Below are 60,111 nucleotides of genomic sequence, written 5' to 3'. Positions count from 1 at the left end.
AATATTCTTATTAATCTTGTTGTTTGCTTAGGAGTTCCACCATGATTGGATAGTAGATGCTTACATAGAATGGTTAATCAACTAGAATCTTGAAGCTAAAACTTGAAAGTAAGGACCTACTCTTTATTGCTTTTCAGCAAAGGAAAACCAGAGCCTTACAAAGCCTTGCATAGTCTAGCTAAGGTGGGCTACTTATACCCGTTGTCGGTTAAGTCTTGCTGAGTATTAGAATACTCAGCCTTGCTGTTGAAACCCTTTTTCAGGTATGAGTTTTGAGGATCAGATCGCTAGCTTGACCTATCCTTGCTCGTTGCCTCCTGGCTGGTCCGTAGAGTGGGATACGTCTTCAGCCGGCAATGACTATGACGAGTGATACCATGCTTGGGCTAGCCTGGTATCCTTTTTGCGACGTGTTGTAGCCGTCGTGTTTTATCTTCCGCTGTTTAAACTCTGATTCTACCCTTATGTTTTGTATAACTGTTTTATTTAAGTTGGTTTTGTAATAATCTTTTGAACTGGTTTGTAATCTTTAATATACCTGTGTTGTAAAATTGTGGTTGTAATATCTCTGAACTCGCCTTCGTGCGGGGTATGCTTGTTCGATCCGAGAATCGGTGGTTGTATCGGGACGTTACCCGACAGACCAAAAATTGTTCCGTTTGAAGTGCGTTTAAGCTAATGTTGCCTTTATGGTGATGGTTTACGCACTTGAGCCGGGATAATTTAGGCGGTTCTGCCACAGGGGCCTCGCCTCGCCTCGCCGCCGTCGGACGCCACCTCTCGTCGCCAAGCCGAAGACACCATACGCGGGGGCCTCGCCACATCCGCCTCAGTACTCCATATCATGGATCCATATAATGACATATCACGGATCCATATAATGAATTGTCGTTAGGAAGATGAACAATATTGCCCTGTTTCCAAGATCTCCATCAAACAGCCGAACCGCGCCCTGTCAGTCGACAGCAACTCGTTGCACTGCACACGCGCATAGCTTCCGCCGCCATGGCAGCAAACCAAAGTTGTCGCTTGCGCCATCTTTCGACGATGAACCCTGCCGAAATAACTACAGCACAGCTGAGCCACCCGCCGCAATCCGCTGCAAGCCTAGTTGTCCCACGTAGTCGTTGCCGCAAGCGCCGCCATCAGACATTGTGCCACGCCGAATTGACAACCGCTAAGCAGCACCAGCCGCCGTAGTCCGCTGTATGCAGCTAAACCACAAGCATGAAGCAACCCCTGGTCGTCACCATAACTGCGAGATGCCAAAAACGTGAGCTTGTCGACCCCCTTGAAGCTCACCCTCCTGCACGTAGCCACACCACCCTCGGCTGCCGACACCCAGGCTGGTTTGGTCTCAAGGAACAACGCCTTCAAGAAGCTCACAACGCAAATGAACCGCCGTTGTCTATCCAGCTACTGGACCGGGCTTTCGCCCAGAGAACCCCAAACAATGGTGGGTGAAGCTCAAAGATGACGCCCCCAACGGGGAGAGCGACGCCCAAAGGCGCCACCGCCATCGCCGTCAGCATGATTGACGGCCAGGACTTTCGCCCAGAGCATCCAGACCCAGCCACTGCGCGCTCCCAGCCCGGAACATGCATCGAGGGCAGCGCCGTTGTCGTGCCATCCCATCTTGCCGCGCCGGGACGAAGCTATCCAGCCGCCGCTGCCCACGCCGACCCCTGCGTCAAGACGTCACCACCGGAAGGACGAGCCGGCCGTTGCCAGCTTGGCCCGCACGCAGCCGCCGGTCACACCAGAGACGCGCCACAACGACGCCCGCCAGAGCACAGATGCAGTGCCCGCAAGATCCGGTGAGCGGGGGGCGCGGATCCGGTTGTTCCGAAGCGGACCGGCCGCAAGCCGCCGGGAGAAGGCCGTCGCCGCCACCACGGACGGCAGCCGCCAAGAGAGGGCGAGGAGGGGGGAGTTAGAGCCCCGCCGCCGCCTTCCTCGCGGCCGACTGGACTTCCGGTGGCCGCTCGAGCGGCGGCGAGACGGGGTGGCCGGTCTTGTGGGAGACAGCGGCGCGCGGGGGTTCCGCCCGAGCCGCCCCTGGAGGAGCCCACTGAATCTAGTTTAGTGTACGAGTTTGTATCATATCCAAAACATATGAGAAACTCTGACGAACCGAACATGTGCACCTCCTGGTCAAATCAGGCTCCATCGTAGCATCTCCAGCAATAATCTCTATTTTTTATTCCTACTTTATTGAGTATTGGTTCTTCCTAGTTTTGGGAGCTATAATTTTTATTCTCAACTCCAGCGATCCTCAAATTTCAGCCCCTACTCTGCAATGACATGTGGAACCCTTCCAACAAGTTCTCATCTATTTTTACCCTTTCATTTTTTCCCCTTCCCTGCACATCCTTTGTGTTAGAATTAATTAGGACTAATTAATAGTCATCAATTAGAATTAATGGTGTCATTAGCAACTGCTAATGACACTTATATGGTAGACATAGCAATAGGCATCCTTTGGTGCCAACAGACACCTTTTGGGCATCTGACCCCTTTGGGCCTTTGGCCCCTTCGCAATAGGCAACTGCCTGTTCCATTTGTATAAATAAATACTCTACACTGTTCATCAATACACAAGAGTTGACATCCATTTTACTCAACACGTTATCACGCTCGCAACTTGCTCTGTCCACCCGCTGACGCTATAGGCAGAGAGAAGGACGGGAGGGAAGGGACTCGCCAGAACAAGTTCGTGAGACTCGCCGAAGTACTCACCGGAGACCTCGTCGGAGATCTCGCCAGACTTCTGCAAGGTAACCAACGATGGCGAACCCCACTACTCCCTCCATGAACGCGATGGTTGACACCATCACCGACGCCGTCGAGTCGGCCATCGCCCGCAGCAACGCCCCTGGTCGTCCTCCACGCTTCATGCTGCAGAGCGCCGTCCGCAGTGCACTCCACGACATCAACGACCGTCGTGCGCCGCTTCGCCGTTTCAATGGAGTGCGCACGAACTCCGGCGGCTATCGATCGTCGCCGAGTTCACCGTCGCTGCAGTTCGCTCCAGGCGCCTGCCCAATGCATGGTGCTGCCATGTTCATCAGGCGCCTGGGAGCCCCGCCGTCGTCGTTGCAGAGGCCGCCAACGCCTCACCCATCCGCGCTGCCGATGCCGTTGTTGACGCGGCCGCCACCAGTTCAGCCGGCCGTCGCTCGGCACTAGAACGGAGGTGGTGGACTCATGGCTGCACTCCGTGATGCCCCTTCAGTCCTCAACCGCGACACCGGAGCGGATGCGTGGCCGCCGGGATTTGCCTACGACCTCAACGTCGCGATTCCTCCGACGACTCCGGCATCCGGGCACTCCTACGCCGATGAGGCGGTCGACGGCTGCCCGAATCAGCTTCGGCTCCCGAATGATGCCGCCCTCGGGGACGGCTTCATCTCCTTCCTGGCCGTAGGGGAGGCGCCCCCACCGCTGAAGCCCTAGAAGGGGCCGGTAGGGGCAGATCCGTCACTCCTGGCTTGCCAGGAATGGGCGGAGCGCCTCGCCGGCCGGCCTCCATGGCCGGTGCTCGCTTGTGCCAACCGTGAGAGGATGGGGGGAGGGAGAAGAGGCAGCAATCAGCGGCGGCGGCAGGACGGCGACTGGCCGCCAGAGGCGGTCCGGCAACCGGGCGGAGGCGGCGGCCACCCCATTATAAAGGCCGCCGGTGACTTGGGCCAGGCTGGGATGCGCGCCTGCTTGGCCGGCCCAAGCGCCTGCCCTTCTCGTTTTTATTTTTTATTTTTTAATTATTTCTAATTCCAACATTTCTAGTTTAAATTAGCATATGTTTTAGCTAATTCATTTTCTTGTGAGAACAATTCTCTTAATTGTATAGTATGTTGTTGCTCTGAATTGATGTAATTATCTTTGTATATATTTGTGGTTTGAATTTAGTTTATATATACATTGCAATTGAATATTCTATGATTGTATGTATTGTTTGTGCAATTAATTTTCTTTAATTTTGCACCATACACATGTTACATTTGTGATTTTGTTATATTTTTCTGGAATATATTAGTGCATTCAATCCCCCTTATTTTTGCACTAAGTCATAATTACAATTGCAATTATATCATAGAATAGGGTATGTTGGTGCTCCCACAACCACTTTTGCACCATATACATGCTACATTAGCAAGCTATTTAGATAATATCTAACAAGGTTATCCTAGAAATTGTATAATTACACTAGGATCATAATTTACATACAATATATCTTGTTTATTTTGGTTAATGAACACAAGGCAATGGAGACTAAGGCATTGGCTGCGTTTAATTCATGTATGAATTATTCTGCCTAGAGACCGTGCCTTAGCAGTGATTCAATCACCCATTACTGAGAGATCTACATCTTGTTTTTCCAAAACTTGATGATTACCTACAACGTGTTTTAACCAAAATCAAGGTTTTGGATAGTAGTGAATGGTTTAAATCTTAGCAACGATTACCATTTTTTCCCCAACATTTATGATTTGTTGTTTTGGTCTAAATCTATAGTATTCCAAAACTATGATAGGATATAGTTCTTTTACCTATATATTACAACATTGTCATGTTAAATTTACCATAAGGTAAATTAGCTAATCCATGGTTGTCCACGTAGGATCATGGCCACTAAGGAGTTCAATGAACTCGCATTAGATGGTAGTAATTACCCTACATGGGCTTCTGATATCAAGATATCGCTTGGATCTCGTGGTCTTTTGGCTACAATTCAGGAACCCCAAGATGGGGTTGTTGTGCAAGACAAGCAAATCTATACTGCTTTGGCTTTACTACGTTTTTATATTCATAAAGATTTGAAAGCCGAATAAATTATGATTGAAAATCCTCATGAATTATGGAAGTCTCTTAAAGAGAGATATGAACAGCAAAAGAAACTCATTTGGCCTGAGGCTAATCATGAATGGAATCATTTACGTCTCCAATATTTTAAATCTATGGCAAACTACAATCACGCTGTTCACAAAATTTGCTCTAAATTGAAGTTTTGCGAGAAAGAGCCAATGGATGCAGATAAGATAGAGAAGATACTCTCTACTATGCTTCCATCTGATCGAGTATTGCAAAAGCAATATAGGGCTAAAAATTTCGAGGTTTATTCGAAGCTTATTCATACATTGTCTCAAGTAGAAAAATATGATGAATTTCCTATGAAGAATCATCATAAGCGCCCTGTTGGTTCGGCGCCTTTGCTTGAGGTTCACAATGTACAGAAGAAGGCTAAGAATAAAAAGTTCAATGGATCCGCTCCAAAGAACACCTCTGGTCAACGCAAACACAACACACAAGTGGAAAAGAGACAATGCGAGATCCAAGAAAGACAATAAGTGTCACAGATGTGGTGATTTCTCGCATTTTGCTAAGGATTGCCGCGCACCAAAGCATTTGTTTGCATTATACCAAAAGTCTTTAAAGGAGGGTAAGCAAGCAGGAGATAAAAGATATGAAATACACTTCAATCTTACATCTGAGGCTACCCCAAAGGAGAGTTGTTCCGAGCAGGCCCACCAACAAGGAAACAACAAGTCTCTTAATATGGAAGACGATCTTCCAACCACGGACAATATACTCATAGACTTTAGTTCTGGAGGCATATTTGTAGATTTGGAGTAATCTCAGTCTGGAATTGATATCAGATTGAATATTTGTCGTAATAATCTAAGTTGTATAGTTGTTTTGATTCATATTGTTTAACATTGAACAAACTTGTTAGTTTTGTTGTCTATCTGTACAAAGTCGCATATATATTATTGTATCATAATATGCTATTTGATATATAATATATTATATGTTCTCTCTATATGTTACACTTGTATATTTAAATTACATCTGTTTTACATATAGATGTCTGTTGATAACAATCTAAAGGAGGAAGAATTATGTCTTGTGGACTCATGTACCACAAATTCTATACTTAGAGAGATAAAATATTTCCAGACTCTTTGAGAAAAGAGAAAGAAATATTATGACCATTGCTGGTCAAGATGCGTTAATAGTTGGTTCAGGTCGAGCTACTATTACTCTCCCTATGGGTACATAGATAACGATGGAGGATGCTTTGTTGTATCCCGATTCGACTTGTACCCTTCTAAGTTATAGAGATATCCATAAGAATGGTTTTCATGTGGAAACACATCAGGATAACAAAGGGGAATTTCTTCTCTTAACTGAACTCACGAGATTCGGCAAACAAATCTGTGAGAAGTTTTCTTCACTCCAAACCGGATTGTACTTTACATACATAAAGCCCATTGCTCATGTTGCTTATAAGATAATTTTTCACAATATCGATACATTCCGAAACTGGCATGATCGACTTGGGCACCATGGAATAGGGATGATGCGAAAAATTATTGGGAATTCCATAGGTCATGATATGGAAAATATAAAATTTCCCCAATATAAAGATTTTGGTTGCACTGCTTGTGCAACAGGGAAATTAATTTTAAGACCATCATATCTTAAAATTCGAGCTGAACCACTAAAATTCCTTGAAAGAAGTCAAAGAGATATTTGTGGTCCAATCCAACCATTATCAGGGCGGTTCAGGTATTTCATGGTATTGATAGACGCATCTATGCGTTGGTCTCACGTGTCTCTTCTGTCGACACGCAACCATGCTTTTGCCAAAATAATGGCTCAACTTATCAAGTTGAAAGCCTATTATCCGGAACATCGAATTAAGTCAATTCGTATGGACAATGCTGCCGAATTCTCCTCCCGTGTTTTCGATGATTATTGTATGGCATTGGGAATTCAGGTTCAGCATTCAGTCCCATACGTACATACTCAAAATGGTTTGGCTGAATCATTGATTAAAAGAATCAAGCTCATTGCAAGACCTATGTTGATGAAATGCAAATTGCCTTCGTCATGTTGGGGTCACGCAGTTCTGCACGCTGCTGACCTAATCCAACTACGACCAACCGCATATCATGAAACCTCCCCATTGCAGTTAGTACGTGGGAATCCACCAAGTATTTCCCATTTGCATAAATTTGGGTGCGCTGTATAGTACCCATCTCACCACCTCAACGAACATCCATAGGCCCCCACAGGAAATTGGGGATCTATATCGGATATTCATCTCCATCAATCATAAAGTACTTAGAACCTATGACATGGGATCTATTTACTGCCCGATTCGCTAATTGTATTTTTAATGAGGATCATTTCCCGGCATTAGGGGGAGAATTGTACCAAAAGGAATGCCAGGAAATAGATTGGAATGCAAAAGGCATCCAATTTTCTGATCCACATACTACAAAAGCTGAACAACAGGTTCAGAGAATTATTGATTTGTAAAATATTGCAAATAATCTGCTAGACGCTTTTACAGATTATAAAGGTGTCACAAAGTCTCTCCATCCTACAAGTAACGTGCCCGAAAGAGTGGAGGTACCTAATAAAACCACTCATCCCCAACTTGGCAAAAAGAGGGGGAGAAGCACTTCCATGAAGCAGGATGCTATTGCAAACAATCAAAAGAAGACTGGAAATGCAACTCAACCTTTGGTTGAAAGACACCTAGAGGACATTGTATGTCCTGTGGATATTTATAATCCACACCCCAGCTCAGATATGCGCATAAACACTGAGACTGGAACATCGGATCGGGAAGTCATGATGAATCTTTAAGGGTAAATGAAATAGCTATAAATTTCATTGAGACTGGAGAGTCTTATGACCGTAAGTCTATAATAGTCGACTGTTACTTCTCTAAGCAAATTGCAAATATCCTTGAAATTGATTCAGATCCTAAGTCTATGACTGAGTGCAAGAAGCGCTCGGACTGGGATAAATGGAAGATTGCAATTGAAACAGAGATCGCCTCGCTTAATAAAAGGAAGGTATTTTCGGCAGTAATGCCAACACCTCCTGGTATCCTTCCTGTGGGATACAAATGGGGTTTCGTTTGTAAAAGGAATGAAAACAATGAAGTGGTGAGATATAAAGCAAGGCTAGTGGCACAAGGTTTTACGCAAAGACCTGACATTGATTTCAACGAAAATTACTCCCTGGTAATGAGCGGAATAACGTTCCGATACTTAATATCTCTGGCAGTACAAAATCGTCTATCTATGCAGTTGATGGACGTCGTGATCGCATACTTATATGGGTCATTAGATTCGGATATATACATGAAAGTTCCTGATGGAATTAGCATACCGAATCCCAAGGCAAATCGCAACATGTATTGCATTAAATTGCAAAAGTCGTTATATGGCTTAAAGCAGTCAGGTCGAATATGGTACAATCGGTTAAGTGAATTCCTTAAGTTGAAGGGATACACAAATAATGATAACTGTCCATGCGTCTTCATTAAAAAATCATCAACAGGATTTTGTATCATATCGGTATACGTTGATGATCTAAATATCATTGGCAATGAAACCGATATTAATGAAGCACGTATACAGATGCTAGTTATTTATCAGATCCCCACAATGGCAGATCACAAACTGGCTTTGTATACTTACAAGGTGGTACAACAATATCTTGGAAGTCTACAAAGCAGACTATCTACACCCACCAATCATTCTGAGTTAATAGCTTTATACGAGGCATCACGCGAATGCGTATGGCTCCGCAGAATGATAAACCATATAATACAGTCATGTGGTATTGGTGCGATTAATACACCCACAATTATCTTTGAGGATAATTCAGCATGTGTTACTCAAATGGAGTCAGGTTATATTAAGAGTAATATGACTAAGCATATTATCCCTAAGCTGTTCTACCCCCATGAACTCCAAAAGAATGGAGAGATCGAAATCTTGCAAACTAAATCTTGTGTTAATCTAGCAGATTTATTCACAAAGTCTCTACCATACACTGCATTTTGTAAATGCATTGAGGGCATTGGTATGAGAAGGCTTAGAGATTTGCAAGAATCAGGGGGAGAATCTCATTGAGATATAATCTACATAAGCATCACATTACACTCTTTTCTTTATATGAGTTTTACTTCTAGAGAGTTTTCTCACATAAAGTTTTTAATGAGGTAATGTTAACACATGGTAATTGTCATAATATTTATTTTTCCTCACAAAGGTTTTTTCAAGGATAATATATGACATATTGATCTCAGATCAAATTGTTTTAGACTATGTCTTTAGAATTACCTAAAGAGTATATGAACATTGGGAGTTATATATATCATGGCGTTTCTCCTTATGTTCCCACTGGGTTTTGAGGAGTTTTACCTGGTATATCAAAACACTTTGGTTTTTTTCCCACAGGGTTTTCTAAAGCTTCAAGACAATAACTGCCAACAAGAAGACAATTGATCAAGGGGAGTATTAGAATTAATTAGGATTAATTAATAGTGATCAATTAGGATTAATGGCAATGACCCTTGTACGGTAGAAATAGCAATAGGCATCCTTTGGTGCCAACAGACACCTTTTGGGCATCTGACCCCTTCGGGCCTTTGGCCCCTTCGCAACAGGCAACTGCTTGTTCCCTTTGTATAAATACTCTACACTGTTCATCAATACACAAGAGTTGACATCCATTTTACTCAATAATTTGCAAACCATCTCTCCGCTCTCTCGCATCTCTGTCGTGTCCAATATTAGCCTAAACGGTGAATGGTCGGTCACCCACCGTTTAACAAATAGTCGGAATACACGGGCGTTTAAACGGTCTTTTAAATGGTCAAAACAGTTTTATGCGGCTTTACCTGGCTAATCGGCCTACACGGCTACCCATCGAGTAGCGTTTATATGCCGTGTAACCGGTGTAAACGGCCGTGTAGGCGAATAGTGATCGTGTCTCTCTCCCTCCCCTGATGTATATGTTTCTCTGTATCTCTCTCCCTCTCCCTCATGCATCTTCTTTTTGGCTGGTTCTTTAGGGAAGGGCTCGAATTGACGGGCATCTCCCTCGAGGCCTCGACCGAGCTCAGGCTTCCGTGGAACCGCCGGGCACTCGGCTGGCGCCTGCAGCCTGCTGCCCTCCAACGTCGGCGTTGTGGGCTCCGCAACCACTGGATCCTGGCTTCCAGACACAGTCGTGGCCAGCAACCCTTCGCCCCACGCCCGAAGCCCGGCACACGCAGTCCTCTCCATTGTCAATGTCGTGGGCTCCGCCACGGGCGAGGCCGCCTCCTCCTCACGCGGTTCCCGCAGCCTGCACGCCTCCAAGGTCGGCGTCGAGGGCTCCGGCGCCTAGTCTTGGACCCCTACCTCCACCTCCCACGCCGCAAGCAAGACCACCGACGACTCGACGTCCGGGGTCATCGACAACGAGGCCGCCAAAGAGCAGCCGGTGCCTTTGACGCCGCGGTCCTGATCAGCGCGCCTCGATAGGGCAGAGTAGGGGCCCCTCAGGTCTGTGGGAGAAGGGGCTGGGTGGGGGGGGGGGGGGGGGGAGTAGAGGCCTTTCTAAAGTAGGGTCTGAAGTAGGATTTTTATTGGAGTATATTTTTTTCATGTTCAACTTTTATTTTTAAGTAGGTATTAAGTATGAGTTTTTCTGGAAATGCTCTGAGTCGAAAAACCCTTTTGAAGGGCACGGGCAAAAAAAAGTCTGGGAGGGCAAACAAGGCTGTGTTTAGATCTAAAATCTCAAAATCTAAAATTTTTGTAAATCGTCTGCATGGTGTATTAAATATAGTCGAAAAATAAATCGCATTACACAAATGGATTGTAAATCGCGAGACGAATCTAATGGCCTAATTAGGACGTGATTAGACAATAAATTGCTACAGTAAAGCTAAACATTTAATACTTCAAATGTTGAAAGATTTCCTTTTAAAATCCCAAAATTCAAAATCCAAACTGAACTAAACACACCAAGTGCGAAAGGCCACTGGTATTTGACGGCGGGCTTCTGCTGACATCCAAAGGTCAGCTCGACCAGGACCAGGTTGGCAGCAGGCAATGGTGGGCTTGGGTGGGCAGGCCGGCCGTGCATGGGAGGACCACCCACACAGATCGCAGTGAGAGGGCACTCCTGCGGCGGATGGTGATGGGAAACCGCACCAGACCGATCGGATGACACAGGCTTTTCCCACCCATAAACTCCGTAAACAAAAAAACCATCACATTGAATATTTCGATCTATACATAGAATACTAAATAAAGTTTATTTATAAAACTTTTTATATAGATGGGTTGTAAATCGCGAGACGAATTTAATGAGACTAATTAATACATGATTTGCAACAGTGATGCTACAGTAATCATTCGCTAATTATTAATTAACCATAGATTAATTAGTATCATTAGATTCGTCTCGCGATTTACAACCTATCTGTGCAAAATTTTTTGTAAATAGACTTCATTTAGTACTTCAAATTAGTAAGATTCCAACACTAAAATTTTTTGCGCTGGGCTAAACAGGGCCACAATGCAACAGTCAGGCAGCGCGGGATCCATCACAGCTCAGATACAGGGATGCAGTTTTTTTTTTAAAAAAAAAGAAAATAAGAGGGGGTGCTGGGTACATACTACACTGAGTTATCAGAGGGAGTAGTATTTCTTGAACTAGTTAGTTTTCCCTACGAAAGAAGTGTCGCTTTTGACGATACCCTGAGCCGTGCAAGAAATGATGAAAGCAAGCATAAACTTTTGGCCAAGTTGGCTGAAAAACGTTGACGGCATCACGATTTGAATGCTCTGCTTTGGCGTCCAAGTCGCAACTGTCGTTGCTACACCAAATTCTCGTTGCGGGGCCTGCGCGTGCCAGGCATGCGTTGGTGGCCTCCCGCTCGGCTCCTGGCTGGATCTTCTTTCAGGCAGGCCCACCCAGAATTAGCGGCACGCTGATTGGAGAGCCCGGGGGCCCACGTGCTCGTATCACCCCCTCATCCCACGGCCACGGGCGACGGTCGCCTCCTCAAATCATTTCGCGATAGCATTAGAGTAAATTGGTTCGATACACTTAAAAAAAATGGTAAGCTTAGTTTTTTTGGCCCTTTTCAATTGAACTTTGTTATCTGATTCGAAATCGAAAATCATTTAGGTTCTTGATATTTCCATTAGGTTCGTCCACAGCTATCGTTAACCCTTCGAGCCAAAACGAGTAAAAAGACCACACCACCCCCACTTATCTTTTTGCGCACGCAGCCCCCGAGTGTTGCTCGCTCATTCGGGTGGCGGCTAACCCCGCGAGCACTCCTCTTCTACCCTGGCGGTGGAGGTGCGAACCACGAAGGGCTCATCGAATCCAGGTCTTCCTCATCCCCATGAGGCCGCGAGCCAGCCGCGCGAACCTGGTTGTTGGACACGTTGGGCAAAGGGCCGCAGGGCTTGGTGCAGGCCGCCAGTATAAGGGCGTCGCGGGCCTAGCTGTTCGAGCCAGGTCCACGACTAGGGCGTCGTGAGCGATGGTGCCGAGCCTGTCCAAACAATCGAGGTAGCTGCTGGTCAGGCTTCGCAGGTGATTGACAGCAACGATGACCACAATGACATGGTCGAAGGGTTGTATTTGCTTGTATCCTATTTGCTTTGGAGTTTTTGAATTAGAAACTAATGACAATTGGATTTGGTTTCTCATTCAGCTTAGAGAGGCCATTGGATCATGTAGGGGCTTAGCCATATGCAATGATGCAGGACATGCTGTGATGGCAGGGGTGGGTGAAGTATTTCCAGGGGCTGAATATAGGGAATGTATATACCATTGCCAGGGGTGGGTCAAGTAATACTAAGGGGAAATAAAAGAAATCTCTTGACTCTCCAAACGATATTTTTCTTTCCTAAAACTGGACATTTTCCATTTGACTATTGCATATTACACTAACAACATTTGTTGCTGAAAAACATTTTGTAGGTCAAGAAGTGGCTCAAATCAGCCGGAAACCGCTTCCATCAAGGATATTACAAATAAGGTTATAGAGAAGGTCCACAAAGAAAAAGAAAGGGCAATGCGCTAAGGAGCGATGTTAACACTTCACCGGTGCCACTTGATACCTTGTCCATGAGTACTAGAAGCAACAAAATATAACCACCTAGCCCTGCAATGAGTACAAGAAGCGAGAGAAGACTTAGCCTTTAATCTTAGATATGCACGTTCTCATATTTGATATCATGTACTGCATGTTGGTTTGACTTGGTTAATGTGAACTTATTTGTGAACTTAGACATCTCTTGTACGTGCGTAGTTCAATTGCAATTTTGGATTTATATGCAATTTAAATGATCAGTGCGATGTCATATGCAAATATATATGAAAGTAATAATTTCATATCCTTCATTGATTGCAAATCATTGTGCATGTGTGCACTTAGATTGCAATTGTGGATTTCTATGCATATCAAATTGTCCGTGTGATGTCATGCGCAAATCTATATTAAAATAATAGTTTCATGCTTTAAAATAAAATTATAACTTTTTTGGTAGATTATTGATAATATGCAGCCCTAAAATACTGTTTGACTTTATGTAGGTTGTTGTGCTTCATTTGGTGCTAGGGGTAAAAGAGTCATTTCATGTTGCTTTTAACACAGTTACCTTGTCAAACTAACGGAAGAGCCAAGAACCAAAACGATCTTCGATTTGAGGCCAGATAGGAAAGTTCAATTGAAAAGAGGCCAAGAAGCTAAACTCAACTATTTTAGGGCTAATGAACTAAAAAAATCTGTACATTATTCTATCAAGTTAAAACATCAAATTTGGACGAATCTAGAGTTTTTTTTTGTGAGGACGAACCTAGAATATCTCTTTTGGATAAAATGACACTTTCAAAGTTAATATGACTCACCAAACACTTTGGATGTTTGTCTTGTGAACTCATGGTGATAATCACGACTACTACTAATGACCCGTCACTTGTTCAACAAAGCCAGAGTTCTCAGTTTCTCACCCTCAAGTTACAAAACTAGTGGTACTAGTACAGCTAAAAAGACTAGTACCGTGTGTACAAACTTGCTACCTTTCCTAATTGACAGTTCACATTGCTTTAACAGGTCCACGATCTTTAATGCCAGAAAAAAAATGCAATTGCTGTTTTTTCTTGATAACTTAACATTGCTAGAGAACTAGCAATCATATCATTACCACTAAACAAATCATCACTTTAACAAACTCTCGAACCCGAGAAGAGCCAATTGTTACAGCTAAAAAAGATCACTGCTTTAACAAAACATGTCTTTTATGCTAGAAACAGACAATAGTTACAGCTAAAAGAGTCGCTGCTTTGACAAGCCGTATGCAAGAAACCCACTAGCTAAAAGAGTAGCAGTGTTGAATAAAAATATGATAGTTTTAAAAAACTTGCTAGGTTTCTAACTGCCAACTGACGATATTACTCCCATAATTATGATGGCTTAAAGACATTTGCTTAAATAACTTTCACGACTTAAATATTCGCAATTTTTATAAAATCACTTGTTTCAAGCCATCAAAAGTTAACAAAGAAGCCCTAGAGACATTGATGACTTCATAGCTTGAACAGGCATAACTTTAGTAAATTGTCTTTTTTCAAGTCATTGAAATAACCAAATTAAGAAGCACCAAAGAAACTAGTCTTTTGCGGCTTAAACTGTTGCAACTTCAAGGAACGCCATTATTTTGAGACACTAAACTTTGTGGCTTAAACAGTTGAAACTTTAAGGAGCTCTCTTATTTTCGAGACATTAATTTTATAGACGGTCCTCGGCAGTTGCTACTTAAAGTTTGCAACTTCAACAAACTTTATTTATTTATCACTAAAATTATTAGAGAACCACTATAGGATTGATGGTTCTTGTGGCTTGACATGACTTTAGTAAGTTTATTTGTTTTTAGGCTTTTAAGTTACCAAAGAACCCCTATAAAGTTTGATGCCTATTGCAACTAAATTTTTTACTATAAACGTTGACAATGAAACGAGCAAAAATTGCTGAAGATTATACTATAAACAAGTCAAAGCTCTACTAGAGGGCTTTTTTACTCACTAGGAAAACCTAACATATTTGGCTCCCATGCTATGTCGCCCACACTACTTATTGATTGAAATTAGAACATTTGTCTTCAAAACTCAATGAACTTAAGAACTACCCCTTTGTTTCTTTAAGCAAATGGCAGGAGCTCTGCCTTTCAACTAAAGGGAATAGAAGTTTAATGTACAAGAAAAGGTTAGCCAAACCATCGGATGACACTACCAGAAAACAGCCACTAGTACCGGCTGCCAGGCGCGGTTAGTACCGGCTGCCGCAGCCGGTACTGGCTAGCCGGTACTAAGTGGTCCACCATTTAGTACCGGCCATAGTGACCAGTACTAAACACACCATCCAGAAAAAATGAAACCCTTGATGAATATGAGTGCTCACAAGGATTCAAACCCACAACCTCTAGTTTTGCACCTAGCTTCTCTGCCATCCCAACTAGGCTTCACATGTGGTTGCGTGAGGGATGCTTTCCTTTTGAATAACCCATAAAGTACCATTTAGTACCGGCCAAGACACCGACTGGTACTAAATGTCACCTTTTAGTACCGGTCGGTGTCATTGGCCGGTACTAAATAGCTACGCCATTTTAGTACCGGGCAATGACACCGACCGGTACTAAAAGGTGACATTTAGTACCGGACGGAGGTACGACCCGGTACTAAATGATTTCAAAAAGTGTTAAAATTTAGAACCGGTACTAAATGGCCCCCGAGGACATTTAGTACCGGTCCTTCCTATGACCGGTACAAAGGCTGAGGGATGAATGACTACTTTTCTTGTAGTGTGACTAACCCACCCAAGTGCCGCGGCATAGAACAACACTGCAACGAGTCATCGTTGCCGAGCTGGTTAGAATCCAGTAGCTTCGACTTCCTGAGGCAAACCCCTGACGACTACCACCGGCTGGCAAAAGGCCGAGGTCACGTAAATCATCGTTGCCGAGCTCGAACGCAGCGCGAAGAGCAGCTCTGACTTCCTACCGCGGAACCAAGGCCCCGCCCCAATGACTGCCAACCACACAACAGCAACCCCCCACTAAGAACTACCCTTTACAGCTTGGAAATAACTCTCCACTACTAAATAAATGGCACTCTTAGAACTAAAATAGTGGTTAGTACCCTAGAAACAAAAAATATCTATCTCTTAAGGGCTGCCACCATAACAAGGTTGCAGTGAGTATGCTCGAATATCATGATCCTCTTTAAAAGCCTCATGGTGAATACGCTAGAAAATGGAAGACTTTCATAGCCTAAAAGGTCAAAACTTTACAAACCCGCTTGTTTTTTAGCCATAAAATGAATAAAGAGACCCAAAGACTTTTGTGGCCTAAATGGTGGTGACTTTAACAAACTTTCATGTTTTTGAGCCATCAAATTTAATAAAGAAATACATTTACTTTATTTTTGAGCCATTGGAACTTACAAAAAATCCCTAAAATGCCAATGGATTTATGGGCTTAAATGCCTGCAGCTTTAGCAAATTCCCTTGATTTCGAACCATTACAAGTAATAAATCCATAAATAAACTTATGTCTTCTGTGGCTTAAATTTCTACTATAATAGTTGCTCTCTCAATTCCCTTTTTTATAAGGCATACATGTTTTTATTGAAGCCTCACAGTCTTAAAATATCAATTAGCCTCACATGATACTAATATTGTTATATGAGAGATGACATCATTAGGTTCACATTTGGAAAATGCTTTCTTATGGTGATTATTTTGTGCTACAAACATAATAATATAATAAAAATAAAGATTTAAAGTCTGATTTTGAAATAGAGGAGCTAAAAAACACTAAGAATCCGTAGGACACTTAACATACAAAAATTTCTAGTAAAAAAAGGCAAACTCATAGTAGAGTGCTTTTACCATCAAGGAAAGAGAACAATTGTGCTTTTGTGGCTCCTTCATTGTCACTCATATTATTAGTTTATTACTTATTGATTGGTAGTAGAACATGCATTTTACAAACTCAACAAGCTCAACAACTATACTCTACAGCTCTAAAATGGCCCTTCCACTCCAGATAAATGCCACTTATGGCTAAAATGGTGGCGAATACACCAGGAACAGACCATCCTTATGTGTTCAAAAAAGTTGTCAGCTTGCCACACTATAACAAACTAGCCGTGAACATGAACCAACGATCACTTTGACAACCACACACAATGTACACATAAGAAATGAACTTAGTTTTATAGCTTAAATGTCAACTTTGACAGACTTGCTTTGCTTGGTTTTGAGCTATACTATTAACAAAGAACACTGAAAACACAAAAACTAAAAAATTTTATATATAGCTTAAATGGGGGTAACTTTTAACAAACTCACTTATTTTTTAGCCATTAAGATTATCAAAGGCGTACCATTACAAAAAAAAAGATAAACACTTTTGCATAAACTATCATAGATTTGATAAATTTGCTTGTTTTTTGTAATAGCAAAATGCACAATAGTTGATGGCTTCTGTGCCTTGAACGATCAATGATTTACCGAACTAACTTGTCTAACAGCTTAAACGATCCGATCGTTACCAAACTCATTTGTTCTCAAGTCACTAGAATGATCAAATACCCTGCATGGCGACGACTTCTGTAGTTTTAATGGTAGCATCTTTATGCCGTTTAAATAGCTCAAGAGGTTAAAGTTGGCAGAGAACTTTTCGCGGAGATGTTAAAAGTTAAAGAGGACCTCTTATAGCTTAAATAATCATACATTAAAGTTGAACATTTTACGGCTTAAACAGCGCTAAAGTTTGCATAATGGCCTTGGAAAAAAAAGTTGATTACTACAGTGGTAGAGCCTGCAGCTTGAACAAAATCTCCTTTTTTCCCAATAAAATAATAAAAACCTACAAATATCTGTAGATTACAAAAGAAGACTAGCCAATTCACAAGAAGAAGCATCCAAAATCCAAAAGGAGAACAGCATATAACATGTAAAAAAACACTACTAAAAAAGGCAAAGCCCGGAGCGAGGAGGACAGGGTGTGAATGAACTGAAGGCAAAGCAAAGTGAAGGGCGAGGTAAGCAAGAGGGCAAGAGGTAGAAAGCCCAAATCCCAATTCCCCATCTCTCTCCCTGTCTGTGTATTAATAAAATATACTCGCGCTCCAGCTCAGTGGTTCCGCTCTCCGGCCCTTCCCTCCCCTCCCCTTCCCAAATCACCCCACCCCAGCGAATCCAATCGAGCCCAAGGCGATGGAGCAGCAGGGCGCGGGCGCGGACGGCGAGGTGCCGGCGGGGCTGGGGCTGACGGCGGCGGAGTACGAGCAGCTGCGGTCGACGGTGGAAGCGCACCACCGCTACGCCGTGGGGGCGGGCCAATGCTCCTCCCTGCTGGCGCAGCGCATCCACGCGCCGCCGTCCGCCGTCTGGGCCATCGTCCGCCGCTTCGACTGCCCCCAGGTGTACAAGCACTTCATCCGCAGCTGCGCGCTCCGCCCGGACCCTGAAGCCGGCGACGCCCTCCGCCCCGGCCGCCTCCGCGAGGTCAGCGTCATCTCCGGCCTCCCCGCCAGCACCAGCACAGAGCGCCTCGACCTCCTCGACGACGCCTCCAGGGTCTTCGGCTTCTCCATCACTGGCGGCGAGCACCGCCTCCGCAACTACCGCTCCGTCACCACCGTCAACGAGCTCGCGGGCCCCGGGATCTGCACCGTCGTGCTCGAGTCCTACGTCGTCGACGTCCCCGACGGAAACACCGAGGACGACACCCGCCTCTTCGCCGACACTGTCATCAGGCTCAACCTCCAGAAGCTCAAGTCCGTCGCCGAGGCCAACGCAACCGCCACCACCGACTCCGTCCCTCCGCCGGAGCCGGCGGAGTAGCGGCGGCCGGAATGAGCAAGTGAAGAAAGCAACAGCAAGTTTTGGGCGATTCTGTAATTTCGCTTCATTGGGAAGGATTCCTCTGAATTGAATCTGATCATGGATGGACTCGGACAGGACAAGGGGGGATCAGCTTGAATTAGGTGTCATTGCAAGGGTGCTGCACTGCTGCTACCTGTAATAATCTCTCTTTCTTCTGCTGGATTCCTTCCCTTTTTTCTCTACTTATTCCGGAATTTGGTTAATTTCAGCTTTATGTGATTGGAATGATTCCTTAGGAATTGCAGCTTCTCATGTGAATTTTCATTGCATATTGCCATTTTGTGTTCAACTGCATTGCATATTTGCATGTGCCTATCTTCATCAATGTGATCCATGCATATCTGATCCTCATAGATGGGCGAAGTACAAATGCAAGAGGAGCCTGCTATTGCTAGCACTACTGAACCACAGATTAATTGTGTTCATTATGTAGTTCCATTCATGTCTTAGCAGTTGTTGACTGGTGATGACCATGCATGGTTACATGCTGTGGTAGCAACTGAATTTTTTGAATTGTTTGAGAATGCATGGATCATTGTGGTTTTCAATTCTTTTTTGTCAAGGTTCAGATGAGCATGAGCTGGTAGCCTGGTTCTGTATTTTGTGCAGGCACCTTGGAGCTGGAGTTTTCATTGCCTTGTGTGTGTGTGTGTGGGGGGGGGGGGGGGGGGGGGGGTACTAGCATCATACTTTTGAGTAAACCTCAGGTTGCTCCATCTTAGCAGTACGTGAGGAAATAGCAAGTGTCATCGATTCCTTAGATTGTACTGGTACTATATTTGATGGTTTATCTTGAGATGCTCGTTTAAGTATTATGGCTGGCAGAATGTTTGTCTCTTATTGCCATATTTTGCTGCTACGTGTACACTGTACTCCTTCCAAGGCCAGTGTTTTGGAACAAGCGTCAGATGTGCTATGGCGACGCTTGTTTTGTTTTTCATGGAATGGATATCACCATCTTTCTGTTTCAGTTCCCGAGCAGTGTTTATTTGTATCAAATCAGTGTAGTGTGGTGAATGCATATTCATCTTGTACACATTTTCTGGTGCTTTGCTTGAGCTTGGCATAGCCATGGTCTTGTGCCGATTGGGTTGATAAATTGTTTGGGTAACCATACTTGCTTACACCTTTCTGGACCCGTTTCAGTGACATGATCGTTAAATTGTTTCTTGTTTGAATGATGATCGTTGGATTATTATTATTTTTTAAAATTCTTCCCTTCCGAAGGTTTTACAAATGTTTTACTGTCTCTTGTCAAGTTTGTAACTATTTCTTGTAAAGTTCTTTTGTTCCGAAGGCCGCCGCACCTTCGAGAAGCCATATCTTGCAATGCCTTGGAAAAGCGATGGAAGATTCAGACAGCGAAGGGGGGAAGCATGTAAGATGCTCACAAAACCAATGGCCATTTCCTTTTCTATTCTGCCACAAGTGAAAAATAGGAGAGATTCCCGGGAGCAATGACATTGCACAAGTGACCGGAAATAAAGCCTAGGGTGCTTTGGAATGGCGAGTATATTTATTTGGCCTTTGCTATGGTACACCCAAATAACTGTGGACCGTTGATCTAATACCATATTACCTCTTAGAAGGTAATAGTTTTAATATTTATTCTATATATTTTAAATTAGAAAATAGAGGATTAGATCTAACATGCATGCATGATTAGTTGAGATCTCATATTTCTATTTTTTTCACATGATGTGCCGGCCATTAAATTGAGACAAGAATTATTTTTTATCCTCCATGCACGTGACATATATACCCAGCAGATTGTATGTAACTTTTTTTTGCCATCACGAGTTTTAACATAAATAAATGATGTATATGCACAATTTAGATCTAACATGATTGATACATCGATGGAGCATGTGTACATGTGTGAGTGTAACTTCTTTGTTTTTCTTGGGGAATGACACGAACATGATTGGAGCCTTTGCATACTTGAGTTTGCATCATTTTTTGTGACATAAAGGAACCACCGTGAGTTTATAATGTTATTTTGTAATGATATGAGATGCATACCTTCAAGATCTAACTTGAGATGTGTATGACAAACTTGAAAAAAATATTTTTCCAAACAAGAGAGATCGACATGTAACAAATGTGTCTAGCTACCAACATGTAATTAAGAAACGTGCACACAATTGAATCCTAACAAAATAAGGGAGGATGTCGAGATTTTCATGCATGCGTACATGCAAATTTGCAAGCCTCTGCTAGATCCACGGAAGCAGCATGCAGGTATAGTTAGGATAGCCGGCAGATTTTTCCTTAATTAATTAGTTATTTAGTTTTCCTCCTAATATTCAAGGGCTAAGATTTATTTGAACTCTTACCTCCTAAAAGGTAATTGGAGTACCGTAGCAAAGCCCTATTTATTTAGGTGCTCTACTTCCATCTCACCAATCCCCTTTGCTTCATCAGTGATTCGGCATCACCAAAAGTTTATGAGCAATCAACAGTGTCTTCTCATGGCCTTTTCCCCGTCTTTCTTGCCAATTCAGTCCCATCACCAACTGGTTTAGATTCCTTCTGCTTTGCAGCCACAACTGAAATAAAAAGCTGGTGGAAAATCCACATATCCCTGAATGATATTAATGGGCTGTGATCATATGCTTGTGCTCCAAAAGTGAAAAACAAAGTGGTCCCTAGACCAACAACAAGAAACCAGTGTCCCGGCGATGAAATTGCTCGAGACTCTCATCAGACATTCAGTCCTGATGAGATCAACCTTGGCTTGTCCAAACGAAAGGAAGCCTAGAAAAGGATCCACCACATTCTATCTCATAATATGCATTTCTTCAAAACAAAAGTCGCCATCCATATTCGAGTCTTCATAGGCTGACTTTGAAACGCGGCTATTTCCTTTGTAACCACAAATTCACTGAAATACAAGTCCTGTACTTCCAATCTATTTTTTAAAAAAAATTGCAGCATAATTTCTTATTCTTTACATGGCAGAAGCAGAGGTGTAATGCTGGCTGCCGTGCCGTCGGAGATGATGAGAGAGAGAATTAAAAGTCTTGGAAGCAGTTGCACCCACATGGCGCTGCCTTTGGGACACTGACCTCCCCTCATCAACTTGCTCAACTTGCCCTAATAATCAAAAGGACAAGGACTAGGCATGGCATGGCTGGCCAGGATACCATCATGTCAAGCTCAACTCATACCATTAAATATTTCTCAAAAGTCCAACAGCTAGTGATCACTAGATCACATCATCGGAGAAAAAAAAAACTTCAGAAACTTTTAGTCTGAAAATTTAGCTTGTGGCCAGGATGCAGACAAAGTTGCAGAGGCAACAAAAAAATATTGGGGTGAGAGAGGCTCGAACTCTCGACCTCAGGAGTCAGGATAACTCACGATTAGCTATGAGACCTACGCGCTAGCCAACTGCGCCACCACCCCATTGCTGCGATCGTTACTCTATATGTTTTTATAGCACTTCTGACAATGGCAACAAATATAGAAATTCAGCTGGATCGCAATTTTTTAGGGTAGATCGCAATTATGAAGTCAGCATTAGAAATTAAACAGCAGATTACACTACAACAGTGAGAGGTCAGAATCATTAGCTCTGAAATTTTGGGACAGACGCTATGCACACAGCACACCAACCAAAGTCACCAAATGCTCGCAGCGGCAGGACCTTACCAGCTTCATTAAATTTTAAGGAAACCCTTGATCTTCGTAAGAGCAAGGTTTATTGTTCCGCCCTGTGGCCAACGGTAAGAAACGTTAGGTAAGCCTAGCTGGGTGAAATGGTGGTGGTGGGTCCCGCTGCCTTTAATACTCACTGTGCACTATAAACCAATAAGAGTACAAGAATCAGCGGTAGAAGGCTATCCACCCGCTTTTTGCCAGCGCGTAGCGAGTCGTTCGCTTCCTTCTCTCTCCTATTTTTTCTCACACACATGTCGGATTCCGTCTGCTCAACGCCGTTTATAATACTTGCTCTAACCCTATGGCACCAAAGCGAAGGCATGAGCAAAGCTCCAATCCGACATGATCATTGTCACCATCACGACAAATTGACATGGATCAGTAGAAGTGGGAAAAAATCAGAAGAAACTGAAACAGACGAGATCAACCACCCTAGCGTGGACATGGACATCTCGTAGGCCAAGAAGCAGGCGGTGTTGGCCGGCACGTTGCGCGCCATTGCGGGGCCGAACCCCTTGTAGAGGCCCTTCACGCCGTCAGCGGCGAGGATCTTCCTGAAGGAGTCCATGGAGCCCGAGTAAGTACTTGGGGAGTTGGGATCATTCTTGTAGTCATCCACTTGGAGTACGCTATTGACAATGTTAGTCAGTTACATAGACAGAGCCCTAGAAGGAGGCGCCGACGAGCCGGCCCGCCACGATCATCAAGCCCCGACCAAGATGCTACGTGCCCTGCCCGCCGGCGATGACCTATTTGATTGCCTCGTACATGCCGAACATGATGACATTGCCGCTTGCCACACGCCTCACGCGCCAGCATCGGGAAGATCTCCAATCGGACATCTCATGCCGCCCTCCGATTAGAGCACGTGCTTGGTGATGTCGATCAGACTGCCATATTTCGCGGCCCCAGCTAAGGCGGCAATGGTGGCTTCCACGACTCCTCCAGTGCCGGTTGCAATGGTGGTAGGATCAGGGGCAACTGTCGCCAAGGCGCTCTGGCCAGGCCTTGCAACCTGACTCATTATTAGCATGAATGGATCAGTGCTCCGGCTCATGTTCGCCAAAATGCTATTAAACATTAACACTATTGATATAGTTTACAAAATGCAAATATCTAGAACTATTGGAACAAAATACTAGTCTACTGAATATTGAACAGCTGGATCAAATACCAGGCTATTGAATACTAAACTATCGGATCAAATACTAGTCTACTGAATATTGAACTGCAGGATCAAATACCATGCTACTGAATATTGAACTATTGGATCAGATACTAGTCTACTGAATAGCTAGATCAAAAATCAAAGAATAAACTACCGAAACAACTTGAGATAGAATAGAGCTCCCTAATACTAGTACTGCTAAAAACACCATAGTACAGAACTACATGAGATCCGAACTGATCTCCTGATACTCCGAGGAAACTACCAAAAATAGAAAAAAGATACTGAGCTAATAATTTATTGTATTTGATAACTCAACGTAGCTTGAATATGCCAATTGCTGAACCATATTTTCTACCATTTGTTGTATAACACTAAAAAACTAATCAAAATTACTGAAAACAATACTCAACCACTCCTAAATAATAGCTGAACTATCAGTCTAATATTTTTCTATGTAAACTCGAATAGATTGAATAGGTCAATTACTGAACCACTTTAGCACCAGATATGACGCATAACAGTAAAACTAGAATTCATTCCATAAATTACTAATGTACAACAAAACATACATAGAGTAGTAGGTTGAGTAAGACAATTACTGACAGAAGATGTCGCACTGTTTAGTCATTTTCGAATTCCAGCACAAGGTTTCAGTAATTTTCAGTCCCTATCTGTCCACAAATTGGCCAAAATTACAACAAAATCACTAGCGAGTAGAGAGATTATGGGTGATGAGAGAGACAATTACTGAGGTAGATGTGCATTACCCACCAATCAAAGCAAAATTAGAGAGATCAAAAAGTATCAGGGGAGGAGCAGCTGCCTGATTCGAGAAGGATGGAGGTGGGGAGCTCCGGCTCTACTAAGACTAGTTTTTGTTAGCCCATGGGCCCCATCAGCGTCTGTCCTCGTAGCTCTCTCTCTAAGATTTTATATAAACATGTCCTTCTCTAATCAATCTATATGCAGCAGAAATAATTTATAGTTATGTCAGATCACTGAACCACCACATCATGATCGAAGCGTGTTAGTGCTACGGAACTTGGTCAGGTGGATCATCTTTTTCCTTTTCTTTCCTATTTGTTTTGCTCTGCGCCCTTATTCCACTTATAAAAAAGTCCTACTAGTAGCTAACTTCACGCTGAATAGGAGGACTGGAGGACGAGGCCGATAGTGACGAGCTGCGCGACTGAGGTTCCCATAACAGCCAACCAACCAAACACTTCCTTACACCTTTTATATGGCTACCCTACCATACTCTACTCATGTCATCCAATGACATTTCACTCAACTCTCCATAATGGCTACATATGCCATCTCCAAATGGCTTCTACTTAGCATGGCTTGTGTGTGTAGTATTTTCATGTGCCCACTTCTACACTCTTCTACAATTCTTGAGTTTTCTCCATCCTTATCCTGTCATACAAAATATATCTTCTCTAGAACATTCCATACTTCACCATAAAGCATGAGAACTATGACACATACATGCTCTCCACTCTTCTAGAACCTTCTTACCTTGCAATGAACTTTTCCTTATGCATTGCATAATTCAATAGTTAGTTTCTGGTGATTTCCACAATTTTTTATAATATTCGAAGTATGCATTGCATATTTCAACAATTTTGTTTTTCCTTCCTTATTTCACCCTTGTGTTTAAGGACACATGGATGTATTATATTAGTTTTTCATTCTTATTTTCCCTTCATTCATTGCTTCTCCTTCCTTGACATAAAATTATTTTTCTTATAGCACACCAATTAAATTTTGAGCAACACTGTTATTAGCTATTTTTGTTGTATCTATTAACTGGTTTCAACATGAACTTTTTACCCTAGTAAAGACTGTCAGAAGATCTTCATCCAATGATATAGATTCTTCTATTTTTCAGAATAACGTGGTAATGTTCAGGCATTGTAACGGAACAGCACACTCCACTACCCCGGCGAACATTTTTCGCGACGAGCAGTGCCTCAGGCCCTCAGCCTCACAGGAGAGACACATTGGATAAATCTGGCAGGCCAGAGGTGTAAAACAGATTGCTTCGCGAGGTACAAAACAAATCAAACGAAGAACACTTGGGCTGATTCAGGCAAGGGCAGAAGGCCAATGGTGGGCTCTGTGCAAAGGGAGACGAGCTGACGAGGGCCACTCGCCACCAAACGCCACAAGTCCACAACCCAGCAAAGCAAAGGCCACCATTCCACCACCATCAGATCACTATCACCAGCACCACCACTCCAATGGCAATGGGCAATGGCACATTGGCACGGGAGTCGCATCTAATCAACCGAGCGTCGATCTTGTTATCTCGTACGCCACGAAGGTAGCAGCATTGGCAGGGACGCTGCGCACCATGGCCGGTCCGAACCCCTTGAACAGGCCCTTCACGCCATCGGCCGCCACGATCTTCCTCAGCGCGTCCAGGGACCCCGAGTAGCGTGGGTTCTTGTAGTCGTCCACCTGGATCACGCTCTTCACCACGTCTGTCGGGTACACCGACAGCCAGAAGAAGGCGCCGGCGAGGCCACCGGCCAGGATCTGGGATCCCCTGCCGAGGTTCGACGTGTCAGGGCCGCCGGCGAGGTACTGCTTCGCGGCCTCATACACGCCAAACATCACCGCGTTGCCGGGGACCTCACGGCCCATCGTTGGTACCAGGCCCTTGAAGAGACCTCTCGCGCCGGCGTCCCGGACGACGTGCTTTGCCACATCGATCGGGCCTTTGGGTAGAACCACGCCGGAGGCGGGGGCTGCCTCGGCTAAGGAACTCTGGGCTTGCAACCTGCAACAGGGGAAACTAAGTCTGTTATCTGAGCCAAGTCATGAAGGAAATGTAAACTGTAAGCTATTTGTATTGACACAAATAAATTTCCGGCGATCCAATTTTATGACTTTTGGTAAAGAGCACAAGTCATGAAGGAAATCAATACTAACAGGCTTACATGGAGAACGTTATGGCACTAATCTAAAGAGCACAATTTTTTTTTTATCGAAAACGCTGGAGAATTGTGTTTCATTTCACTAAGAGAACAGCACCTGCATTTGATTTGGATCACAATCAATACTGTATTACTGTATGGCTATGTCTAGCATTAATGTGCTGAAAAGATTTGAGGAGATATAACATGCACAGCAGTTTACACCACAGCTCCTGAAATCTTAATATAATTTGAATCAGCATGCATTTTAAAATGAGCCTGACTAGCTAGAGATCTATTTGCAAACTGAAAATAAGCACACAAATAATTTTTAGTTTGTCTTGACAATAGAGATAAATAGTTTTTTCAGGTTCTCTTAATCTCTTATGAATTAGAACATTATTCGCAGGAGTGGTAAAGAGCCTTAATTTTTAGCCTAGATAATATAAGGGCCGGGCCCTAAAAGGATCGGGCTCTAATCCTATACAATTTTAAGCTAAAAATATTAAGGGCCAAGTTGGACTGTAAAGAGAACATTAAGGCCATGACCCATTATCACGCCTTCGCAGCAGATGTTTATGCTAATGTAAAACATGTTATATATGGTGCCAGTGAGTTAAGCTGAGAAACACTAGATGCTTGGCAATTTTAGTTCCTGACTGCAGGATGTCTAACACCCACAGTAAAGTGCATTAACTAGAAGGCCAGATGTCATATTATCATGTATTCTGCATGAGTCTAGTTTGCAGGAACTTCATTTGTAAGCTGAATAGAACAAGCCAGAGAAATGATATGACTGAGTCTATTTGTTCATGCTCACACAAGCACACGAATATATACTCTTTATTAGTTGTTCAATCTTAAGCTGACAGACTGGATAAATCGAGGATTCTCTAGCATTAATTTGATATTGTATGATGCAAGTGGATATTCTGTATCTGACATGTATGATGTCTAACATCTGCAGGAAAGTTTCATAGAAGGGCACCGATAGTTACGAGAAGTAAAAGTTAACATGCAAAACTGGACCGTCCAAACATTCACCATTCAAGCGAACAGAGCGATGTAAAAATTGGCCTGGCTCCACTGACCTGCACTTGATGAGCTCGGTGGGGCACGCCAGGAACGAGACGGCGACTCCCGCGCCGGCGCCGGCGACGACCTGCTGGCCGACGGTGAGCGGCGCGCCTGGCTCGGAGCGCAGCACGGCCTCCATCTGGCCCCTAACGGTGAACAAGAGAGCATTGAATGCTGCTACGGTGGCTAGAGGTGCCCCCATTCCCTTGTACAATCCCCTCGGCCCTTCAGCAGAGATCGTCTGCTTAACAGCATCCATGGCGCCTGCATACTTGGGGAGCTGGCCAGGAGCAGGGGTGGGCTGGCTCTGAAGCTTCACCTTGATGGTGTCGAATGGGTGCCCAACAAACAGGTTGGCAGCCCCTCCTACGGTCCCGGCTGTCAGGTCCTTCACAACGTCCCCCATCTGCTAAATGCAACAAACATCAGCTCCATTTCATTCAATTTGCCAGTAAAGATTCATGGCAGAATTCTGCATCAAGCACCGCCTGTCTGGATGGTGACTAAGAACAAGCCAAGCCAAGCCGATAAGCAAAATAACTATCAACGTACCATGCAAAGAATTCTACACTGGCATATTGACCCTACTACAGAAAAAACAAGTCAGCTTGGCTTTTCTGAGGAACAAACAAACAAACAGCACAGCACAGAACACGAACAGGTCAGCTGGTTGGTTCAAAATTAGAAATTTACAATGTAGCATCCATCCATCAATGGAGGTGCCAAAGAAGATGACACCGTGACATGAACGCTCGCTCGTATCTTTCAAAAAAAAAAAGACATGAACGCTCGCCACTTTTGCCAGGACAGGGGGTGCAGAACCCTTTAGACCGACCCAACGGGGCACGGTATCCCGCCCCCCCCCCCACACTGGGGCGGATCCGTCCGCTACGCGCTCCAACGGCGTCCCCCACCGCGCACTCCAAATTGGAGGTCGGGGTCTGCGTCCCCCACAGGTGGAGGGCGTACGGACGCCCCCTACCGGCGCGCATGGGCTCACGCCAACGGCCGTGCCTCCTTCGCGCGCGCGGAGCCGTCGTAGCGCCGAGGTAGTTGGTTGGAGTAGGAGGTCTAGATAATATTAAAATACGTGGTAATTGGAGTTAGTTGGAGAAAGAAATATAAAATATTGGATGGTGGGGTATAAGGGGTGTGGTATTGAGCGTATTATTGGAGAAAATTTTGATATGGAGTGCGGAATCTATTTAGGAGGAGAATATTTTTTTTTAGGGGTGGACTTTAGAGGATACCATTGGAGACAGTGTTAGGGTTTAGCACGCCGGGCTCGGAGCGCAGCACGGCCTCCATCTGGCCCCTGACTGTGAAGAGGACGGCATTGAATGCGGCGACGGTGGCGAGCGGCGCACCCATGCCATTGTAGAGGCCCCGGGGCCCCTCGGCGGCCAGCGTCTGCCTGACGGCATCGGCGCCGCCGGCGTAATCGGGGCAGCTGGTCGGGCGGCGGCGTGGGCTGGCTCCGCAGCTTCTCCTTGATGGTGTCGAACGGGTAGCCCACCACCACCTGAGTCGCGCCGCCCACCGTGCCGGCTGCCAGGTAATTGGCCACGTCACCCATCTGCGCCGCACACTGTTTGCAAGTTTCAGTGGGTGCTGCTGAATGACATACTCTGCTCGGTACTCATTTTCAGATGTTCTTCTCAGTGCGTCAGTTTTCTCTGTTTCACTTCACGTGAGTCCAACAACGATATGCAAATGCATATATGCCTCCGTTGCGAGACTGCCTCGCCGAACGCACCTCCAACAGCACACGCAAAGAGCAACAGAGAGGATAGCCAAAAATGAATCGCCTCTCTCCTCCTATGCATTTGACGCGGCGGTGGGCGAGCGGCGTGGGCACGGGCGAGCGCGAGCGCGGCAGTGGGCGAGCGGCGCGGGTGCGGGCCGACGAGCGCTGGCCGCGGCGGCGGGCGAGCTCGGGGGCGGCCGCGGGCATGACGGCGGCCCCCTGCTTCACCTCCGGCGGCGCGGCCCCCTGCTCACCTCCGGCTCCCTCCTCGCCGCGGAGATCTGGAGGGACGGAGGGTGCCGGTGCTCGCTCGATCCGCTCGCCGCTTGCAGTGCGCGCGGAGCTCGGCCACCCGCCCTGCCGCGGTGGCGCGGAGCTCGCCCGCCCGCGGCGGCACGTGGATCCGCGGAGGAGGAAGCCGCGGAGGGAGGGAGCCACGGACGGAGGGCGCTGCGGAGGGAGGTGGCCGGAGCTCGGGCGGGCGGGGAGGGGGCGGAGGGGAGGGCGCCACGGAGGGAGGTGGTCGGAGCTCGTGCGGGGTGGAGGAGATGCGGCCACCGGCGGGGTGGAGGGGCCAGCACCAGCAGGCGAGGAGGTGCGCAGCGGGCCTCCCTCTCCTCCAGCGGAGGGGGCGAGGCGGACCGTCGGCGCGGACGGTCCGCCACCAGAGGGCCAAGACCGCCGGGGTCTTCTGCGTCAGCTGTTGGAGACAGTAAAAATGCATTGGGAACACATCCACTGTAGACGATGCAAACGAACGGATGCATGTCCCATTTTGCATATAGTTGTTGAAGTCAGCCTTAGGTTGAGTAAACACAGGACACAGTTGAAGAAATGCAAAGGTCACGTTCACAATCCCCACCGGCGGATCCACCGCCGGCGACCACGGGCCGCCGTCCGGCTCGTCGGCGAAACACGAAGGTGATACCCTTTTTATCGTAAGTGTAAATACGATATTTTCTAAATATAAATACTTACTAGACGTAAGTGATGACGTCTAGGTGCCTCAGCTTCACAGGGGAGGCACATCAGGTTCTAGCAGGCCAGAGGTGAAGAACAAGATTGCTTTGCGAGGTACAAAACAAACGAAAAGAAAAACACTTGGGCTGATTCATGCTACCGTCTGATAAAAATCGGCAGAACCGTGTTTGGTCGACGAATCCCAAATCGGAGAGAGAGAGAGAAAGCACCAGCAATACCCATACACAACCAAATGTAAGGTAATCGGCAGGGGAACAATCCTTACTTGTGCAAGGAGAGGAGCGGCGGCGGCCGCCGGCGCCGGCGGCCGATGCCGGCAATGGAGGCGGAGCCTCTTCCGCACCCAACGACTCGACTGGATTCCACCCACGTACCACTGAGCTGGCGGCTCCCCCACACCAACCAGAGCGGCAACTTGGAGTACCAAAAAGCACGGGAGATATTCCACTCCCAAACAAACAAAAAGAAAACAATATGCAGAAAGGGAGGGAATAAAATTCAGGCTGCGAGGAGGACAAGGGCACAAGGCCAATGGTGGGCCACTCGCCACCAGACGCCGCAACCCAACAATGCAAAGGCCACCAGTCCACCACCATCAGATCAACATCACCAGCACCACCACTCCAACGCCATCGGATCACCGTCGGATGGGCAACCATCACGACGAGGACAGTATTATTTTTCTATCAGCAACCACTCTCACTCAATCCATCCATGAACGTCTTATTAAGCTTGCTTATTAAACAATCTCACCATTGCAGTGTTCCCTCTTTTTTTCTCCCTAAAAATGCTTGCAATTGTACAGTTCTGGGTTGCACTTGCAAGGCGTGCCTGTGTTTCCATCCTGAGTAGCTATCGAAGATGCAGCAGCTCCAGCCTCCAGCCGTATGCCATCAGAAGGATTGGCAATGGCACTGGAGTCGCAGCCAATCAACCGAGCGCCGATCTTGTTATCTCGTACGCCACGAAGGTAGCAGCATTGGCAGGGACGCTGCGCGCCATGGCCGGTCCAAACCCCTTGTACAGGCCCTTCACGCCATCGGCCGCCATGATCTTCCTCAGCGCGTCCAGGGACCCTGAGTACCGTGGGTTCTTGTAGTCATCCACCTGGATCACGCTCTTCACCACGTCCGTCGGGTACACTGACAGCCAGAAGGAGGCACCGGCGAGGCCACCAGCCAGGATCTGGGATCCAATGCCAAGGTTCGACGTGTCAGGGCCGCCGGCGAGGTACTGCTTCGCGGCCTCATACACGCCAAACATCAACGCGTTGCCGGGGATCTCACGGCCCATTGTTGGTACCAGGCCCTTGAAGAGACCTCTTGCGCCAGCGTCCCTGACGACGTGTTTAGCCACATCGATCGGGCCTTTGGGTAGAGCTACGCCGGAGGCAGCTGCTGCCTCGGCTAAGGAACTCTGGGCTTGCAACCTGCAACAGGGGAAGCTATCTCAGAAGCAGTAAAATGGCATGGCCAGAAGTGGTAATTTCTTAACATTCTCTTTAACAATAGATCTCAGAGAACGTAAAATGCACAAGAGATGCCTGCACAGCCCTTGAATGTTATCTGAACCACAGTCTGTTCTACATGAGTATGTCTTGTAGGAACTCATTGCAAACAGAAAAGCTATTTGTATTGACACAAATAAACTTCCAGCAGTCCAATTTTATGACCTTTGCTAAAGAGCACAAGCCATACTAATAGACTTATATGGAGGACGCTAATCTAATGCAGTTAGGCATGGTACAATGCGAGTATGGCAAATTGTCTTACATGTATGATTTCTAACATCTGCAGGAATGCACAATTCATAAAGAATGGATATTAGTACTTTACCACATCGATTCCAATTGAACATTGAAGTGAAGAACAGAATCGAAGAAGATAGCTAACATGCCTACAAGGTATGATGCAAGTAGGATGAACAGAGAAACACTGCCTGTCTGAAAAGATTACTCAAAGAATGTAAGATGCACAAATGATAGCACAGCTCCAGCTCCTGCATTTTTTTTCTTGAAAATGCAGGTGAACTGTGTTTCATTTCATTAAGAGAACAGCTCCTGCATTTGATTTGGATCACAATCAATTCTGCATGACTATGTCTAGCGCTAATGTGCTGAAAAGATGCGAGGGGACATAACATGCACAACAGTTGACAGCACAGCTCCTGAAATCTTAATGTAATTTGAATCACCATGCAGCTTACATGAGCCTGACTAGAGGGAAAACTATTTGCAAACTGAAAATAAGCACATAAATAATTTTTATTTGTGTTTGACACTAGCCATAAATAAATTTTCAGCTGTCTCTTGTGAATTAAAGCATTATTCACAGCAGATGTTTATGTTAATGTAAATAGCCATGATATCGTGCCAGTGAATTAAGATGAGAAACACTGGATGCTTGGCAATTTAGTTCCTAGCTGCATTATGTCTACCATCCACAGGAAAGTGCATTAACTAGAAGGACAAATATCATATTATCATGTATTCTGCATGAGTGCAATTTGCAGTAACTTCATTTGTGAAGTGAATAGCACAAGCCAGAGAAAAGATATGAGTTTATTTGTTCATGGTCACACAAACACATGGATACTTTTTAGTTGTTCAATCTAAAGCTGGGTAGGAAATTTTTAATAGACTTGATTCAATCGAGGATGCCGCAGCATTAATTTGATGTTGTATGATGCAAGTGAGATGAACTGGGATGCATGGATATTCCGTATCCAACATGTATGATGCCTAACATCTGCAGGAAAGTTTCAAAGAATGGAAACTATATTTACCACAAGAAGTAAAAGTTAACATGCAAAACCAGACCGACCAAACATTCACCATTCAAGCAAACAACAAAGCCATGTAAAAATTGGCCTGGCTCCACTGACCTGCACTTGATCAGTTCTGTTGGACATGCCAATAATGAGACTGCAATTCCAGCACCACCACCAGCAACAACTTGCTGCTTCACGGTCAGCGGCGCACCAGGTTCTGACCTCAGGAGAGCCTCCATCTGCCCCCTCGCGCTGAACAAGAGAGCATTGAATGCCGCGACAGTTGCTAGAGGTGCCCCCATTCCCTTGTACAAGCCTCTCGGGCCTTCAGCTGCAATCGTCTGCTTAACAGCATCGATGGCGCCTGCATACTTGGGGAGTTGGCCAGGAGCAGGGGTGGGCTGGCTCTGAAGCTTCACCTTGATGGTGTCGAATGGGTGCCCAACAACCAGGTTGGCAGCCCCTCCTACGGTCCCGGCTGTCAAGTCCTTCACAACGTCCCCCATCTGCTAAATGCAACAAAAATCAGTTCCATTTAATTCAATTGCCAGTAACTATGAGAAAAAAAACTATAAATGACTTGATGCAAGTAAAGATTCATGGCAGAATTTTGCATCAGGCACCGTATGTCTGGAATTAAACGAAGAACAAGCCAAGCCAAGCCGATAAGCAAAATTACAGTCAACGTACCAAAGAATTCTACACTGGCATATTGACCCTACTACAAAAAAACAAGTCATCTTGTTTTTTCAGAGGAACAAACACGCCAGGACTTCGAACAAACAAACAAGCAGAACAGGTCAGATGGTTCAAAGTTTAGAAATTTACATTTTGGCAACTATCAATGGAGATGCCAAAGAAAATAACACAGTGGCCTGAACGCTCGCCACTTTTGCCAGGACAGGTGTACGCCGAACCCTTTCCTGCAGAAGCGTTAATGGTGAACCATCAGAATCCTCAGGCACATTCCCTGGCTTGAAGACAGAAGGGAAAAAGCCGTGGTCTGCGGAGTCGAGAACCCAACAAGGCAACAATCCGAGTATGTCGCGCTCAACGTTGGCCTGCCATCCCGCCTCACCGGTCGCCAGTAGACCACGATCCAAACCTCACGAACACACCGAGAGCGAATCGCAGGGGTGCCCTTTGCGGCCGCCGCCGCCGCGAACAGAAACAACAGCAGCGCGGCACGCGCGCGCGCGCGGCTCGATACGACACGACAACTAACCGGAGGTGCTACGAAATGATCCGCGCAGACGAAGCCGCCGCGGACCTAGCAGCGGGGCGGGGAACGGTACGAGAAGGGGACCGGACCCGAGCGATCCGACAAGCAATGCGGCGGGGCGTGCGGCTGCGGAGTAGGAGGAGGAGGAGGAGCTGGGCGGGCGGATCACCTCGGGGTCGGGGCCGGGCGCCGGGGGTGGTGGAGGTCGGTGCCGCCGCCGCCGCTGCCGGTGCCGCCTGGGGGCCTCCTGCCTGGGGCCCTGGGTTGGTCCGAGACTCCGATTCGAATCGCGGGCGCTGCCGGACAAAGCCCTAGGGGAGTTGGTCGCTCGCGTAGCGCGCGCGCGCGTGGGGCCACTCGCTTGGTTCACGGGGTTCGTTCTGCGCCGGCTCCGGGTGGGCGAGCCGGAGTAGAGTATATAGGCACAGGCGGCGGCAGCAGGAGTGGGCGCAGAGTCACACACCCACCTTCCGACCTTCACCTTCTTTACCAGCGTCCAGCGATGCGATGCGACCAATCCAGCTCGCGTCGCGGCCAGAGACAGAGCATCACGCGTCAGCCAATCCGGCGGCCGAGGGCGGGAGGGGGGACAACAAACAACTCGGACGGGGTTGGTGGGTGAGCTAGTGCCTGGGAAGGAACAGTTGGTGGATGCGGACGGGAACCTGGCCTATGTCCATCCCCCAGGGCCCAGGCACCACCACAACGCGCTCACACCGCACCTGATCAAACGGGCCATTGCTATCGCTTTGCTTCCACCCCGCCCGTTTCTTCTCTCTAGCCGTGCCGCCGGCCGGTTAGCCTGGCCCGCAGGGGTCGTGACCAGAACCAACACGGGGAACCTGGCCCAGAGGCACAGCAGCGTCCATCACCATTCACCATGGCGCAAATCGCGCGCACGCGACGCGGCCTCGCCCGTGGTCTTGACACGCGTTCGGGGTCGGGTCAGCTCCGATCGCACACGGAGAGAAACACTACTCGCGGTGCACGCGCGCCACGCGACGCGCACTACCACGCGTGTCCCGGCCGGTTGCATGTTACCAAGTGTGCAGGATCATTATTAGGATTATAAAAGAGTGCTGTTGTTTCCTTTTTAGAAAAAGAAAAGAGTGTACAGTCTGCACCACAGAGACAGACAATTTTATCGGCACGATTTTGAAAGGAAATATACAGGACTTATATCGGTGTGGCGAGTGCCACGCCACGCTGCAACAACCACGAACCAGAACCCAACTCCTCCTCACATCACCATTTCAGTTTGCGGAAGTATCAGCTGGGATGGGACCCAGTGCTGATGCACACTTTAGAAAGGAAAAAAAAGGATGAGCCACCATGACAAATTGATCAGATGGTGCACACCAAGTCACCCGCCACCGCAGCACAGAGCCACCAAACGCAAAAGGAATTAATGAGTTAAGCACGCACAGCTCGATTTTACATGCTGCGCTTTTTTTCCTGAAAATTTCAATCACTCTGTTCGCTGGGCTGGAGCTGGAGCTGGTGGCTGGAGTGGTGTGAGAGAAAAATACTGTTGGCTGGCTGGTGGCTGGAAGCTGGTGCTGAAACGGTGTGAGAGGAAAACACTGTTGGGCTGAAGACTGCTGGAGCTACCGAACAGAGTGAATATGTCGGGCAGCCAAGTTCCACTAACTTGCAGTACGAGAGAACGGAGGCGAGGCGAGGCGAGGCGACATATGTATGCCCATAAATATTGTGCAACATGATTATTGCGACACTTAACTTTCCAACATATGGCACCTTTCAGTAGCTCAACATTCTGACATAAGTGAGAATGCACGGATTTTTTTTTTTTTTGCTGAGATCCATTTTGTAGCGTCATTTTAGTTTCTGTTAACATGATGCTAAGATCTTTGTCCAATGTATCATCTCCTGAAACACAACCGTCGCTTCTTTATTTGCAACCGGCAAGTGAATGCACAAAGATCACTTGGTCACTACAGTTCCACAAATATAGAATGACTCGTGGAATTTATCTCCTAGGAAATAAATCAGACCTCCAAATGGCGCAGAAAAATGAAGGAGAATTATTGATCAACCGCAAGTAAGCAAGTTGGCTTTCGAGCTAGAAATGACAGTCGGAGCGAGCTTGTTGTGCTTGTTTTCTTTCTGCTTATTTGCTTTCGGCTTCTCTCATAGAATACTTGTTATTATTATCATATTCGTGCTTTCGGGCCTGTAATTTTTGTTTTATTCTTTTCCCTTGCCCCCTGCTGTGTCATTTCGCGTATCTCTCCTGTTCTTAGTTATTGGGCGGACCTCCTGCTTCTTGGTTTAAAAAAAAACAAAAACAAAAGAAGTCAAACCATGTTAGAATAAAGCATGTTTCCCTAGAGATAAAAATGCCCACATCAACCATGATTCTCCCTTTGAGATAATAAAACTAGGAATATTGGCGCGCTAACGCCACGCCCACATGAAAGGGGTGTATGGTCTGCACAGTAAGTAGACTGCCATGATCAACAGACAAATCTAATTTGTACTACTGAAAATAAATGTGGTAGTTCTTTGTTCATATATAGAAGGTACGTTTACAGTTCCGTCAAATTTAATAGATGGCTATATCTAATAGGGGAAAACTGCAAATGATTATTTTCCCGTACATTCGTACATAAGTAATTTGATATGAAGCATGAAAAAAGGTACATGTGACAAACTATCTCGAAGCAGAAACTTTTTGCCTCCAATCAGCAACCAACACAGCATATAGAGAGAGAAAAAATCTGCAGTAAATGTGAGACTTTCATGAGATATTCTAAGTAGGAATTATTAGATTTTGTAGTAGCAACGAAGTCAACTAAACTAACTACAAATATATTCTGAAAATATATAACAATCTAAAAAATAATAAGTCATTTAAATTTGTCCGAGTGATACATCGGATCATGAATTACCTTTGATGAACTTGCAACAATGCACATGTAAACTTGTAATATACACGCTAATGCAACTGAATCAAATAAGCAATGATCAAACTATTGTTAGATGAACTTTATTGTAGTATGCTAATGTCAAACCCCCAACATCAAATTCAACAATGGAGATAAACTTATTTCAGCAATGGAAAATTTGCCCCTGTGTTTTCTGTATTTTGGAATGATAGGCTGCTTCAATCACATAGTAACATAGTGGCAACACCAACTTGTAATGAAGAAACTCAAGATCAAGCAGAAGGAATGTGCATATACCTTACTGGCACAATTTTGTAACCCAACTCTTTTGAACTATAGAAAAGTATTTGATATTTGAGTGGTGCAGGGGAGAAAATGATTGGTAATATTTGTAATGCAGGTACCTATCTGCCACCGACAATTATATTAAAGGTCTAAGGCATAAGTGCAGGAGGAAGCCACTGGAAATAAAATCAGTTGTCAATAGGCCATAAGCACTTTGTCTCTTAAAATCATAATGATGACATTGCCAAGTGCATTAAAAAATGATAATTACTGAATGTGAAAATTATGGCGCTAGCATCATGATCTCTATCTTAGAGCATTTCAGTTGAATCCATTATAACCAGTAAACATATCACCTGTCATGTGAAAAGGCATTGAAGATATGACCACGTCTTTGCAAGCACTCAACCCTAGGCTGAGACAAATAAGTAGATGCTTATTTATCTTCAAGATGATATTCCAAGAAAATAAATTTGCCATAAGAAAAAATTTGATACACCTCTCATGTGACTAAAGCAAGATATGGTGGATCCTGAATGTTATCATGTTGCATTGATAGGCCAGTTGTGCCAGAAGCAGTTACATCTAGACCAAAACTGGTCAAATTTGGTATCTCACAAAACTGCATGGACTTCAGGTATGTGTGGGTCGCATTTACTCTTTGTGACAGCCAAATATAGAAAAAAGAGTAGAATCAGCGATGCAATTTAATAAAAACACAAGTTAGAAATATGCGTCTTAATAGATACGGGAAGGTGCATGAGATGTTCAAGAGCCACATATTTATAATACGAACTTTATATATTCTTAAATAAGCTACCGTCGGTAACATAACTACTCAAAAATAGTGGGCAAATATCATTCCGTGACATCGGGCAAATATCATTAAGTGACATTGCAGGAAGGGAAAGTAAACATAAAGTGACAGAATGGAAATATTGATGTATATACAGAGAGAACTAACCTTGAATTTTGGAAGAAGCCATGCAATAAAAAATGAGTTCCTGCATAGGAAAGAAAGAAAAATAAAATGGATTGTACATTCAAATCTAGCAGGCAATCTGTGGCACATCTAAATTATGTTACCGCATCGGCAAAATCTTATGGCAAATATGAAAAGGAATCTTATGGCAAATATGAAAAGGAAGTAGCTTTCAGTTCTATACATCTCCTTGCCTCGTACCTGCACATTGATGTAACCAAAGTTAAAGTTGCAAATCTGTATCAGATTCACAATCTTTAATTATTAAATGCTAATATGCAATATTGGCTTAACATAAAATAATAATCATAACACTTCAATCACCAATCTATGAGGAATTTTAGCCCTACCAAACTACGGAAACTAGCAAGACCACATCATTTAGAATTCCAACCTTTCCAATGACATCAAACTGAACATTTTAACATCAAAATAGAGTTCAGTCGTGTGTTTCATTTGACCATGTCCAGGAACATTGCCTCAGCAAATAATCCATTTCTGCAAGCACTAACATGTCCACATGTTGATCCACATGCACTGCACAACGTGTAAGAAACAAAAAACAAAACACATCTCATGAAGAAACAGAGCTATAGCTGTGCTCCTACCATCTTTAAAAAAATGAGCTATATGCTAAAAAGCAACCAAGATGACAACATTTAGGCATATTTTCAGGCTCCATTCAGAAGGCATAGATATATTTTGTAACACGAAGGAAAAATCTGAAGTGTAAATCATAGGATGCATAGGCAGTTAATATATGACTAACGCGATAATGCAAATCGATCAAAGGAAACATGAAGTATCTGTAAAGTTTAAGGCAATCAATTTAAATACGCCTAGCTAAATGTGTTGGAACCCTAATACCTGAAGAATGAGAGAGATAAAGAAGGGGAGGTGGGGTAAAATAATAACATCAGCCCAGCAAATGGGGATGGCGCTGGAGCTCCATCGACCTAGCCAACTAGGAATCAAATATCGGATGGGATCGTGCAATCAGAGGGAGGGAGGGAGGGAGAAGGCGCACGGCGGCGCGCTTGGGCTCCCCAAGAACTACGGCCGCGTTCACAGGTGAGGATGATGAGGCCGATTGGGATGGCGCCAACCTCAGGGTGGCACCATCTCTGATCCGAGCAGTCCCTCTGGAGGTTGGGGTGGGGAGACTCACCGGGGCATCAAGGTGAGGCTCTAGCGGAGGGATGGAGGATGCGAGGGATTGGGAGAAGCAGCGAGAAGAGAAGAAACCAACGCGGTCTGAGCGATGGGTGGTCTCCTGTCCTCGATTTGGTAGAGAGGCAACGACGTCACCCTTGGACACCAAGCGAGCAAGCGCCGGCCGCCTAACTATCATGCGCGTAAGGTGCACGCGAGAGCCCGGAGTTTGCTTCGTGGCGACGCGCTCGGCGCCTCGGCGCGATAATTATTTTTCCTTGTATGATAAGAGTCACACGTGGTGCAATATGACTGGTGAAGCAGCCGAGAGGCTCTCACAGGCCTCCTTTTGGTTGAGAGATATAGAGTTACATATTCCTTTCACTTTTGGCAAGCCATTGAACCGCATATGCCAAGGTACATAGTGTTCGCTATTCTGTTCTATGCTTCCTCACACTTGTATCGCTGATAAGGAACCTGCGGCCCTTCTGATTCTGACATATGTACGTACCATATGCAAGAATGCGCAGAGAAGGAACCTGCGGAACTAGTATTCTAATGCTGAATCAACTCCTACATGTGAGCGTGAACAATCCGCTTTCTCTTTGTGATACTAGTACAACTTTACAAGCACTGCGTATACATACACTAGCTTGAAATGACTGCACATACACCAATCAAGCATAGCTTGACGGCATTTGATTAGAAGCGACAAGGTTTGGATCTAAATCACAACTGCGCAAACATCTAGGTGGATTCAAGGAAGCCTAGCTCGCCGCAGGTTTGAGAATCAGTAAGGGTGCTCGCCGCAGCAATCTAGCATGAAAAGATTATGGCCGGTAGTTTACGCCAATATCTGACTTCCAAACAGCCCCAAGGATGAACTATCTGGCATGGAAGTCAGATACCAGTATACTACTCCCTCAGTCTCTAGTTATTTTGACTTCTCTAGGTGTTATGCATCTAGATATATATTATGTTGGCAACGTATGATATGCAAACCACCTTCGTATGCAAACTATGGAAACTCCAATCTGGACCATCGGATCAACATCCAAGGGGCATGGGAGATAAGATAATTTTACAATCTAGACCCGCCATTGGATTGGGTAATCACACTTTTGCAAATCCCCCCTCACCCCTCCCCTTGGATGTTGATCCGATGGCCCAGATTGGAGTTTCCATAGTTTGCATACGAAGGTGGTTTAATGTTTAGATTTTTCTACATAGCAAAATCTATATATCTAGAAAAGCTCAAACAACTAATAATTTGGGATGAAGGGAGTACACACTACTTTATGAGCAACTAGAGAATGACCAGTGGATTAAAAAGACACAATAACAAATAGAAATTACTTGACACTCAAATCATCCAACCCAGATACAGGACATTGGTTGAAACGTAGAGTATAGAGAGGGCATGCGTGATACCAAGAAATTAACGCAGTGGATCACAGTTTCACAAGCAAACAGCAAACAGCATATCACAAAACTACACTGACGATTACAGAACAATTTAACTAACCGTGCATGCATATCAGTGGAAATAATATCTAGCCTAACAGAGGAAGTTAAAACTTTAGTAAGGAAAAAAAGAACATATATGATAGGCAGATAAACACAATTCAGCAGTTCAGCTATATATAGTATGATAAACAGATGAAGGACATCATAAATGATAGCAAAATTATTATCAACACACAATTGTTGCCCTCAGACACAGGATAATGGCCAAAACTTGAGACAAAACGTTGACAAAATAGGTTGTAATATCGAAACTTTAAACTTACGAAGCACTGTGTCAGTTGACACTATGACAAGGTAAAACAGATTGATATACCCCCAATACAGGATAGGGGTTGAAATAATTTCAAAAAGAACGAACGACAAAATTCAAAATTTAACTTAAGCACACCACCAATTTTTTTAACTTATATCAGTAACAAGCAAAATAACATATATGATAACTGACAGAAGCAACTCAGACATTTGACCTGCAGTGAGCACCAACCCTTCTCACTGAGCAAAGAAGAAACAAAGTACTCAACAATGTTGCTCATTCCGCCATCACAGATTGAGTGTTGCCTGCAACAGCTTCATCCCCTTCAACATCCTCATCATCACCAAGGGTCAAGTCCTCAATCAGCTCCTCAATTGGAACTGTAGGGACATCATCACCAACAGTTGATGCCATCTCTGACCTATAGTCCTCATTCTTGTACAAATTTATATTAAACCTCAAATCTGGGTCCTGCTCCAAATCCTTGAGGAAAGCCTCGTACTCATCTAGCCTCCTCTCTTCCTCACCCTTGGCCTTGTTCCCAGCATCTTCCTCCACTGGCAACCTCTTCAGCTTCCATCGCCGTGTGCGTGGCCTCTTCTCATAGCACTTCTTCACAAGAACCACCTCTGGTAGGCTGTACCTTGTCATAGCTGTGTCCATGTCATCATCATTGAGGTTTGCGCCATAGAGATCATACCCAAGGGCATGATCGCCGGGATTCAGCAGGTGGCCAAGATGCGTTCTCACTGTAAAGATGGTGTCGTTCTTCCCAAAATCTGACACCCGGGCAACCTGCGCATAAGCCAATTGATACCTAGACCCATCAACGGAAATTTCTGGCGATTCTTGCTCAATGTCCAGCACAATGTACTCCACAAGCTGCTTGCTAGTGAGAGCTGCTTTGAAGTTGTATACCCTGTACTTTTTCTCCTCCAGGTGGTGAACGCGTAGCGTGAGGGGATCAAGAAGAGCAATGGCATTTGTGACCTTGACACAAAGGACGAGCGGGCCGAGGCCACCCATATCTCGGGAGGCCTGTGGGCTGAGTGCAATGAGGTCCTCGCGGCAGATGGGGCAGATCTCGACCGAGAATGTGTACTTGTAGTTATAGACGCTGCTCTTGGTGTCGTGCGAGACGAGCTGCTTGGCTGTCTGAGTTTGGATAGGAGCGACGGTGGTGAGGAAGTCGACCAGGCGGGCGGCATGGGAGCGCGAACCGAAGAAGAAGTCGAGGCCGCCGGGGGCCGCAGCGACGCGGATCGCGAGGGAAGCCTGACCGTGCTTGAGGAGGAGCTGCTCGAGGTAGAGGAAGGTGCGGCGGTGGGGCACATGCTGGCGGAGCTGGACGACGGCGACCCACTGGTCAGGGTTGGCCTGCGCGCGGGAGCAGGAGTCGCAGAGTCGGTCGTGGACGACGAACTCAACGGGGTGAGTCTGCTCGAGGACGACGCCGTGGAGCACCTCTCGGCGGAGGCGGAGCTTGAGGCGGAGGCGCTTGGAGTGGGGCTCGGAGAAGACGAACTCGGCGCCGGAGAGCGAGACGCGGAGCCGGGCCAGCGGCCGGTTGATGCGGCGGAGCAGGATCTGCATGAGCTCGGGGGACTCCGGGGTCGCGCGCAGCCAGGAGCGCGGCGGCTGGAGGTAGGAGGAGCAGTCGGGGCAGTAGACCACGGCGGCGTGGCGCGGGACGCCCTCGGTGATGTCGACGCGCGCGCGGAGGCAGCGCGCGCACATGTTCGCCGGGTTGGGCTGCATCGCCACGCCGCACATGCAGCAGAGGACCGTGCCCGCGGTCGCCGCCGGGATGAACATCCCGGCGCCCCCCGCCGGAGCGGCTGATCCGGGCATCATCCTGAATGGATTCTCCGGTTGAACCAAAGGGAATTTGGAGTGAGGGATTGGATGGAGTGGAGAATTTTGCTAGGGTTTTGTAGTTGCGGCAGGGGAAGTAGGGGAAGAGAAGAGGCGGCGGCGGCGGCGGGGGAAGTGGTGGTGGTGGTGACGAATGCGATTACGGAGTCCACGGCCGCCTGGGGTGGGCTTCCAAGTCAAGCAAGACTGCCGGATGTTATGGGCTTTTGGGCCTTTTCAGTTTGTTGGGCTGTAAAATCCAAGGAATCGAAAGCGAATTTTCGTTAGACAAACAAGAAGGGTAAACAAATGCTGATCAACTCGCCAACACTTCAACTCTACTGGCACCAGATAACAAAAATTGTTGCTAACAGAATTCTCTCGGGCAGCAAGTTAACACGTACCAAACATGGGTATAGCATGACCTAATTTTATGAAGAGTTGATAAGAAAATCCGTTCAATAAGTTTACATAGTTCATATCATCATATGTAAAGCTGAGAAGGAAGAAAGATGAATGCGCGTGGTAAGCCGACAAGCCGAGACCTCTCTCGAACTCTCTCCTCCCAACAGTTGAGATAGGCGAGAGGGAAGCGATTCGAGTTCTCGCCGGCGAGGTCGCCGCTCCCCTCCGCCTCCGGGGGCCCTTGGATGTGTGGGGGAACGGCGGCGCTCCGTCCAGTGTTGTAGATTAGGTACTAGGGTTAGGGTTTCGGTTCCTGGCGGCGTCGTCGAGGCGGTGGCGGTGGCGCCGTGGCGGAATAAGTCATCTCGGACTCTTCCTCGCCCTGTTGGTGCTTCGCTCCAGCGCCGGCGGCGAGCCTGTGGAAGTAAGTCTCCCTTTGTGGAGACTTTGTTCAGGAGTTCATCGCCGGGGGCTCGTTGCCTGCGTGGGGCGACGGGTCGTCGGCTTTTGTTTCCAAGGTGCGGAGTTGGCTGCTGGTTCTGCGGAAGATGGGAGGTTGGATCCAGCTCGTTTCCGTCCCGGCGGTCGGTGGCGACAGCGAGTTCCAGTCCAAGATCAAGAGTGCTCGGGGGCGTGGCCTCGGCTGATGGACTTCTCTGCGACGGCCTTTATCTCGTTTGCAGGGACGAGTGTCTTCTGCAACTTCCTTCAAAGCGTTCGCGCGCGATGGAGTATTCTTCGATCTGGATTTGGGCAGCGGCGGTCGGAAGCAGCGTTCCCCGGCGACGGGAACGATGCAGTCTCGGCCTGCAAGGGGTCCAGGGACCTAGATCTAATATTTTTCTTCTTAAGGCCCTTTGTGCTAGTACGGTTGTATTGCTGTACTCCGTATTCTTGTATGGTCTACCTGTATCTGTACTGGTATTTGTATGTTTTTCTTAACTAGTAATACAGGTATGCTATGATCAAAAAAAAAGAAGGAAGAAAGAAAACTCCCCTAGAAACAATCTGAGCCTATCCAATCTTTATGTTCAGCCATGGAAAACGGAAAATGAACTCTTTGAAGCTACATTGCAGAGTCTTTAAATTACATGTTCTGCCAGAGACCGAAAAGGAAGAATAACCCATGACAGCTACATTGACTTCAGTGAGTATTCGTTGGATAGCATTGCCAGCGCAGATGTCAAGCTGGCAATTCAAGAACAGAAAATTGTTGGTATTACCAAATTACTTGGACAGATAACTGAACTATAAGTATAGAAAACCAGGGAAATGTTCCTGCTGAAGAGCAGGAATTCATTGTTCAGCCAGGCCTTATGGGCGTCGTTCTCTCATCAAGGAATAAGCTAGCTGCTTGAGTAAGCATCAGATATGGATGCACAGCAGAATTTCAATTCTGGTCTTGAAGCCTCCTTCCATTTTACTCCCTCTTTCATAATGCCAATTTCTGTGAACATGACATTATGGCACCTTTGCATAGCACCCTGTCCATAAAAATGAAATCAGATGAATTTTATTGTTGCTCTAGTTCAAATGAGAACAGCTAAAACAGTAAGCAGAGGACACATTCTGTAAGCTTTACCTCGAGGTCATGGTCAACATGCTTCTCCAGGAAAGCATTAGCCATGTTGCTGAAGCTGGTGTTAACAGCTCCTGCTGCAGCATACTCTCTTATAATCCTAACTACATCAGGTTTCAGGATCTCTTTCTTTGTCGCAGGGTTGCATAGATAATACAAAGCCCCAAGTGCATAAGTCACCTGTTATATAACCATGGGAGGAAAATTGCAGACATGAGCAAAGGGTACTGAATAGCACGAAACCATCAGAAATATACCCACCTAAAGAACAAAACCTCCTTTTGCTAGCTTCAGAAATACTCACAGTGTTCCGCACCGGGCTTGATAAGCATTGTATAATCAATGGGATTCCGCCGCATTGAACAATGACTAAAGCATTTGCCGGATCTGCATGCACATAGATGGAAGCACAAAGTGTGAGTGCTTCACTGAATTCATATCAAATAAGAAATCATAGAGTCGAAAATATTGTGTTGCTCACCAACACATGAGTTACAAATTCCACCAATACCAAACTCGATAAGCCTTTCATTTGGCTCTGTAATGCAGTCCAAGAATAACTCAAGAACATTCAGCTGAGAAAATAACAGTGATACCGAACGGTAAAGCTAAGTCAAGGTTGACTTTACAGAAAAAATCTGCTACAAGTGTTTGAAAAGAAAAGTTTAGGAGAATAAAAAACCTGACGCATGAATGCATAATTAAAAGGGTCGTACGCGAAATTTGCCAAGTTTGCCGCTATCTTCTCCTTAGACTCTGAAACAAGACAGATGAAGTGAGTGCACAATTTAGAAACAAAAAGAACACATCATCTCCATAAGCTTCTCTTTATAAATTGACCATGCTGGATAGTTTTTCAACCATTCTCTATCTTAAGTATAAACATAGTACCCTGAAAGTGTTGTTTTGGTTCAATTTTTGTGCTGCATATCATTCTACCCTCTAGATCTTTGCAACTGCAGCATATCTTTATTAGGCGCACTAGATCTCCAATACAGATGCAATATGCTACTAACTGTCTAACATATTCAGAAGTAAAATACTGATTAATTACTCATTAGCAAGATGCTTCTGACCAATCCGTGTAGTAGATTTTACTCCAATGAAACAACCAAACAGAAGCAACAGAGCATCATATTTACATATGGAATTTAGGCTGTAAAAAAATTACACTAGTGCAATTCACACTAAAACCAGTTGATGTCGAGACTTCTTCCTAAACTGACACTCAAGCTGCTAGAGAATTGCAAAGAAAACGAGCTCAGCCTGTAAAAGAACCAAGTGTAAAGCAGCCACAAACCTTCATCTGTGGCGTTCTGGAACTGAGACACAAGATCCTGGCCACGCGCAATCAAGCGGAACAGATTAATCGACGGGAAACGGATTTGCAGGATGGATTCCAGCAAGAGGACCCGCTATCACCAATCCCTGGACAATAAAAGAAGGAAGGGAGGGAGGGGGAGGGACGGGACCGACCTGAAGGTACTTGTCCCGCGGAGTGCCGGAGCGGCCGGTGCGCTCGACCTGGCGCTGCACGTTTGTGAACATTGATCTCATCCAGGCACAACACAACCCCGTGATTTCCCTTTGGAAGCCGCAGCGACTTCCTTCTCCTGTCAGCCCCAGTGGGTCGCCGGCGAACAGCGAGGTAACGAGGCTCAAGGAGACCGGCCCGGCAGCTCAACGAAGAACTCACCAGAATTTTTGTGTGGGCTTCACTTCGGTGTATCTGAGACTGGGATGGGCTTGGGATTAGCTGATTTTTTTAGCCTCCGCCAAGTATAAGTACAAGCCCAAAGTGCCCAACCCACCCAAATTATTAACAAAAATATTTTACTTCAAGAAGTTTGTTAGGGTGCTTGAAGGAACCTGGATACTATGAAAATACCAATATAGCTTTATTTATTTAACATTGGATGGGGCTCGTGGATTACTATAGTAATTCCCAAACACTGTAATTTTTTTAAAGACCAAAACACTGTAAAATTTATAGTACTTCAGATGTACTTTTTGAGGAGCAACCACCCAATGTGAGCGAGGAAGTGTTGAAACTGCTTGCTCTGAATACCTTCTTGCAGTAGATTGGGTCTTTACGGTTCTGTTGGCTAGCCTAGCCAGGCTTAGAATCAGTGGCGGACCTAGAATTTGAAACTAGGGTAGGTCTGGCAAAAAAATTTAAAGCATTCCAGTAAAATCTAATAGCACTTAGTAACAATACGGTCACCAAATTTACAATAACATAATTAAAAGGTCATATAATACGTTGAAATCAACAAACTAGTTCAGAATACGAATATATTACAATTAATTAATCACTTAATAGAGAGCTAAACTTCATGACAACACACAACAACAATACAAATGCATGCACCAATTATTCAATTCATCACTCAATGTTTGAATTCAGAAGTGAAATTGAGATGGAATCATGAAACTGAATGTGAGAAAGAAGTACACACTAGGGAATTACAATTGGGCAATGCCTGCTGCCTGCTGCCTGCTGTGGCTGTTGCCCGTGGCCCCTACCGCTCGCGTCGGGGTGGCCGGGCGGGAGGCCACCGGTGCAAGCCGGTGCGGGGCTGCGGGATGCTGGCGGAGCCGGGCGCGGAGGTGCCCTGCCGCGCTGGGGTCAGGGCGCAGCCGCACGGGGCGCCGGCAGCCAGCGGGAAGCGCGCGCCCGCCCAGAGGCCAGACAAGGCTAGCACCAGAAGGAGCCGCGGGAGTCAAAGGGGGCGGGTGGAGGCGCGGCGTGTGGCGGAGGCGCGCTCGAGCGGTGGCCGGCGGCAGCGCGGCGCAGCCGCACGAGAGGGCGCAGGTTGGGCTCGTGGTGGAACTGGCGGCGTGCCGCGTGCCTCAAGTCGAAAGAGTGGACGAGGGAGACATGAGGACAGCTGGGCTACGGTTCGATTGTTGGGCCGTTATTTGTTCAGTCTAGTCCATAATTTCTAAGTACTAAGAGTAACTCCAACAAATTGATTATTCCCAATCTCCTTTCTATTTTTTAGCCATAAAGAAAATTTAATGGAAAAAATTTAGCTCCAACAGATTGATTTTTCTTTTTTTCCTTTCTCCTTTCCCCTATATTTCCCTCCCCTCTTCCTTTATTAAAGGTGAATCCCACCTTCTCCCTTTCCTTCTCCCTTTCTATCCATTCTTTCCTAGCCATAAGATCCACATGCATGAGAAGATCCTGACCACTCATACATTAAAGAGGAAAGAGAAAAATCAATCTGCTGGAGCACATCTTCCCAATAAACTAAAATTGTGATGGGGAATTCTCTTATAAGATAAGAAAGAGGAAACGAGATAATCAATCTGTTGGTGTTGCTCTAAGAGACTTTTGGGCTAAAATCTAAGTAGCCCTCTGATCTACTATTTTTTTTTTGAAAACCCTGATCTACTACTGGACTACCCTCTGAAGGGCGGAGGGCCTGTTATGGCGCGGTATGGCGCGCGCCATACCTAAAGCCAAAAATTTTTTCAGCCCAGCCCAAGCCCAACAAGCGACTCGGCGACTCCCCGAGGCCCGAGCTGGCGAGCTCTACTGTCCGCCTGTCCGCGACTGGCGACTCTGCTCGGCCGCTGCCCGCTCCGAACCCTAGCCGAGTAGCCGCCTGACCACCTCCCCGCTGCCGCGCCGCCGCCCGTCATCCACTCGTGACTCGCCCGCCCCTGGTAACCGCGCGCGCTAGCGTACGTTGCTGAGTGACGGCTCCCTGTTCTCCCGGCGCGGCGGGCGGCCTCCGTGTGGCTGGACTGGACCAGCGGCGCTGCGGGTGTGCGCGGACGACGGCGCCAACCGCGTCTTCGACGGCGTGCCGGAGCTGCTCCGAGTCTTGCTGCGACACCAAGCGTGCCCAGCGTGTGCTTGATGCAATGCTCGGGGAGAGTCAACAGTGGTGTTCTATGCCAACGTTGCCTGCTCTGTTGTGTGCATATCTGATCCTGGGCAAGTGGAATTAATTTTCTGGTATCTGCCCGTAGAGCGGAGTTAATTTTGTTTTGGCTCTGCAAAAATCAGATACTACTGATGCTGCTGCTGGCGTTGGCTGGCACTTCTCGGTAAAACGGCAGCTTATTGGCTAAGATCTGCATTGGTGTTAGTAGTGGTTACTGCATTCACTTAGCTATTTGCTATATCATGAACGAATATGCTTAAGCCGCAATAAGCTCTTTCCTGTAAAGGCAAAAGTTTGAAGCCATATATATTACTTTATATTTGCTGATTCTTGCTGATTCTTGTTGATGAATCTCGTGATATACCAGTCAAAGAACAAATGGCCATCGTTGTAAGGTAAATGGCTATGTTTATGATTCATAGATCATTGATCAATTTACCAATATGAAGTTTCTTGATGAATTATCATATCATTGCTCATGCAGGTATGTGAACAAAAAAGGCAAAGTGATTGAAAGATTTTTGGGAATCAAGCATGTCAAGGAAACTACATCAGAAGCATTAAAGATTGCTGTGGTACAAGTTCTTAGTGCCCATGGTTTAACTATTGCACAATTAAGAGGGCAAGGGTATGATGGGGCTTCTAATATGAGAGGTGAATTCAATGGTGTTCAGAAACTAATCCGTGATGAGAACCCGTATGCTTTCTATATCCATTGTTTTGCTCACCAATTGCAGCTCGTTGTGGTTTCGGTCTCCAGATGTTGTTCATCCATGGAAGATTTTTTTGACTATGTCAATATGATTGTGAACAGTACTAGTGCATCTTGTAAGAGGAAGGATTTGTTGCTTGATAATCATCGTACACAGCTTTTGGGTAGGTTGGAGAGTGGAGAAATTTCCTCTGGTAGAGGACAGCATCAAGAAACATCATTGGCTAGGCCTGGAGATACAAGATGGGGATCTCACTATAAGACTTTGCTTCGTATTGAAACAATGTGGGATTCAATAATAGAAGTTTTGTCAGTCATACATGATGATCAACGTAATCCTTCAAGGGCGGGCGGTTTGGTGCATACCATGGAGTCTTTTAGTTTTGTCTTTATCATGAAGATGATGTTGCAAATCCTTCGCATAACAAGTGACCTATCTTCTCTCTTGCAAAAGAAGGATCAAAATATTGTTGAGGCTATGTCTTTGGTCATTGATGTAAAAGCACGTTTGGTCAACTTGAGAAGTGAAGGTTATGAGCCATTACTTGATGAAGCCAAAGAATTTTGCTGTGAGAATGATATCCCAATACCAAATATGGAAGATAATGTACCAAGATTTGGTCGATCAAGAAAAGGAGGGAGAAACAATATCACTCAAGATCATTACTTCCGTGTTGATACCTTCTATGCTACAATAGATGCTATTACAACAGAGTTTGATCATCGATTCAATGAGGTATCTTCGGAATTGCTTACTTGCTTTGCATGTCTTGATCCAAGGGAATCATTTTCTAAGTTTGATGTGAATAAGCTTGCTCGCCTCACGGAGATATATTTAGATGACTTCTCTTTTGATGATCGAAAAAAAATAAAAGATCAATTACAGACCTTTCTTATCCATGTAAGGAGAATTGAGGAGTTTAGAGTTTGTCAAGATTTTGCAAGCCTAGCACTAAAAATGGTTGAGCTCAACAGACATATGATGTTCCCATTGGTTTATCGCCTAATTGAGTTGGCATTGCTACTACCAGTAGCGACCGCATCGGTTGAAAGGGCTTTTTCAGCCATGAAGATAATTAAAACTGAGTTGCGGAACACGATGTCTGATGGTTGGCTTAATGACTTAATGGTTGTGTATATTGAGAGGGAGATATTTAAAGGAATTGATCTTCAATCTATCAAAAAGGCATTTCAAGTGAAGAAAGATAGAAATATGAAATTGCCGAAGCATCCTAAACGCAACCGGACTGAACGCAACTAATAAATTTATCGGTATAACTCTATACTCTAATTGTATATCTCGTATTACATTTAATATTTTAACTCTAATGTGTCACTACTAATTTATGTTTTCTCTTTGTTTAACAGCTTATTTTGGTCCCGTTGTTGATTTGATGTGTAATCTACATGTTTTTCTTCATTTAAGGTACTTCTAAACGATGGTCTTGTTGTGAACTTTTATTTCCGTACAATATATGAATGTAGTCTAGAAATGCACCGCCACACCTAAATTTTTTGTTGTCCTCCGCCACTGCCTCTGAACCCGTCATGGTCGGGTAATTTCAAGTTTCAGGTCAAAAAATGGTGGCCCACGTCTGACTCATGATATGGTCGAGTCGGGTCGGGTTCGAGTTGGATCGGATTGGCCCACATTTTTGTATATAATTTTTAGGTTTGATTGGATTTTTTGAGTTTTAGATCAAATATTTCAGCCCGTACCCGACCTGTCACTTAGTCAGGTTGGGTTGGGTCGAGTTTTTTTGAACAAGTTGGGTCGGGTGGTCCATGATCAGATCTAGCTTTCTCTAAGCCTGGCTCGTTGTTTGGTTCATTTCATGGCAACAACGAAGGAGATGCGGCGTGCGGAGGCGGAAATTATGGGATTGTCTCGTGAGGCGCAGACCGCTAGTATAAGCCTGCCTTGCTAGGAACGATCATGGCTTGTTTGGTTACATGGAATATAACAAGAGACTCGTGATAGATACAACAAAATATCAGATTTATTCTATGTTAAAAATTAATTGTAACAAAATAGACTCATCATAGGTATAATAAAAAGACCGGGAATTGATTCCAATCGACTCGTGGATTGATTCTCAATCTCTTGTTATATCTATCATAAGTCTGTTTTGTTACATTAGTTTTTGATCAGCAATAAATTCTGATTTTTAGTTGTGTCTATCATAAGTCTCTTGTTGTATTATCATTTCCAACACAGAATAAATTCTATGTAGCCGAGTAAGACCAAGATCTAGCTAGAGGGTACCTTTTGCACTAGATAAGCCTAGCTAGGAGAGTTGAGCAGACAACCAAACAAAACTAAGATGGTGTTTGCTTTCTAAAAGTCCCTAGACTAATTTTAATCTTTAGACAAAAATTTTAGTCCCTACATGTTTGGTTCTAAAGACTAAAAGGGACTAGATTTCATTAAATGAGTGCACAAAGTACCATGTTGCCCTTAAGAGCAAGTATTATAGTTGGCTGTAAGCCGACTAAATGATGAGGTGGAGAAGAAAAGAGAGGAGAGAGAGGAGAAACATGTTGTAAGCTTACAGCCAGTTTGGGCACAAGAACCAAGAAAATCTGTGAGAGAGACAAGTGTGACATGTATTAATTGTGAGGAGCTAACTATTATACAGATGGGCTGAGAGAAGGCTGTAAGGATTCTTACAGCCAACTTATTGGCTGTATTATTAGCCTTGCTCTAATATGCATGCATTCAAGAGGTGGGGACCAGGGGTAGGGGTGGAATAGTAGGCCTCAAATAGGCTAAAAGTCCCAAAAAACTCTTCAAGAGGGTCTTCTCTAGCAAAAGTCTCTAGCCCCAAAAAATCCGTCCTGTTTAGTTTAAAAGTCTCATAAATTCCAAAAACTTATAGAAAAATCTCTCAAACCAAACAGGGTCTAAATAAGGTGCTTTCAACAAGCTTGGTTGGGGACTTGGCCACCCAAGTACCCAACCAACACAACCTAAGCTTTTAGATTTCACTCGACTCGAGCCAGGAGGTAGGATGCATGAGCATGAGCTCCTTAGTCCTTCCTACCCACGCCGTGACCCTGGATGGAAGATGGAACTCCTCGCAAAATAAAAAAAAAAGGAAAAAAGGATGGAAGATGGAACAGCGCAGCAGAATGGTGTCGGCGACCATCACCGGCGCCCGTAACATTGGAAATGCCCGTGCTCGGGGAGTCTGGATACATCTCTGATGTTGCCACAGAGAGAAAAAAGGGCATGACGCCAACCATGCTCTGTTTACGGAAAAAAAAGAAGACGAAAACGCAGCTCTAATATAGCAGCGCGCGCCCCACCAGATGCCCTGCGCCCTTGCCGGCCTCCTCCCACGTCGCGTCGCGTCTCCACCGGCCGGCGGGGGTCCGTGCCCCATGCGCGCATGGTGCATGTCGGTGTCGTGCCGTCCCGGTGTCGCCTTCGCCGCGTCGTAAAGCTCACGGCTCCACCCTCCCAGGACACCGACGACGCCCAACCAAACGCCCGCCCGCGAGAGCCCGCCATGAGCCACACACGCACGCGCCTGCCTAAAAGCCTAGCCGGATCGTCCCTCCCCATGCTCACATGGACGCGGTCGTGGCCCCGGCCGCGCGCCGCCTCGTCGTCAATGCCATCCACGACGACCACCGCGCCCACCGCGCCGCCGCCGGGTCCTCCTCGAGGCCGGGTGCCGCCGCGCGGCCGCCCGCGCCGCGGGAGTCGTTCCCGATGCTGCTGCCGGTGTTCGTCCTCTTCGTGCTCGTCCTCTGCTTCCTCTCCATCTTCCTCCTGCGCGACCTCCTCCACTTCTTCTCCCTCTGGCTCCGCCGGCGCCGGCGCCGGCGCCACGCCGGACGCGCACGCGCCGCCCAAGCCGGCCGGGCTGGACCCCGCGGTCCTCGCCACGTTCCCCACGGCCCGGTGGATCGAAGCGACGCCGCAGTCGCCCACGCCGGCGCGCGCCGAGTGCGTGGTCTGCCTGTCCGAGTTCGCCGCGGGCGACGCCGTCCGCCTGCTCACCGTCTGCCGCCACGCGTTCCACACGGCGTGCATCGACTCCTGGCTCGCCGCGCACACCACGTGCCCCGTCTGCCGCTCCGAACTCGACGCGCCCCCGCCCCGGCCAGGCGACGGCGACGGTGGCCGCATCGCGATCGTGGTTGACGGTCAGCGACCCAGCACGGCGGTGGCGGAAACCGACCAGACGACATCAAACCCGGCGAGCGGTGGCGTGCGATCGCGACCTGACCGGTGACATACATGGTGGCCAGAGCCAGACGCTGAGTGCCAGGCCGCCGGCGACTTGTCTAGATTCCTTAGGCTTTTTTTTTTGTGATGGATAGCTGCCAGGATCTGCATCCATGATGATACTGGAAATATGAATTTTTGCCTGTGAATTTTCTGTATATGCTGAAGGAATGAACGAACTGTGCCACGTGTACATACACACGGTTACAGATATATGCAGGTATGATAATGCATAAGACTCATGCAGATGTAGATGTTGCTCATTAGTCATTAGCATTGTAATCAGAAAATCGGAACTGTAGATTGTTCATTACTGACTGCAGCGTTTTGAACTTCAGCAGTGGACAGGACTACAGGAGATGGATGAACCAGGGACTCCAATGGTTAACAGCCATGCATCAACAGGGTTATTCTAAAGTTAGGACAGCTCTAATTTTAAACTCCACCAGAATGTATAGATGCATTCGTGGCTCCAAACAGGTTTTGCCTCACACAAGACTCAGTAACAAAATCTCAGACTGTCCGGTTTCGGCAGAGAACTTAAACTGCTAGGGAGAATGCCTAACCTTGTGTTCGAAAAATACAGAAAAATTTGCCTGGCTAGAAATGGAAAACATTGTTCATGCTATATTTGTAGAAGGGAAAACGCCTTCATAATGGGCACAGGGTATGTTTCCGATATATTAGTATATACTGGTAGCGATATTTGTGGAAATGTATGTATTGTAAATGCATACAGACGAGATCATATACAGGTCAATTTTACAGGATGTAGAGTTGTAGACATAAGACCACGATATCATCATTCTTGAGTGCTTTGATTATCCAAAGACGAATCGCACCTTATTTAGGTACCAGCAGTACGACAGATCTTCCACGAGGGGATTTGGCGATCAAAGCAATGAGGCATTCTTCATTGAGCACCACCACTATTCGATTTCTTTGCTATTAAGAAGGATCTGTAGAAGCTCAGGAACCTCACAGTGAATTCTGCGAGGATTGTTGCAGGGTCAAGTCAGTGCCTCACTGGACAATATGTCTGAAGTAAATTGGAAAAAAAAACTGCTGCTAGTACCTTCAATCTTTATAAAGCATTGGATGCTTTCACCATGGTCATGAACATTCTCGGTAAAACCTTCTATGTTCGTGTTTCTCATTTTCAAATCTGCCTCTGGAGATTTGCATCCTTTGCAGATTTGCATCCTTTGCACTGCTCTTTTATAAGCTTGCATTGTTTACACTAGCCAGAGGGGGACCAAACAAAGCAAATGGGTGTCAGTTACACTACACATGGTACACTAATTGTAGGCTTAGCTCACAAATAAAAAAAACTAACAATCACAGGAGATGCCACCAAATCTTACATGTTTCACGTCCAATGCCAGTTCATCAATACTGTGCTGAAACTCTTCATCCTTGTCCCTTTTCAATTCAGCGACCAAGTGCTACATATCAAGGAAAAGGTTAACGAAAAATAGAGAATGGGCGGTTATAAAATCTGGCAAAACCAGGCACTGACTTGATCATAAAAATCACGGAGACATTTGGCGAAGCAGTGCTTACCGAGAAAATGAAATGAGGTGACACACTATGTTCAATCAATTTTCTGATCTTTCCCCGGATAATAAACAGTCTTCACACACGGGAAAAGAAAATATTTCTCGTCAGACGTTCAAAAAAAAAAGTTCACTTTTGCCGAGCCATGAACATCAGGATGCTTACTGCTTTGAATTTGGTTCTTCCATGATATTTCTGGCCACATTAGAGATTTCCTCTTCCCATCCTGTCAAAATAACTTGGTCGTCTACAAATGGGTAGCTGCATTTGTAAGCGGAGTTATTCATTTATGCAGTTCCACCAATAGCCACTTCTTTTCAGCAATATGAAGTTGCACAAAGGAATCATCTCAAAGGGGACAAAATATACATCCAACTTGATGGATGAAAGATTAGGAACTTCCATTCAAAACAATGTCATATCACTTGCAATTTTAAGAGATAACGGAGAGTCAAATTACATTGTAACTGTAGTGTGCATTCACTTTTTATTCACATATTGACATCAGCAGAAGTATTTAGATGTTGGGAGTTTAATCGCTATTGTGCATCCTAGTTGGCACAGAGTCTGTAAATTATATTAAATCAAAAAAGTATGTGAACCAATATTACGACAATTCCTACTATCCAAATATGAAAGTTCAGTTTACACCCTCGAACCATAATAAAAGTCCGATTTCCAACCTTCAACTATAAAATCGGATAATGTAGACCATACAACTGTCAAAATCAGACAAATTTAGGCCTCTAGGTGGTTTCAAAGGTTGTTTATATTTTTAAAAATAAAATCTGGTTAGATTAAAAAACAAAACTAATTTATTTTAAACGAAAAAAATATAAAACTAGTACAATTTTTTTCTAAAAATGTAACCTATCTATTGTTGCTCTGTTCGAATCTTATTTATTTCAAAATAATAGATATAACTATAAGCAAATAAATATTAAGAATAGAAAAAATAGTATCAGAATAACTAACAAGTAGAGTGCCAATAAATAGGTTATATTTTTAAAAATATTGGCACCCATTTTCTATTTTTTTATTTAAAATGATTTACTATGATTTGTTTAGTTTAAACTTGAATATTTTTAAGTTTCACAAAATGAAAAACCACCTTTGAAATCACCTAAAAGGCCAAATTTGCCCAGTTTTGATAGTTAGATGGCTTCGATTTTATATTCGGAGGTTGAACTGGACTTTTGTGATAGTTTGAGGTTATAAAGTGGATTTTCCCAATATGAAATGTTAGATTCTTTTGTGTGAATGGAAAAGAAAATATCTTGTTAAGTTGCTTACTTTGCCTTGGAAGTAGCTTCAAAAGAGCGTATTGCTTGTCGGAGATTATTACTTGCGCTGACTGTTATTCTCCTAGCAAGATCACGAGGCAAATCAATGCTCTCTTGCGTTGCAATGTACTCTAGAACCTTTATTATCTAAGAGCAAATCATCTTTCAGCAGGCTGTCCAGCGCAGCAAGTGAAGAACACCATACACATAACACTGATGACCGACAAGCTGTGTAGCAACGTACCTCGTCAAATGAAGGTGGCTGAAGAGTCACGACCTTGCAGAGATGTTTGACAGCTTCAAGGTTAGAAGCATCAGAGCAGCAGAAAATGATCTTGTTACACCCTGCATACCTCCCCAAGAACCAACCGATATAATGCTGAAGATCGGATGAAAGCTTATCAGCGTCATGAATGACAACCACTGCACATATGTAAACCACCGATGCTTCAACACAACATGTAAAAATGCTGCCAAATCAACGCTGAACATGCAGCTGTTTGAAATTCCAACTTGTATTAATAAAGGATTGCAAGTTACCTCTGCAGTTAGTATGGTCACAGACCGAGTTTTGTGATGGGATGGATTCATTCAACAAAGTAGTGATGACATACTTCTCATACCCATGTAAATCGGGCAAGTTTACCTCCACATGATGTCCTGAAATCTTCACTCTGACATCGATGTGCTTTCTAATTTCTCCCTACGGCATCGAATTGGTCAATAGATCAGAAAATGATTTCTCAACATTGAAACAGCTTTGCCATTTTAATAAGAAAAATGGAACTTAATCACTTCAGCCAAGAATTCTGCAAGGCACAAGGAAATTAATTGATGGAAAAACGTGTTCTTGCATTGTACCTTCAACTCAAATCTCTTTGTCTGTTCCTCTGTCTGTGAGATGGCAGGATGAACAAAACATAACAATGTGTGAGATGGCAGTTGTTTTTTAGAATGAGGACAGCAAACTTATGCTAAGCGAAGTCTGTAATAGTGACCTTGAGATCATGAGGACCAAAACCATCCCTTATAAGTGCCAGCACCATGCTTCTCTTGCCAACTCCCGGCGGCCCTTCAAATATGAAATGTTTGCATTGGTGTGCAACAGCCTACATGCAAAAAATGAGTAAAAGGCTAAGCATTCATGTGGGAACCTAGATTTCACTCGAACATGAGTGCAACAGTTGACTCCAAAGCTGCTCTAAGATGAAACTGTAAATTGCAAGCCAGCTCAGACAGACATGGTGATCTTGTAAGTTGTAACATCCTCCACTAAAATCGTAGTAATGTTACGAGAAGGAACGTTTGCAATGGTGATCACCAGCTGGTAGAGCTCGGCGGCGACGGCCTTGTTGCAGATGAAGTCGTTGAGGACACTGGGCCGGTACTTGTACGCCCACACGAACTTGTCCGCCGCCAACGCTGGAGAATCGGATTGGGACTGAGGGGAGTCGTCGCTTGTGTCCGTCTGCAGCGACAGGGATCTCACCGAGGTGTTGGGCGAAACCTTAAGCCAGGTGCCTTCTCTTTTGACGGGAGTGATCGGCGTGGCGCGCTCGCTGCTCCCGGCGCACTCGCCGGCTCCGGCAATGGCTTTCGATCCCACCCCCGGCGCGCGGACCGCGGGCTCCGCTCTCTCCCTCAAAGGCCTCCTCTCGTGGACACTCGCGTTCGCGGCGGCCTCCTCTCTCTCCCTCAAAGGCCTCCTCTCGGGGAGACTCGCGTTCGCGGCGGGCTCCTCGTCCTCGTGGCGCGGCGGCGGCACCACCTGACCCGCGGCGGCCGTTGCGACCGGCAACGGCCTTGGCCGTGGCGGCGGGCTCGGGGCGCCGCCGCCCTTGGGCAGGAGCGAGGCGCCCCAGCGGTGGAGGCGGAGCATGAGCTGCGAGTGCGGCGTCCTCCCGCCGGCCTGCCCGGCCGGGCGGCCGCACGCCGGGACGAGGAGCGGCAGGATGCCTCCCTGCCCGAGGCCCCCCGGGCGGCGGCGGGTCTCCCGCCGCCGGTCCTCGGCGATCACGGCGGAGAGCGTGGCGCCCGGCGACGGCGCGGGCGAAGGCGGGGGCGCGTTGACCGCCATGGCGAGTGATCACGGAGCCCGGAGCTAGCGCCTAGCCGGCGGGAAGTGGTGGACGCGGCGGCGTGTGGTGTGGCATCTGCGTGGCGCGGCGCGAATTTGGAGGTGACGATCCCAATGCGCGGCGACAAAGGCGAGGGCGGTGACGGGGCGACCAACGCGAGAGCAGCCGCGACCGGGCGGTGTGCTCCGCTGGGGGGTGGCAGGGACGACGGGGACTGGAGCCAGTCAGGATGCGCGAGCGCCGGTTCCTGCCGGACCTGGGGGAATCATTCCCGAATCGTTCTTTCTCCTCTGAGTCCTCTCGGCACCCACGGCCGGCGGCCGGCTTCCAGACGGCGACGCCAGGTTTCGGGGCGAGCCTCGCCTCTCTGTGCCGTTGCAAATTCAAATACGAAGCTGGCCGCGGGGACCAATCCAGCGGACATTCCTGACAGCTCGAGTTTCGCCGACCAAATCGACGTTGCGTCGTTGGACATGCCGGCGCCACGTGTCACGGTGTTGTGTGACTTAGTTCGGAATTTGACTCCGTGATGTAACCTCCGCCAAGCGCCAAGATTCAGAGCAGCTTGGTTTGCTATCAATTTTTGCCATGCTAAAAAAATTTGGCTACCAATTGGTTAATATATAGAAATTGGTCATGTTGACCAAAATCATGGTAAGTTATTAGAAGCTTCTTAAACCTTACTACAAGAGAAGAGAGTATCAGTTGATTGGGTATCAATTTCTTGCCAACACACCAATCAGGCTCTCAGTACCTTTCCTCCTCCTCTTTCAAGGCACGCCTCACCTTTAGCTTATCTCAGGCTTTCAGCCCACACTGGCGTGGTAACCGAACCGCTCCCATCCGCCATGACCGCATAATTGAGCTTGAACCAGCAACGCAAGGACTGGAGAGGGAAGGTGAGAGGGATCATGGGATGTACAGTGAGGCTTGGAGATGCATTGACGGGGATTAAATCGAGGTAGAGGAGCTTGATCCCCCTAACCCCCTGGATCCGCCACCTTGCTCGTCGCGAGCAATGCGACGAAGATGATGCCGGCCCTCTACTCCATGGGATCCCAGTGGTGGTCCGGCCC

At 45.9% G+C, this 60,111-nt stretch overlaps 8 protein-coding genes, 1 non-coding gene and 1 pseudogene across 26 annotated transcripts; 3 read left to right on the top strand and 7 right to left on the bottom strand.

Annotated features, from left to right (window-relative positions):
- The first annotated feature begins 17,945 nt into the window (after nt 1-17,945).
- Nucleotides 17,946-19,049, top strand: LOC120692305 (abscisic acid receptor PYL10-like). The gene has a single exon (XM_039975572.1). The coding sequence runs from the start codon at nt 18,101-18,103 to the stop codon at nt 18,728-18,730; it is 630 nt and encodes a 209-aa protein (XP_039831506.1). The 5' UTR covers nt 17,946-18,100; the 3' UTR covers nt 18,731-19,049.
- A 3,036-nt stretch (nt 19,050-22,085) lies between these two features.
- TRNAM-CAU lies at nt 22,086-22,180 on the bottom strand. Its single transcript has 2 exons — nt 22,143-22,180; nt 22,086-22,121 (listed from the first exon to the last, which is right to left on the bottom strand). It is a non-coding gene; the product is annotated as a tRNA-Met (tRNA).
- A 3,283-nt stretch (nt 22,181-25,463) lies between these two features.
- On the bottom strand, nt 25,464-30,759 carry LOC120687807 (mitochondrial carnitine/acylcarnitine carrier-like protein). Of its 3 annotated transcripts, none has more exons than XM_039969827.1 (3): nt 30,598-30,759; nt 27,619-28,010; nt 25,464-26,391 (listed from the first exon to the last, which is right to left on the bottom strand). In XM_039969827.1, exons 2-3 carry the CDS (start codon nt 28,008-28,010, stop codon nt 25,893-25,895), a joined length of 891 nt encoding a protein of 296 aa, XP_039825761.1. In that variant the 5' UTR covers nt 30,598-30,759; the 3' UTR covers nt 25,464-25,892. The 3 variants fall into 3 exon arrangements, with proteins under 3 accessions (XP_039825761.1, XP_039825762.1, XP_039825760.1); XM_039969828.1 differs by having other exon boundaries at nt 27,619-28,013; nt 30,598-30,717; XM_039969826.1 differs by lacking the exon at nt 30,598-30,759 and adding an exon at nt 28,855-28,876.
- Nucleotides 30,760-30,807: 48 nt separating this feature from the next.
- LOC120687808 (mitochondrial carnitine/acylcarnitine carrier-like protein) lies at nt 30,808-34,723 on the bottom strand. Of its 3 annotated transcripts, none has more exons than XM_039969831.1 (4): nt 34,493-34,719; nt 33,930-34,024; nt 33,216-33,610; nt 30,970-31,761 (listed from the first exon to the last, which is right to left on the bottom strand). In XM_039969831.1, exons 3-4 carry the CDS (start codon nt 33,605-33,607, stop codon nt 31,263-31,265), a joined length of 891 nt encoding a protein of 296 aa, XP_039825765.1. In that variant the 5' UTR covers nt 33,608-33,610; nt 33,930-34,024; nt 34,493-34,719; the 3' UTR covers nt 30,970-31,262. The 3 variants fall into 3 exon arrangements, with proteins under 3 accessions (XP_039825763.1, XP_039825765.1, XP_039825764.1); XM_039969830.1 differs by having other exon boundaries at nt 33,216-33,607; nt 34,493-34,718; XM_039969829.1 differs by lacking the exon at nt 33,930-34,024 and having other exon boundaries at nt 30,808-31,761; nt 33,216-33,607; nt 34,493-34,723.
- Nucleotides 34,724-36,204: 1,481 nt separating this feature from the next.
- LOC120692853 lies at nt 36,205-39,909 on the bottom strand. 9 transcript variants are annotated; one of them, XM_039976250.1, is made up of 5 exons: nt 39,668-39,909; nt 38,604-38,700; nt 38,482-38,521; nt 37,874-37,932; nt 36,205-37,693 (listed from the first exon to the last, which is right to left on the bottom strand). In XM_039976250.1, exons 1-5 carry the CDS (start codon nt 39,848-39,850, stop codon nt 37,659-37,661), a joined length of 414 nt encoding a protein of 137 aa, XP_039832184.1. In that variant the 5' UTR covers nt 39,851-39,909; the 3' UTR covers nt 36,205-37,658. The 9 variants fall into 9 exon arrangements, 3 of the variants coding, with proteins under 3 accessions (XP_039832184.1, XP_039832182.1, XP_039832183.1); XM_039976248.1 differs by having other exon boundaries at nt 36,205-37,064; XM_039976249.1 differs by having other exon boundaries at nt 36,205-38,176; nt 39,668-39,904.
- A 1,493-nt stretch (nt 39,910-41,402) lies between these two features.
- Nucleotides 41,403-43,449, bottom strand: LOC120690764 (60S ribosomal export protein NMD3-like). The gene has a single exon (XM_039973561.1). It carries the CDS (start codon nt 43,283-43,285, stop codon nt 41,708-41,710), a length of 1,578 nt encoding a protein of 525 aa, XP_039829495.1. The 5' UTR covers nt 43,286-43,449; the 3' UTR covers nt 41,403-41,707.
- A 1,271-nt stretch (nt 43,450-44,720) lies between these two features.
- LOC120691373 (armadillo repeat-containing protein 7-like) lies at nt 44,721-48,132 on the bottom strand. Of its 6 annotated transcripts, none has more exons than XM_039974426.1 (8): nt 47,729-48,132; nt 46,746-47,004; nt 46,570-46,606; nt 45,952-46,025; nt 45,751-45,844; nt 45,574-45,656; nt 45,273-45,449; nt 44,721-45,174 (listed from the first exon to the last, which is right to left on the bottom strand). In XM_039974426.1, exons 2-8 carry the CDS (start codon nt 46,824-46,826, stop codon nt 45,037-45,039), a joined length of 684 nt encoding a protein of 227 aa, XP_039830360.1. In that variant the 5' UTR covers nt 46,827-47,004; nt 47,729-48,132; the 3' UTR covers nt 44,721-45,036. The 6 variants fall into 6 exon arrangements, 5 of the variants coding, with proteins under 5 accessions (XP_039830360.1, XP_039830356.1, XP_039830355.1 ...); XM_039974422.1 differs by having other exon boundaries at nt 47,740-48,132; XM_039974421.1 differs by lacking the exon at nt 47,729-48,132 and adding an exon at nt 47,277-47,718.
- A 629-nt stretch (nt 48,133-48,761) lies between these two features.
- Nucleotides 48,762-51,391, top strand: LOC120692013 (zinc finger MYM-type protein 1-like). The gene is made up of 3 exons (XM_039975227.1): nt 48,762-49,563; nt 49,653-51,152; nt 51,249-51,391. The coding sequence occupies exons 1-2, from the start codon at nt 49,547-49,549 to the stop codon at nt 51,139-51,141; spliced, it is 1,506 nt and encodes a 501-aa protein (XP_039831161.1). The 5' UTR covers nt 48,762-49,546; the 3' UTR covers nt 51,142-51,152; nt 51,249-51,391.
- Nucleotides 51,392-53,386: 1,995 nt separating this feature from the next.
- On the top strand, nt 53,387-54,363 carry LOC120692011 (annotated as a pseudogene).
- Nucleotides 54,364-54,722: 359 nt separating this feature from the next.
- LOC120692012 (replication factor C subunit 5-like) lies at nt 54,723-59,194 on the bottom strand. The gene is made up of 11 exons (XM_039975225.1): nt 58,279-59,194; nt 57,956-58,066; nt 57,819-57,851; nt 57,498-57,660; nt 57,202-57,380; nt 56,968-57,104; nt 55,840-55,935; nt 55,681-55,750; nt 55,472-55,562; nt 55,193-55,327; nt 54,723-55,107 (listed from the first exon to the last, which is right to left on the bottom strand). Exons 1-11 carry the CDS (start codon nt 59,032-59,034, stop codon nt 55,031-55,033), a joined length of 1,848 nt encoding a protein of 615 aa, XP_039831159.1. The 5' UTR covers nt 59,035-59,194; the 3' UTR covers nt 54,723-55,030.
- Nucleotides 59,195-60,111: the final 917 nt, after the last annotated feature.

The sequence above is a fragment of the Panicum virgatum genome, chromosome 9N (genome assembly GCF_016808335.1).
Source record: "Panicum virgatum strain AP13 chromosome 9N, P.virgatum_v5, whole genome shotgun sequence".
Lineage (NCBI taxonomy): Eukaryota > Viridiplantae > Streptophyta > Magnoliopsida > Poales > Poaceae > Panicum > Panicum virgatum.
The sequence above is the reverse complement of the archived record's forward strand: the minus strand, read 5'-3'. Positions and strand labels throughout refer to the sequence as shown.

Excerpts from the sequence above, each read along its gene's own strand:
- LOC120692305 (XM_039975572.1), top strand. The coding sequence starts at position 18,101 with ATGGAGCAGCAGGGCGCGGGCGCGGACGGCGAGGTGCCGGCGGGGCTG.
- LOC120687807 (XM_039969826.1), bottom strand. Across the intron at positions 26,392-27,618 it reads ACCGAGCTCATCAAGTGCAG|GTTGCAAGCCCAGAGTTCCT; the intron begins GTCAGTGGAGCC and ends CCCCTGTTGCAG.
- LOC120687808 (XM_039969829.1), bottom strand. The coding sequence starts at position 33,607 with ATGGGGGACGTTGTGAAGGACTTGACAGCCGGGACCGTAGGAGGGGCT. Across the intron at positions 31,762-33,215 it reads ACAGAACTGATCAAGTGCAG|GTTGCAAGCCCAGAGTTCCT; the intron begins GTCAGTGGAGCC and ends CCCCTGTTGCAG.
- LOC120692853 (XM_039976248.1), bottom strand. The coding sequence starts at position 39,850 with ATGATAGTTAGGCGGCCGGCGCTTGCTCGCTTGGTGTCCAAGGGTGAC. Across the intron at positions 38,701-39,667 it reads AGCCTCACCTTGATGCCCCG|GTACGAGGCAAGGAGATGTA; the intron begins GTGAGTCTCCCC and ends ATCAATGTGCAG. Across the intron at positions 37,065-37,873 it reads AATGCCTTTTCACATGACAG|ATTTTTTCTCTCTCTATATG; the intron begins GTGATATGTTTA and ends CATTTACTGCAG.
- LOC120690764 (XM_039973561.1), bottom strand. The coding sequence starts at position 43,285 with ATGATGCCCGGATCAGCCGCTCCGGCGGGGGGCGCCGGGATGTTCATC.
- LOC120691373 (XM_039974426.1), bottom strand. The coding sequence starts at position 46,826 with ATGAGATCAATGTTCACAAACGTGCAGCGCCAGGTCGAGCGCACCGGC. Across the intron at positions 45,450-45,573 it reads CAAGCCCGGTGCGGAACACT|GTGACTTATGCACTTGGGGC; the intron begins GTGAGTATTTCT and ends GTTATATAACAG. Across the intron at positions 45,175-45,272 it reads ATGTTGACCATGACCTCGAG|GGTGCTATGCAAAGGTGCCA; the intron begins GTAAAGCTTACA and ends TTTTATGGACAG.
- LOC120692012 (XM_039975225.1), bottom strand. The coding sequence starts at position 59,034 with ATGGCGGTCAACGCGCCCCCGCCTTCGCCCGCGCCGTCGCCGGGCGCC. Across the intron at positions 55,563-55,680 it reads CACCTCATTTCATTTTCTCG|CACTTGGTCGCTGAATTGAA; the intron begins GTAAGCACTGCT and ends CTTGATATGTAG. Across the intron at positions 55,108-55,192 it reads ATGCTTTATAAAGATTGAAG|AATTCACTGTGAGGTTCCTG; the intron begins GTACTAGCAGCA and ends CAATCCTCGCAG.